Source organism: Gymnogyps californianus, chromosome 8 (assembly GCF_018139145.2).
Source record: "Gymnogyps californianus isolate 813 chromosome 8, ASM1813914v2, whole genome shotgun sequence".
Classification (NCBI taxonomy): Eukaryota; Metazoa; Chordata; class Aves; order Accipitriformes; family Cathartidae; genus Gymnogyps; species Gymnogyps californianus.
Window position 1 is genome coordinate 18,494,447 of NC_059478.1, and position 72,089 is coordinate 18,566,535.

The 72,089-nt window shown below is 39.9% G+C and overlaps 1 protein-coding gene across 1 annotated transcript; it reads right to left on the reverse strand.

The window, feature by feature from the left end:
• Nucleotides 1-30,467: 30,467 nt before the first annotated feature.
• On the reverse strand, nucleotides 30,468-58,046 carry ZNF326 (zinc finger protein 326). Its single transcript, XM_050900802.1, has 12 exons — nucleotides 57,974-58,046; nucleotides 57,403-57,477; nucleotides 50,906-51,032; nucleotides 48,415-48,820; nucleotides 45,495-45,693; nucleotides 43,058-43,063; nucleotides 40,189-40,294; nucleotides 39,008-39,155; nucleotides 38,575-38,674; nucleotides 37,090-37,220; nucleotides 36,010-36,105; nucleotides 30,468-30,903 (listed from the first exon to the last, which is right to left on the reverse strand). Exons 1-12 carry the CDS (start codon nucleotides 57,987-57,989, stop codon nucleotides 30,739-30,741), a joined length of 1,575 nt encoding a protein of 524 aa, XP_050756759.1. The 5' UTR covers nucleotides 57,990-58,046; the 3' UTR covers nucleotides 30,468-30,738.
• Nucleotides 58,047-72,089: the final 14,043 nt, after the last annotated feature.

Below are 72,089 nucleotides of genomic sequence, written 5' to 3' on the forward strand. Positions count from 1 at the left end.
TCTAGCTAAGAAACACCGTCTGCTTTTTTTATACTAATCTCAGTGGGCCAAATTTATCCTGATGTAACTCAAAGCATATCGGAAGAATTACTGCAGAGATAAAGTGGACCCAGTCTCCCTGTGATGTTATTTATAATCTGTATGTTTTGCTCTATAACAGCATATATAGTTAGAGGGTTGCCTGACTGCAGTCACTTACAAGGGTGCAAAAGTCTATTGACTTCAGCAAAGTTAATTCTGAGTCTGATGAAGGAGATTCACATCAAAGCAGTAACAAGGGCTATTCCTAAAAATCATTCCTATATATTCACTGATCTTCTTAACTTGGCATTAAGAGCTGTATTAATACTCACATTAGGCTGTGCATTCTCCTTCAACTCTGAAGTCTGACACCCTTTTTCTAACAACTAAATGCCTTATATGCATCTGTTGTGAAACAACTCAGTCCTGCAGCGTGTACTATGAACGGTCTGCTTCTGTGAAAGTGCTTAGCACGTATGTTTGGAATCCAAGGTTGGCTTTCAAATCCAAGGTTGGCATTTTCAGAAGAATTTAAGAGACTTAAGCACATAAGTCCTATTGAAAGTCAGTGAGAGTTGTCTTCCTAAATCAGTTAGGTTTTCTGAACGTTAGATCCTATTGTGTTTCAGTGAGAGCTGGCTGCGTCCCAGCTAAAGCTTTGAAAAATCTAGCCAACAAAATAACACTGCCACAAAATCAACACAAATAGACACAAGTTGCATAAATAGAGTCTTTCCGTGATCAGCCTACTTAGAAAATGGTAAGATGTCTAAAAATTCATTTCTCTCTATCCAGGACCCTCCCTAGATTTTGTATGAGGAAAGGGACACTCCAGTTAATGCACAGATGCCCCATGTGATAGCCGAGATAAGGCCCATTTTATTGGCCACTGTATTGGCCAACTTCCACTCAGAAAGGAATGGGACTTTCTTTGCTGCCATTATCCAGAGAGGCATATGTCCAGACTTGCCTGTCATCTTCTGTGATGATTTGGTATGAAAATTTTGCTTCATTCTGAGAAAGAAAGGAAATATGTTCATCTTCTGTCATTATTTTGAGCAGCATGAATTGAACAGTAAACTTAAGTACCTTGCAGGAAGCTACAGATAAGACCAGAAGATGCTGCTATGCCATCCAAGTCTCTGTAGGCATATTTGATGTGGTGTTTACATAATAGCAGTTGCAGGAAACAGAAGTTGAAGAACAGTATTTTTTTTTTTTTAATGGAAAATGTATTCCCTTTCTTTCATTTCCTTTAGTTGCTGCCACACAACATATTCATCTGCAGCCATCAAAGAAATTATGCATGGAGCGGTAGCTCACCCAACCCCCTGTGGCTTCAGCCGACACTTTAGAAGTTGGGATCCAAAACACAGTCCCAGATCATGGATGTCCTAGTTTTGCCATACAGTGCTCCTTCCTCAGACAAGTTAAAAATGCAACTTGGTATGAACTGACAACGAACAGCACTGAAAAGGGCCAAAGTTTGCATGATTCATTGCAGTCACCACAGATACAAAATCTATAGGAACGAAAAAAGCCACAGCGGGATTGACAACTTCAGCCCATGGCTGGAGGAAGCAAGTTCTGGAAACACAAATTTAACCTGATTTCTTGTGACACAGTCAATTGTGGAACAAGTGCTATAATAGACACATACTGCAACAAGAACAACAATTGCACCAGTTGCTTTTATGTTATTATACTTCCGGGTGCTCTCACAAAAACTTTCCCCAGAAAATCAATAAAGCAGATTGTGCCCAGCAGTCACCCATTACAGTATTAAATCCATATGCCAACACAAAACAATGAAGAAAACAAAACTAACAAGGGATCCATTTGGCTTTGTTTGACTTTGCCTGCCAGAGAATGAGAATGCAAGGCTGGGTGTAATTTAATGCAAACCTTGGCCTATCCTGGTCATGCATATGACTGACCCTCAGGGCAAGACCATCAATTTTCTATTAAAGATCAGAGAGTTGACATATCAAAGTCAACATCTAGCTGAATAACTGCAGTAACTTGATAATAATTCTTTTGTGGATTTCAGAGTGGCTTTTCGGTAAAGTATCAGAAAGGTAGCAGTTTTCAATCCTGACCCAACAAGATCTGAATATGAAATAAAGGATTTGAGCTTGATCTCCCCATGATGTGAGGATGAATGTTCTGGTAAATGTTAACTTAGTGCTCTGAATAGCTCAGTAATAGATGGGTTTAGGCGGTAATAGGTTTAAAATGTCAACTTATTGAATAATAATTTCATGTTGTACAAATACTACGTGTAAGAAGGGATTTGTTTTGCAAATTTTGAAATAAATGAACGGATTTGTGATGTCCTTCACTGTTCTGGTCAGAATGTTATACAAGAACAGAAATTAGTTTTGCTTCAATATTATCCCTCATTGTTTCCCTGCATTATTCTGAGTATGTGTCATAACTCACGAGTCTTGTTTACTCCTTACCCTTAAGTAGCTTGATGTATGTTTTACCCCCATGACAAGAATGATAATTATTCATTGTGCAAATAAATAGTAAGATAGAAAAAAGAAACCTTAACAGATTTTTCCTAAAATTCTGCCACCCAAACTAAGAAGGACAGTGTTAAAACATCATTCCATCACTTATATCCAAACAATTCCTACTGAACTCTTAGTGAAGCAAGCTCCAACACAACCATCAGATTGTGAAGCAATGACAATCCAACGCTGCCTGACTGCTAACACGTGGATGGAAGCATTCAAGCTGCTCCCTTTTTCACATCACGCTATTTCAGCCATTGCTTCCTGTCTGGGCACTGATGTTAAGCAACCTGTAGAGTACTGCTAGCATGCTCAGGAAGATGATGCCATGCAATTGACCATATGGCATTTTGGAACATAAAGGCATTCTGGGGGCCTTTTTATTTTTTAATTGTGTTTTTCTTTACTTATTCTCAGCTTGCTTCCATGCAAATCTTGCACTGAACTGCCATCTATGTACACTTTCACACTTACGTAAGTGATTCTCATTTTGGCTTACGTAAGTTTTAATCCGCTACACTTAAATTGATACCAAATTACCTGTGGTTGAATCCTAGCAGTTTCATTTTTCTGACTGACCTTGAAACCATTAGTTGATCTTTAACTTACCAATCAAGAACCAAACATATAAACTGAGCCAAAACTGTTCAGAAACTCATTCTTTATAAATCAGGAAGAGATGGGGTAATGAGGAGGGTTAGCTAAGCTTAGTTATGCCTTCTACTTCCTCTTGATGAGTGCCAATAGCTGAGCGGCTCATTCCCCAGCAAGAACCCATGCAGCTCGAAGCCCCATCTTCCAGACCTGCTGGAGGACTGGCAGTTGCACCTGCGGTACTCAATTATTCGATGGCCTATCTTGCACAAATAGCTTCATGCATTCAGATTTATTTAAACCTCCCAAAGAAGCACAGGGCTTTACATCACTGGGCAAATAACTCTGTCCCAATTTCAGATAGTGAACCGGACTTCAGACAGTCAAGTGATTAGGGCACACCTCAGTTAAGCATGATGCTGTTCTTTGCTTCTTGACCCCAAGTTGTTGAGTAGCATGGCCACAAGATTATATAAGTTTTATGGTTTAGCCCAGAATAAGCTGTAGTCACGGGCAAAGTGATGCTATGTAAATTGTCCTACACTGAAAGGACTAAGAGCCTAAATTCCTGAGGAGACTTGCCCCAACCACTCCTCTGTGGAAGTGGTAGCTTGAAAGGCAGACCCTGCTGGGAGACATAAAGGTTGGGAGCGTCCGGCCATTTCTATGGGAACTGGCTGTGATACCATAAAACAAAAGGTGATGATTTCTGTACAAGATCGGGCACAAAGAGGAGGGGAGAGGCTGGGCTGTGGAAAGCAGTTCTTCACTCTCATACAAATATCTCTGAGAACAATACAGGGATTACAGGAAATCATAAGCCAAGTAAACTGCTTTTTGGATAAGTATTTTCCGCTTACAAGGCAGCCCCAAGGCAAAAGTTGCTCTTTAAACAGAATTTGATTTTAAGGGCAAATTTACAATTATAATTAGCTGCAATGAGCAGCTAAACCCAGAGGGAGGACTGCGTTCAGGTCCTAAGTACAGTTCCTCATGGTCTGGCAGCATGTTCAAGAGCCCCTGCCTTGTCGCCTGCCCCCAAATAACACCCTCCAGACAGCTTGTGGGTCGTGCTGACAGGGGGACTCCTGCGCTCCTGGAAGGAAAAGAGAGTGGAGCTGGGGACACTGGTTGGAAACAAGTACATAAATAAATAAAGCATTTTAAAGCTGATCACAGAGACGACTAAGCTCTCAAAGAAACTAGCAGCACAGAGTAACTTGAAAAGTTACTAGGCTGAACCCCCAACTCTTGCTTCAGCTTTGCCTGAAGTCTCCTTAAGTTAATTCATAGGTATAGCACTTCAAACTGGGGAAAAGAAGGGGCGGGGAAAAAAACCCCACAACCAAAAATCAAAAAAACCAAAATACAATAAAGAAGCCCTGAGAGACTCACGGAGGGGTCAGTTCTGAGAAGACAACACAATTTTAGCCCAAGATGTGCCAAGGTATACCTTAAATTATGACCTTGCAGAGAACAACAAGATGATAAAGGAGCCCAGTAAGTATCTTCAGCAAGAACTGAAGAGTGGAAAGAAGCTTGAATAATCAGTGCCACTGGCACTAGGAACTTCAGCACCAGAACTCAAGGGAGATATAGTCATTCCAGTGAGCAGGATTTTTGCTTGGTTATTACTCTGGTATCACCCCTTCCCAAAACATTGTGGCTTGTTTCTGTTTCTTGGTTACATTAAATGCTAAAATCTAAGATGGTAAAACCAGAACCTCCTTCGTGTAAGCTACACATTGGAGCCTTATTCAGGACTGTGGCAAGATAACACAGTAAACTGAACAGTTTGACCTCATCCCATAAGTGGGCTGACAGCTTGGAGAGTTCAAATGGCAAGCACATGGTGAAGTTCCACCCCCGCAACAGTTTGCATCACACAAACAGTATGTTATATTTAGGTTAGGAGACCTTATATCTGCATCCAGTCACCATAACAGCCAAAAACTCTAATGGTGTACGGTAAACAAGCAAGTCAAAGTTCTCTGTGCTAGTGGTGCTGAGGACCCTGCTCATCCCTGGCCGCCCACTGACTTTATTATCTGTTATAAGCACAAGTGGGCTTAAATTTTATCCGAAATGTTTGTATATACAGTAGAAGTTCAAAAGTAGAACATAAGAAAAAAAAGGAAGATTCAGCTTTCTTGAAGAATACAGGAGCAAAAAGGCCTTTCTCAAAATCTATGCCTCCCTAATTTGATCAGAAACTGTGATGGTTACAACTTTCATCGGAGTTTCCAGTTGGAAACATAGAAGGATTAATAAAATCTCTCCTAATAGCACCATCAGTGAAACCTTTCTCTCCAGACTCTCTGCCTGCTCTAACAGAGCAGTTTGGCCAGGGATCATAAATTGGCTTCCTGAAGCCATCACCATCCTCCATGTAAAAAAATAACTTGCAAGAGCACACAGTTACCCTCAGGTAACTGGCCCGCAGGTAATGCAGTTACTGCCTGCATATTCGGACAAACGTTTCCTCCCTCACTCCACAAAGGAAAATCCAAAGGTTCAGATCTTCCACAAAAAGAGAGCTAAGTTGGTATTATTGGTGGAAATTAAGGAAAGAAGGAGAAACTTTAGCATATGAAAGTCAAGCTTCTAAACAGATACTGTCACTGAAGAGTCAGGCTAGCGGAAATACTATGCCACAAGAAGCTGAATAGCTTAACTTGGAGCAGCTGGTGGGTGAACCTTGGGGCAGGGATGGTAAACAAACATGACTGATACTTTCTGGAGTGGTCACGTTAACCTCTGAAAAAGCCCTGACAAGGCTTCGCATTTGGAAAGAACTCATACTCTAGCCAGTGCTTTCCGAGAGCCCAAGCAAAGGGCAAAATCATAGTTAACTCAAGTACAAAGACTAAATAATCTGAAGGTTTCTCTATCAGGATGAATGTAGGCATGAAGCAGGTATCTGGGTGCCAACAGTACGTCCTGAATGCTTTGCAGGAATACCTTCCCTGAAGTCAAAGACTGCTCTTGGAACTAATGCTAGAGCTTGCACTATCTACAGAAGAGGTGATCTTAAGGCATGATGCAGTGCATTACCCAAAGATCAATACTGCTCAAACAATTATCAGCCAAACTTAGGAAAACCTATCCCTCCACTGACAACAGCATCTGGATAGTGGGATCTGCCTTGGAATACAATCTTTTATATGACAGTTCAGCTACTGTAAAAAAAAAAAATAGACCCTAGAAGGAGGAGGGAAAGCAAATTCACATCATCACCAAGTCACAGCATTAGCTCCTCTATAGAATAGTTTTGTTTTTTCCCCAGTGTTTTGGCTTTATTTTTTCATGCCAGAATGCAATTTTTCTTGTTAGCGAACACTTAATTTTCCAAAGACTAAAAAGGACACCCACCATGTTAGAAAAGATTCAAATCAAAATCTTTCAAAAAAGCAGAGAAAAAGCTAAGTATGTAAGACAGCCAGCCCCAGCAGCTCTGTGATGCAGACAACATTCTCTGAGAATGCAGAATTTAGGCCATGCAATCTTCATTGGCCACATCCTCCAACCTCCACGAACACATCTGTTTTGTAACAGAGCAGCCTGCCACTTGAAGGTTAGTTATTAGTATCCAAAGGCCTCCCTGTAATGTTCATATTACATATGCAGCAAGTCTCATCCTTTGGCAGAATCTAACCTTTATTTTTTCCACTCTTGAAAATAAAGCTTATGTCAAGAGGGCAAGGCCTGCGGTGTCATCTTCCTCCTCTCTGCCTACCATATGCAGAGCCTAGGGCAGCGCTGGAAAGAGTCAAGGATTTGCCCTTACAAAGAGAAGCACCATAACAGCTGTAAGGCTAGCCCCCAGGATGCGCATGTGTCGTTACAAGTGCAAGTTTGGGTACATCTGCCTGGGCTCTAGGGCAGTGAAGCTACAAGGCTAGCATTTAGCCTGTTTCTTTAAACAATCCATAGACATTAAACAGCATCCTTGATGGTATATGAAAAGCAGGTACCAAGTAATGCAGAATTTATAGAGGATGCCACACAGATACCAAAAGAGCATTCAAGATACAGAGGAACATAAATTGCACAGCTGAAATCATCAAGCCATATTTTTAGCTGCAAACTTGTTAAACCCATATTCATATGCCTCCACCAAAATATTTCATTCTCTTTGATTAACAAATCTTTCTTAAATGAGGTTCAGTCCTACACAAATGTAAAATGGATGTGTGTTTTTTAAAGCACCAAAACTGATTTGCATTTCAGCACATTGATATCTCTATAGGACAACTTTAATAAAAAGGCTCAGCTCTTCCAGATTATTTGGTCTCTGTGTTGGTTTTGCTGGTGCATATAAAGTTATCTTAACAAGTGAAGGCAAACCAGGGATCCATAGGTAACCTAAGAAGCACAACATTCATGCTTGTTTATATCACTATTTTCAGCTAGTACATATCCATGATTTATTTGCAAACAAATTAATTAATGTTTCAGCAGCTGTTTGCAGCCAGTCTGTGATCTAGTTTAAACAGAGATGACACTTTTTTTTATTCCACAGGGGCAATTTCAAGTACTCACAGATTATATTCTTACTATCAGTCCAAATGATAAAAGAGTAGTGAATCCTGAAACAGCATAGCTGACTTTATAAGATCAGTGTGCTTCCACATATCCAGTTATTCCCTAATGCCATCTTTCCTGTGTTATCTTTTAATTAAGGCTGCATAATGCCAGTTTATAAACAAATCTCTAAGTAAGATCAAAATCTGACATATTTTAAATGTTTTTCATTCTCTAGTTTGTGGTCTCCTGGGGGTGTTATTCTAAAATGTACATCTCTGTATGAAATGACTTTTTTATCACATTGTGTATAATGAAAAGAAATGTTTGAATATTGTTCTGTAACCTGACAACGAACAAACAAATGAAAGAACAAATGCTGGGTAGCGTAAAAGATAAGCATAGTATACAGTAGGTAGATCACTGCAGAAAACATTACTATACTAGGTGATTTTATTTCTCCTGTAGTCTTTTTTTTTCTTTAACAAGACAAAATCCCCAAAGCCTCGCTAGGCTAAATTTCCTCCTTCTTCTTTGAACACACTATACAGATTTTGTTGACTAATTGAGATCAATCCCAGTTGTAAATCGCCTTGCTATCCTACAGCTTTAATTAAGCTACCAGAGGGAGTTGTTTATCAATTAACACTTGTTACAAATTATTAGTAATTATATGGACTTTGCGTATATACTTCAGCCAGTAAAGACTAAGCCATACTTCCCTGTGACAGAAATTAATTCAGATACAGTGTATAATATTCTTCTTACAAAGAACCCAATCAGCACAAAAAAAAATATGGAAATTAGATGGGCATAGGAAGACCTAAAGTAATCCATGGTATTACTTTTAACTAAAAGCAACAAATTTTAACATATCTTGTGCATAAATGTAGGCAATTACACTAAGTGAATTAAGTTAGTCAAACTCTTTTTAAACAATGGTAGCGTTCTTTAATGGGTTGCATGCGTTTCCTTTTTGAGTAACAAACATCTTAAATAAGGAACATTAGGTAAAAGTTGATAATGTATTCAAACATTAAAGCTACCTATTGCTCTGTGCACTACATTCTGTGATAATTTTAATTGGCTTAATTGAGATGCACAAGTCTGATTAATGTTTAATTCCTTTATATTAAAAAAGAGAGAGTCAAGTAGTTAGACATTTCTTCAATTATGTTAGATCTTTCTAGACTTCAAAGGAATGTTACAGTAGACAGCCAGATACTGGATGAACTGATTAAAGAATAAAGACTGCTCATTATAATCTAAGAGTACAAAATTGGTTTGTGTAGCCTTTGAAAGTTGAAATTAAGAGCTGTTGAGCTAAAACTCAAGCTACAGTAATTAACCTAATTTATAGCCATCTTCACTTACCTGGTTGACTAAGATTAGTCATTTGAAATGATCCACTGGATTCACTGGCTCATTTATAATTCATCCTATGACCAATGAGATGCAATTTCACCCTACTGAAACCTTCATTTATGAGACAAAGATTTAGTGCCTCTACTTAATTTGTTTTTAATTACTTAGGATAGAACCTTCCTCATTCACATTAATGAGTAGAGACTTGTTCAAAATCTGCCTTTTTTTTCCCTTCCATTTTTTGACTATGTTAGTACTAAGAAGTAAAAGATTGCAAAATCTTTCGGAATAACACAAGTGTTGCATTATGAAAATAAGTACCTTACAGTAAATGTTATATCCGTACCACAGTTGCTCTTTGCTAATACAGTTTACTGTCAAGCAGAAAGGGACAGTGTGTTCCTGTAGGATGTGTGTGGATAAAGCAAAACTACTGGGCATGAAAGGGATAACTCAACTTCTACTGTAATATTAGAGAAGGGGGCAGTGAAGTGTTTTTCTTTAAAAACTAGCTTGTATTGGCAGGAGTTTTAAAGTTTGTCTCTATTGGCAATAAACACTAAATCAATTGATTTTAAAAGAGCTTTGTCTTTTGACCAGACTGACGAACTGAAAAGCAAAGGCACTGCACTTGACTGAAGACAGATTCACCTGGGTTTCAATTATTTACTGTCTGCAATGCTTCATAAAGAGAAAGAGAAGAAAATAATCTAACAAATTTTACAATAATGAACGGGCTTATGAATAGAACTACATTGCTAAATTATTCATAGAAAGCAGAATACAAGCACTAAAAAAGGAGTCAGAAAAGCGAATAGGTAGCTTGTTTTGCCAAATGAAATCAACTGTGTTACAGAGTGTATTTGATAATCATGGTAATGACTTGATCAAGACTGTTCTACAGTTGGGCTTACGTGGGAGCCCTACACCCAGCAACAGGCATATGAGCTAAATGAAAACACTCCCCTAACTAACCAACTTAAAGGTCTGCAAAACCAAAAATTATAGTAGAGGAAAAGCAGCTTTTCAAATGGAAGATGTACAGCGGCTAAGGGTATGCCGGAATGCAGTCAAACCTTTGAATACAATATTTTTTGACAATACCTATTAAATGTAACTAAACATGAAAAGATATCAACACCTGATAGTTTCTCATCTGATGAAAACTCTGAGTTCTATTGACATTAGTTGGAGCAAAGATAATTTTCCTATTCCTAGAAGATATGCCCAGCTGTTTGTAGCATCTTACTAGTACTTTGTTACATTAGGTTTAATTGTAGAGAAATGCTGACTTGTAATTACCTATTCACCACAGGCAAGAGGGATTTTGCTTCTTCCCTTTTTCCATATTAAAACGGAAGCTATTGCTCAGGTACTGAAGTGGCCTCTTTCTGCAATACTGTAAGGCTCCTTTCTCTGGGCTATCAGATTTATAGCTGATTAAGAAAAATTAAATGCAAACAATTACAGCATCAAACCTGCAACCATCTATCCTGCCATTACAAATACTTAATTGAATTTGTACAGGAATGCAAGTGCCAGCTAATATAACTCTTAAAAAGAAGGCTACCTTCATTTCTGGAGGAAAATGAATCGGTACGGAGGCAGACTGACAGCCCCAAATCTCAACTATTGCAACAAAAACGCTATGGGACATGATCACTTATGCAAGATGATCTCTACACTAGAGCTAGAAGGAAATATTTTTGATAGACAAATTACTTCAGGTAAGTTTTCTCTAACCTCTGGGAAAAAAAATCAGATGGAAAATTACTAGAACCTTGTCTTGTCTGCATCAATCTATGGCAGCACTGCACAAGGAAAGCAGCACATTCAGGAACTAGCTGTTCTTGCTGGAACACTGTCCACCGTACCACGGCACACTGCTTGAATCTTTGTCTGGGAAGTCTGACAGCTACCCATTCAAGTTTCCACTGCCTGTCACAGCAATAGTGAATACCACCTACCATACAATTCCACAGTCCAGTGTTATGAGAGCATTCACTTTTTCTGGGATCAGAGAAAACGTGCTCATTTTCTCCACATTTAGAGCTCTTCTCACAAGTTCAGATAACCTGAGATTTCCTGCCCTCTTCAATAACACTGCTATTTCACCCCCTCAGTAGGGAGACTACCCCCAAGCTCCCCATATCGACCGACGTCTTACAGATATAAAAGTAGTGGTCAGGTGGTAACCTGGAACACAAAGACTTCTCTTGGACAGTTATGTTTTAACCCTGCACTGTGTAGTTCTGCAAATGGAAGCCAGGAAGGCTCTGAAAACCTTTTCCCATAACGCTCTTTCTACTTATGCAAGGAAAAGATTCTTGTATACATTTTAATGACATGTTCCTATGGCATTAATAGTATCTTATTAAATTACATGACAATGACAGGGTTTATATTTTTGATAATGCTCTTATTTCTTCGGATGGACTGCAAGTTACTGAAGTACAGTAATCCACATTCTTGCCCTATCAGCGTCTTCCACTGGCCCAATCTCTCCTTCCCTTTATGTAAGGACCACGATCAGGCCTTCACCCTGACACCTTGCTTCAGATCTTATAAACTAGGCAGACCAAGGGGAGCAATGTTCACACGAGACACCTCTGTGTCCCAGGGGATAGTGAAAGAAGTATTGGTTAATCCAGAGAAGGCAGTCATCTTTCTGCAACAATGCTGCAACTTGCCTTTTAAGAATTATCTCACGATGTCTTTTGGACATAAAGCAGAACGTAAAGATATAAAGGATAATTGCCAATTATGATTAAGTAAAATGTTTTTATACTCCTATTCCTAAACCCTGACTGTCAGTGTATCCTCTTGGAGAGAGAACATCTTTCATCCTAGCAGCAGCTACATTTTATTGATGGGTGATACGCAATACAATATTTTTTAAAGCACTAGGTATCCCCTGGAAGGTAAGATACTATTTAATAAGCTCATCAGCATCTACCCTTGTTTTGTCACTGTCTGATCTGCCAAATTACATGTTGCAAGAACGAAAGGAGCAGACAAACTTAAAGTACCTTCCCACCTATCCTGTATGTTCAGTAGATAACGGGAAGTGCTTGCAGCCATAGGAACCTTCACCTGGACATATGGTAGAGAACAAGCAGCCTAGGTTACAAGTTCTGCACTCATCCACCTGCGGCAGAGAGCTCTAGCAGATTTCACATCTAATTGTGAAGTTTCCTTATCTGCTCAAAAATGTTCCTGAACTACACAGTACCTTTGAATTTTCATCGTTGGCTGAATCTGACAAAACTCTTGGTATCATATCTCTCTCTCACTCATCTTGAGCGGATCTTGTTAGTGCAGATTAGAACTTGTTAAAGATTAATTCTTAAAGCATCCTCAAGCTTTCTTTTCCAACAAAGGAAACATCAATTATAGGCTCACACATAAACTTTGCCCCTATCTTGAATACTTGCTGCCCTTTATAAATCTTAGATTTCTTCCCCTTGTGTGTGTTCAAAGGAGAGATTTTATTGCCTCCAGGGGCTGTTAAACTGATTGCAATACCACGTATTTAGAGCAGTTCAGTGGGAATTAAGCTGGTTCAATGCTGTCAGACCTAGAATATAGCTGTCAAATAGCATTACAAGTAAAACACCCTTGATAAGAAATAATGACCAAATGTCAATCTGTTTTTTACCAGCAGCACTACAGACTTAGCTTGCCAATGAAAAAGGCAATATTTTGCACATTATAGTAGCTATGCTTTTGTGATGCTACACAGTGAAGGGTGTTTCAGTCTTTCAATTTAGCTTATTTTTAGGTGATACAATTTGATCACAAAAATGTGTGTCTCAGACCTACCTTGGATTCAAAGCAGCAATGCTTAAAAAAACCACCAAACCAAAACCAACACATGCATTAAAAATTCATTAATCATATTTCCTAAATGTTAGCCATGCAGAAATTAAAACAGCCAATTTGGCTTAGAGCTGCTTTATGCTGTTATAGCATAAAGGTTCAAGTTTCAGATATCCGTAACTTCACACTACAGTGCAACCCATTAGGCACTGTTATTTTTCTGATTTATGGATTGTTGTTTTTTAATGACTGCATTATGTACAGAACTACTACGTTTCTTATTTCTTTTGCAGATCCAAATATTTGTCACTTGTATGAAGAATTAACACGCAATAAATATTTTAATACTTAAATACTCACTATTCCTATTCTAATACTTACTACTCTAACACTTAAATCATCAGGTGACAATACAACCTTTACAAATGTGTATTCATTTTTGATAATGCTAAAAACTTACATGAAATTGTTTCCATAAATAAACAATGAGACTTTAGAACCTAAAATAAAAGTGTTACCTAGACACAACTTAAGACTCATTTATCCAGATGTGATGGGGTTCAAAGTAACATGCCTGAAAACTTGGTTTACATAAAGCAGGAGATATTTCAAAATGTCTGCAATAATTTGGGGTCACAGTTTCAGCCAGAGTAAGCATTTCAAGATTTTGTCCGGGAGAGATGCAAGACGAATGATATACAAAGGAAGGACAATGAAAACCTAATGCAATGTCCTTCAAAAAGGCATTTTAAAACTAAGTACAGTATAGAGTTCCCCAGGAGCCACTGATGAATGAACAAATAAGAGGGAAAACAAAACACAATCCAAACTCTAAAGCACAGTAAGATTAAGAATGTGGAAGCCAAATTGTGCTTTCCATGGCATTCGAAGAGGGCACCTGTTGACAGCAGTCCCAGCACGTGACATAAAATTAATGCAATATGTTTAAAACAATATTAGTACTTTGACAGTAACCTACAAAAATAAAAAAAAAATTAAAAAAAAAAGAGGAATCTTATTATTGTCTCCCAATTTAAACCTGCAAAATACTTTTCATCCCTGAAATAAGCGGTCAAAGCACAAACAGCATCTTTGTGTTTACTACCTTCAAACTTACACCTGATTTTTCCATTTTGTAAACTTTTCCCCTGCATTTTATCAATCCACTACGAACAAAGCAGCCAAATTAATAGCTACCTGAGGTGTAACTGAAAGAAACTTGCACATGGCTGAAAGTGTGGGTTTCAAGTATGCATACAGAGGGCAAAGAGGACAAGACTGAGGAACTCCCCCTAATGTGACAGCTTCAATCAGGCTGTACAAAATCTGAACATTTCAGAGCTGGTGAGCCACCACATGCAATTGTGGCGCAGTCCATGCAATTCCTGTCTTCAGTGAATCTACACGATATGAAAGTTAACTCTGAAAATGGGCCAGAACATTTGAATAGAGGTTTTTGGGGTTGTTTTGGAGGTGTTTTTTGGCAGATATGTTTCAGACCAGAAAGTCACAGTACAGCATGACTGTTGCCAGCTTCAGACCCTGATCTTCCTTATCAAGCCAGGGCTCTGAGCTCCGACTGTCCCCTAAACTCACTGCATACTCATTGTACAGTAATAGGCGATACTAGTACCAGACAACAGTACAACATTTCAATCCCTCTAAAAGATAAAATATATGTTTCAGTGTATTTAAGGAAGTAAATTCTACTTTCTGCATTAATGATCAACATTCATTATTAATGGCTAAAGTACTGCATGGGGTATTCCCTTTTGGATGAATTTCTAAGAATTAACTTACACTTACACTTGCATTTTTGCTTTAATGCTTTTCCTGTTCCTCGTGTGAAATGTTTACAGCTCACGTACTGATGATAGAAGAGTAACTGATTTCAAACTCAACGCCATCATTTCATAACTACACTTAAGGAATCATAGGGGAATAGAGTGTCACCACTGAGTAATATGAATAATTTCACATTGCGAGATAAATGAGGCAAAGATGGGGCATTTATCCAAAAATCAATCCAGAGCCGGATACAAGACTCCCTTTCATTTTTTCTTCCTTAAGTGAAGTGGGAGATATCTCTCTGCGATTTCATTTTGTTTCCATTTATATGATTCAGCACGCAGTCTGTAATTATGGATTTTGGCACAAACCAGCACAAGTTTCTCACTATTGATGTTGGAAAGCTGTCCTTCAATTGGTTTTTCAAATGATTTTTTTTCCTGTATTGCAGCTACGTCACAACCAGTTAAATCGTACTGCAGGCAAGGTTCTTTTAAATTTATTTGTATTTTAGTAAATATTTTTTCTTAATTGAAAATTTTATATTAATTTTGAATCATTCAGAAAGAGCATCAACCCATGCATCAAACTGACATAATCACTATTTAGCTTGATAAAAAACACTTCAATAAAAAATGGTTTGAACTTTACTTAAAAAAAAAAAAAAAAAAAAATAGAACTTTGCTGCCCTCTACCTGTCAATTTCCAGACTGTGGGAGAAGACAGAAAAATCAGAACTATGTCCAAAGTCCCAGACTTTTCACAGGATATTAAAAAGAGCTCGGAATTCAGCTACAATTACACGATCTGTCTTGATCAAGCAGAAAAATCAAAGTCACAATTATTGTCCCTGTTTATTGAGTTTAAATGAGGGAATGCTATAAAACTATTTGGAAAATACAAAAAAACCCCAGCCAACCAGCTCTTTTGCTTATGATTAAACATGGAATGCACAACCACCATGGGAAGAATGATTGCTAAAGCCTTTAATTATATTCAGCTGGAAGTCACTGCCCCAAAAGTCACTTACTCATTTAATCATCCATTACTGGGGCTACCAGCATGGCTTCCCTCAGGCCAAACCCACTCCATTTCTTTTCAGTATTGTGTTCAGTGCATGCAGGACAACAGCCATTTTTCTACCTCTGCTCTCTCTCACAGGGGTACACAGTCCCCTTCCTTTTACATGCTATATTCCTCAAACATTCTGGGTTTGTTTTGCTTTGTTATGAAAGGCAAGACCTGCAAAAGAAAGCAGAAGGAATCAGTCTGAGCCCCTGCTTCAGTGGATTTTCTCTGTTGCACTAAAAAGTGCTGAACATCTACGACTGAAATCACTGAAACAAAAGAAAACCTCTCTTCCTTTTCTTCTTCCATCAGAAATTCAAGTTGCATTTGTGCTAAACACTGGTGACCAGAGAACCAGCACCATCATTACAGCACTCAAGTCAAACACTGTTAATTTAGATGGCAAGAGGTTTACCCCTCCTTTTTAAGCCTGCAGTTTGTTCGTTGGTTTCTCTTAATGCCCACTTAATTAAAACACCAGAAGAAAAAAAAACCTCTTTGAATCCCCAGTAGCCTATCCATCTTCCCCTCTCACTGAAGAGTGGTAAGAGCTTCCAATGAATACTTCCCACGTACCCAGTTAGTTCTACAAAATAGGGAGACCGAGACAATACCCTTAACATCATGATGGTTAAAAACAAATAGGATAAACCAACTGTTCCTTATACGAAATTAAAAGCTAAGGAGACACTTTCCACCCCCTGCCACCTCACCTTTTGGTAACTGAAGCCATCAGCCAAAAGTAAGCATACATGGAATACAATGAAGATCCACTGCATTTTAATGAAGTCCTAAAATAAGACAGATTACTCAGGCTATGTGTACCACACACTATAGCGCACCAGGTCAAACATCTAGAGTATGTCATTAACTTTAAAACATAATGAACTGTTTGCATCTAGGCAATATAAATACACAAGCAAGACCCATTTTGTTAATTTTACTCTTTGAAAGCCAGTATGAAGTAAAACAAGGCAAGTATACCTTTTTAGAGATACCCTTGATTTACTCCTTGTGGTGGGTTGACCCTGGCTAGATGCCAGGCACCCACCAAAGCCGGTCTATCACTCCCCCTCCTCAGCTGGACAGGGGAGAGAAAATAAAACGAAAGGCTTGTGGGTCAAGATAAGGACAGGGAAAGAGCACTCAGCAATTACTGTCATGGGCAAAACAGACTCGACTTGGGAAAAAAATTAATTTAATTTATTACCAGTCAAATCAGAGTAGGTGTCCTGGTTTCGCCTGGGACAGAGTTAACTCTCTTCTTAGTAGCTGGTACAGTGCTGTGTTTTGGATTTAGTGTGAGAAACGTCATGCCCAGTATATAAACATGGGGGAGTTGGTCAGGAAGCACGGATCACGGCTCTGGCATCGGTCAGTGGGTGGTGAGCAATTGCGTTGTGCATCACTGGGGTTTCCCCCCCCCCCTTTTTTTTGTTATATTCCTTTTCATTACTATCATTATATTTCATTATTATTATTGTTAATATTATATTTTACTTTAGTTATTAAACTGTTCTTATCTCAACCCACAAGTTCTGCCTTCTTTCCTGATTCTCCTCCCCATCCCACCGGGAGCAGGGTGGGGGGGGACAGGGAGTGAGGGAGCAGCTGTGTGGTGCTTGGCTTCTGACTGGGGTTAAATCACGACAGTAGGACAATGAGAAATAAAACCAAATCTTAAAAACACCGTCCCCCCACCCCTCCCTTCTTCCTGGGCTAAACTTTACTCCCGAGTTCTCTACCTCCTCCCCCCAAGCGGTGCAGGGGGATGGGGAATGGGGGTTTGGGTCAGTTCATCACACGTTGTCTCTTCCCCTGAGGAAGGAGCGGCAGGACTCCTCACGCTCTTCCCCTGCTCCAGTGTGGGGTCCCTCCCACAGGAGACAGTCCTCCACGAACCTCTCCAACGTGAGTCCTTCCCACGGGCTGCAGTTCTTCACGAACTGCTCCAGCATGGGTCCCTTCTGTGGGATGCAGTCCTTCATGAACAGACTGCTCCAGCGTGGGTCCCCTGCGGGGTCACAAGCCCTGCCAGCAAACCTGCTCCAGCGTGGGCTCCTCTCTCCACGGGTCCACAGGTCCTGCCAGGAGCCTGCTCCAATGCGGGCTTCTCACAGGCCACAGCCTCCTTTGGGCATCCACCTGCGCCGGCATGGGGTCCTCCAGGGGCTGCAGGTGGATATCTGCTCCACCGTGGACCTCCATGGGCTGCAGGGGGACAGCCTGCCTCACCATGGGCTTCACTGCAGGCTGCAGGGGAATCTCTGCTCCGACACCTGGAGCACCTCCTCCCCCTCCTTCTTCACTGACCCTGGTGTCTGCGGAGTTGTTTCTCTCACATATTCTCACTCCTCTCTCCGGCTGCAATTGCTGCTGCGCAGTAACTTTTTCCCCTTCTTAAATCTGTTATCCCAGAGGTGCTACCACCATCGCTGATGGGCTGGGCCTTGGCCAGTGGCAGGTCCGTCTTGGAGCCGGCTGGCATTGGCTCTATCGGACATAGTGGAAGCTTCTAGCAGCTTCTCACAGAAGCCACCCCTGTAGCCCCCCCGCTACCAAAACCTTGCCACGCAAACCCAATACACTCCTCTTCTGAGAAAAGCCCTCCTTCACACAGAAGGAGATCCCATTGATGGTTGTTCCAACATGTTTTATTCCAGTAACATTAACCACCCTTCAGATCCAACTGTTACCAAAATAAAGGAATCTGCATGGAGAGAAAAATTTATCTTTTGTTAGGGTTAATGGCAAAACTTCGGAGAAGTTCAGGAGGAAGAGAGACAGCTCCTGCTCTGGACAGCTTACAAAGATGTAAGAAGAGCATACGCTATCCGGAGAACGAGAGGGAGCAAGACGACCTTTTCTTGGTCATGGTCTAGGTTCTACTCCCTGGAAAAGCTAACAAATCAACACTGATCATCTCAGGATTACACCAGGCTCTGCTGCCTACCACCGCAGAGGATAAAAAGCCTCCAAGAAGTTCACTTGGGATCTCATTTTATTAACCACACTGCTGCACAGAAACTACACCAGTGGGCCCCATTATAAAGCCTTAAGACAGATAGCCAGACAGACTCAGCAATTCAGACTTTGTTAGGGTTTTTTTTTTAATCTTGAGTTTGTTTTAAAGAACAACAAAACAACTCCTTTTTGTGAACTTCCCAGAAAAAAAAGAAAAAAAAAAAAAGGCAAGGCTTTCAAGAGGAACTGAAAACCAGATGAGTTAACACATGCCACAAAATAACAATTTTTGAACGGAAACCATGGAGAGCGACTCTGGAAATACAAGGACTGAAACACACTTTTGCTCGTGGAAAAGGAATTAAATGAAAGCATTTTCTTCAACAAAAGACCACAGGTACAGAGTAGGCATTTTATTTAAACAGAAGTCCTGGGGTTATTAAGTCACGGTAGCAACAAAATACGTGATTCTGTGGTGGGCTCTCTCTCTTGGAATCTAAAAATACTTTCAGCTGCTTTATAAACTTTTGCAATTTCCTTATCAAAGTGAGAAGTTTAACCATTACTAAATTAATTTCTACAAGACATCAGAAGTCTTTGGAAGAGCTAAATACAGGCAGAGAACCCTCAACCCCTATTCAGTTACTTCTAGAGCCATACCTCCCTCTCATACCACCATTTATTCAAGGAGTTTTTGGGGGTTTGGTTTGGGTTTTTTTTGTTTGGTTTGGGGTTTTCTTTTTTGGTTTTTTGTTAACTACCAGTGCTCCCACATAGCGGTCAAACAAATAAGAAACTAGAAGTACCACAACAAAAACCCTTTGAAACAATCCTTCCCCAACCCATAGAAGCTCTCCAAATTGAGAGGCCAATGTAAAGGACCTAACGCCATGATTTTAAGAAAGTGTTTTATCTTCACTGATAGAATCGGAGCAACCTGAAGTCTGTTCTCCTGTGAAGGGCTTATGATGTTTTCTGACCCATTCAGAGGAAAGGAACAAATACAAGAAGTTTTATGAGCACAGTTAAGGATTTTATAGTATTATCATCACAACTGTACACCACCATGCAAGTTCAACAAAACTAAAAGCAGAAATGTAATATTGCTAGGGAATATCACTAGAGAAACACCTTACCAACATTCTGCATTTGTATACTTCTAATGTAGTGTTAAAAAAGGCTAATCAGCTCAGTTTTATGACAGTCTGTCAATAAAGTCCAAAAGAATTTTACCCGAGATGGACATTGACTTAAACTTAGGAAAAAAATAAAAATCAAGGCCCTTATAATTAGGATAAATTTTCTTAAGCTGGAAAAAAGAACTCCACAATAATCCTGGAAAAAAGAAATTATGGCCAAGCTCCATTTGGAAAGACAATATGGGTCCCAGAAACTAAACAGTTAAAAATCTCTTACAGGAAGTGAGCAGAGGTCTGAAATAAAATGAAAGTGCTCATGCAACCTTGCATTCTTGTTTTGCATTTTGAGTGTCTTATTTTAGTCACTTAAAATCTCAGGCACTTTAGTTTCTGTAATATGAAATGCACACTGAAGTTGGATCTGTCTGCACTTAAGTGTTCAGTACTATAATTGCATCTGGATTTCAATATAATTTCTACATTAAAAAATACTAGGAAAAAAGTTTAAGAAAAGTTTGAGGAGCTGAAGAATGGACAACTCCATTTGTATGTTCTTTCAAAGATTAATACTTGCCTCTCTGTCCACAGTTATGCTTCCAGAAACATTTATCATTGATTCAAAGGTTGGAAGAAATAGTGAATGAACAACTGGGGGGAGGGGGAAAAGAAGAAACCAGTCCTGTATAAAATATCCTTACCACTTCAATGAGAAATCGGAGACCGTGAGTGGTAAAACAAATGTGACAGGGGAAGAAGGAATCAGAGAGACAGAAGGGAAAATAAGTTGATCTTGATTTACAATACTGACATCAACCTCAGAATTAACATTTGGTTAACACAGATAATATGTAGAAAGAACGATTACAACAATGGGGGTACCATTATAGCACCCTCCCCAGGCTCGAGACACAAAAGATTCTGAATAAAGACACTCAGAATAGAGCAAAAGAGGAAGTGAAAAGATAATATCCTATCGAAGATACAGAATTTAGCTGCCTCTGATTTTGCCATGTTCCCTCAGCGCACTTCCAGGGAAGTTAAGTAAATATTTATGATATGGCTGAGAAGTAGTAGTAAAGGCTATAGCATTCAGAAAAATATCAGGCAAAATTCACATTCTGACAGCCACAACTTCTGTAAAGCAGGAAGATGTTGGTTTCTGCTTGAAGTAACGCCTCTTTGCAAGAATAAAGCTTTCACAAAAAATCCTGCTGCTTTTAAAACTTCCTGCATGAACTGATATCTTTTACATTTAAGCATCTTCTCATTTTGAAATGCTTGTTGACTTTGAAAGCCATTCTGAATCATAGAGAAAAATGTTTAGAACATTATTAAATTATTTGATAAAGTCTTTGTGAGCATTTTTTATAAGAAACACAAAATGAAAACCTGATTGTTTGGAAAAAAAAAAAAAAAATCCGTGAAATGGAAGCAACCTAGTTCTGTTTGCTGACAGCCTTTCCTTATTTTGGCCATATTTAATGTCCCAAAAATCATATTGTCATTAATCTCCAGCTAAAAGGAACCTCTTGAGAGCAGCAAGAACAAAACAAATACAAATTAATGTTGATGCGAAGTTCAGTTTAGCTAACCAAGACTACATTAATTACATCATACACTTACATAAATATTGTAAACCTATTAATGTCCATCTTCTCAACAAGCACAGTGCTTGGCTCTCATGCAAAAGTAATTAGCAAACCGCAGTGCTTTGGCACAGAACTTTGCGTGCTCTGAACACTGTTTTACGTATACGTTCTTATATTCACTAGGACTTTGTGCTTATCGAGTTTTGCTGCAATTAAGCAAGACTAAGGAGACAATGATTATTTTACATTTACTTTCAGAGCTTGAAATATCCCTTATTTAGATCATCTCATAACAAAACCCACCTTAATTCAAACAGCCTACTGCAGTTTAATAATCTTTAACTCTTTCAGTACAAATCCAAGTTTATTAGGGATGAATTTATACACTTCCATATTCAATTTGGGCAACTGAATCCTTTGTTTAAAATAAAAAAATAGAGTCTCTATGGACAGAGACATTTAAGCTTTAAACAGGATTTTCTCTCTGTCTTCCTGAATTCCCATCTGAGGAAGGACAGGCTAAAGGCCATAAATGTAGAGCTATCTTTACGAAGGAGACTGAAATATAAGTCAAATAGGACTTTGAATTTCCATTGGTTTGTCCTCTGCAAGTAAGCTATTCTTGCTTCTTCTGACAGACCAGCGTCCCATTACCTTTCTGGAGGAGTTGGAGAGAAGACTATCAGTTCTTAAAAATATGCACAAGAAACTAATGTGAAATTACAGATGAAAAGTAAAATAGTTTTGTTCCATTAAGGTTCCATCTTTTCTTTATGGACTAGCTTTCACAGATCATGTATGGAATTGTACTTCTATAATATCAGAAGAACTATCAGTTTTGTAAGAGTAGTGTTGATGAAGCGTCCACCACTCGATCTTACTAAAACAGGCCGGGCGCTGCCCTGGCTGTGTTGCTGTCAATGGAGACTTCGCCATTGGCCTCGATGCACTGGAGACTTCACACAGAGCACACTACTTCTATCAAACATGCAACCGTTGTTTTCCATAGACTGAATATGTTTTTCTGGCAAATAGTAAATCACTAAACTAAAGCAGTTTAATCTCCTTTAAAGCTGCTGCAGAAAATAAAATTAGTCTGACAACTGCGTCAGCATTAAAAGTGCTTGATAAACCAAGTGTAATCAAAGGCTGATAGCATATGTGTAACACCTTGCATTTAAAAATAGCCCTTTACACTTCATTAATCTCAAGGTTTAAAACAGATGACGGAGGTTTATGAGAAAATGAGTAGTAGCTTTCAAGCAGATCCTTTCTAAATAATTTATAGTTAAAATACATGTCAATGCTGCTATACAGACATGAAAGTTGCAAAAATAATATAGCTGAAGTGAATATAGCTAGAGATTACAAGGAGACTGCAAAGGCTGTAGGGCAGGGATCATCTTCTGTTTGTACTCTGAAATGCCTGCCAGGCTTTGGGGTGGTGTGAAAACACTGAGTATAAAGTAACATTTTCATGAGGCATATGTAGCATAAAGGTCAATCAATCACATTTTTCAAACTGTCTCTCTTTCTGTTACGATGTGAACGTTGCTATTTCACAAGAGTATTTAAAAAACAGCTGTTATTTTAAAAAGTCACTGTTGCATTCTCATCAAATTTAATGAAAAGCCAGGAAATCCCTGGAATTAGAAAACCTATACAGCTGTCCTCCTTACCTCTTACCCATGTGACACAGAAATGCAGATTGTGACTGCATTGTGCAGATCCGAGCAGTGAATGCAGCCTTACAAGGTGCTTCGGTTGAGTCTATTTCTTCTCACTTAAAGTTACATTATGCTAGACTTAAGGCATGCTTTATTTACATGCATTCAGTCTCTAGTGGGAGTTTATATACTGTGCACTGGATAATTCTCTAAGTGAACAACAGTCCAGCATCAAGAAGAGTTTCATGCAGAATACAAATAGAACGCATTAGACGACTACCTCCCAGGGACAGCGAGTTCCCTGGGCTTACGTTGGGGATGAGGATTGGTCGATCCGTTCACCTTCGGGGGCTGTCTGGAATTATAGATCAGGGACCTTATTGTCATACCCCAGCTGCTGCACAAAGCCACTAGAAGAAAGGAGATTTACGAGTATTTCAGCAGCACTGAACAAGGGATACAGAAGCTATACAACTGGGAGTACAGCGGCTCTAAATCTGTAGGCATTATGCAAAAAGAAAATGCAGAGTTCGGCGTCAAGGGAGCTCTCCCAGAGCAATAGGACATCTTTGCAAAGTCTCTAAAGAATAAATTTAACAGTTATTAAAGAACAACACCCTGTTATTGCAGTCACTGAACTTTACATCACAAGGAAAGATGCAAGGGATTTTCAGAAAGACATCTGTCATTTAACAGTGACAGTGACCTCAGCACTGACAAGCAATTCAAATCCCCAGTGATGGAAACAAATTAACCCCTTGGTACACAGTGGGTTGAGAACTCCAGCATTAGGACTGCTGCACACTAACAGTACAGCCTGCAGAAGGTTTTACCTTCAGACAAGCAGTAGATGGAATGAGGTATATTTTTAAAATTATAATTGCTGTACATAAAAACCACTTATGACATTATTTAACATCATGCTATTGACAGTCTTCAAAAAGTGCAAAGGCATTTCAGTGGCAGAAATAAACCCTTCACTGAAAAACGTAGTTTTTAATACGTTTATAACGTAGTATTTAAGGACTGGGCACACAAGTAGGAAGGCTAACATCCTTTATATATACCCGTTTCACATGAGAATCATGTTTTACCAAGAGGGCGTTCAGTCAGTCAGATTATGAACTGGGACACTCTAGAGATCCTGTGTAGTCTTTTCACTAGGTACTGCTACAACATCGGCCTGCAACCTGACCTGACCCGACCCTAACTCCTATACATAGTCCTAAGGAAACCCAGGGAGAAACACAAAATCTGCCCATATGTTCTAGACACTCAGCAGATGTCTGGAGGGCGAGAAGAGGGATAGGCCACAGAGATTACTCCATCCCAATGACTCTACTAGCCCCCATGATACCTATGGTGAGTAGGACTGGACAACAAGCTCTAAGGAGTAACACAGTAAGACCTTCAGCCCTGCTTGACCCCACCTCACATTCTACGCGTTTCCACACAGAGAACTAGCACAACACAAGACAAAGTATCCCTCCTTCTGGGAAGGGCACCATACTTGTTACTAGACAAACCTCCACAGCTAAGGAAAGCAACTACATCTGTCCAATGCTGAACTCTACTGTAATCAATACTACCAATAATTAAATTGGAAAGCTCTTTCCCTCCACAGAGCCTACTGCACTTCTTGAACATTGACTTAGCCTCACAACACCTGAACTGACTATTCACTTTTTCCAAAGGAAAACACGCAAGAGACACACGGTGGGAAACCTATGGTTGAGTCTGGCAGAGAACTCTGCTCTCATAACTTTATAGTTTTGCCAATGTCTTGAGGCAGGAGATGCCCGTGTAGCATCACAGATGGCTTAGTAGTCAACAGGATTGTTGTTCCTCCCCTCTGCCTTTTTTAAGTTGTTTACTGTGGCATTTAACAAGTGTGTTATTTATCACTAACAGAAACAAAAAGTTACAGCGATAGACAAAAAGGCTGAAAAACAGGGCAATGTTATATGGAGCCCCATACTATACCTATGAAATCAGTTTTAGGCTTTTAAAATAAAATGTGGTAGAGACTGCATAAGATTCACCCTTGTCTGGACAATAACAGTTAAATTAGCTTTCTAAAATACATACTCTAGCCCAACGAAAAGACATTTGATCAGCAAGCAAAACACAGTTGACATTAGCTAGGATGGCTACACAATAGTGGTCCTCTCCAGCCTTGTAAGTCTATGGCCTTAACAGAGTATGCCACAACAGTGACTGCACGCTAAACAAATTGCTCATCTGCCATCACAGTCCCCTCCCTCAGAGCAATTAGCTTCCAGATGGGTGTGTTTAACACAGAGTAAAATATTCACACAATATAAAGCACATTTAGATCTTAAGGCAACTGTAAATTGTCCACTGCCACATGTGTAGTAGCTACACGCTTATCTTAGCTATGTTCTGGGAAATTCAAACAGGCTCCAACATGTTTCAGTCATCTCAGTGTGAAAAGAGGAAGACTGATTTACAGGTACTCTTGAGGGAACCTTACTGATTGATGGTTTAATGATACAGCAATTTTACAGACTGATAACAAAAGAAAATAAAAGGATCTGGACCGCAATGTTATTAGCTGGTGATGAAGGACATCTATCTTATGACCCTTCTGAAGCGAGAAGATTGAAAAGGATTGTACATTGACCAAGATGCTCTTTTTTAAATGGAGCGCATCAACACTTGCGGCTCTTTTCCTAAGTCCATACAGCTGTTCTGCTCTTAACAACCTTTGACAAATACTCACTTAAATATGTAGTAGGTTGTGCTTGTTCACAATGCATGCATTCCTCCGGCCACCATATTATCCATTCTTAGCTTTTTTGGTACCCCACAAAAGCTCCCAACATCCTTGACTTACCTTCACAGCTTTGAGTATATAGAGAACCCTACAAACACCGGAAGTTTGGAATACACATGTTCTAGAGTCCACGAGGAAGACGTATGGGGTAAAGAGGAGTGAAGATGGCAAGTCTCCATAAAAAGAACAGGCACATTTGCTGTGAAGACTCAAATGTTTGACCTGCAGGGGACCACAAAGGCAAGCAGGTTATTTATTCTTTGTTCTCCCATAACACTTGGTATTCTTCAATCCTGAAAAAAAAAGAAAAACCACCACACTTCTGCATACAGGCAGAACTTTGTTTTAAATCAGAATCACAGGATAGTAGGGGGTCTTGGGGTCTTGTTAAGAAGCCTTCTCTTTTAAGTTTTTGCCTCAGCAGATTTTGATGCTCCAGTTCACCCTCTAGGTATTTATTCCCTTTCCTGTGGGCATCAGCTTTGAAGTACCAAAGGATGGGATGAGGAAAGCTTAGATTTGTAGAATAAGATCAGAAGCTCTTTTGTTTTAGATGTTAGACTTCAGTTTATACACATTTTTATTTATACAGAAAGGCTTATTCATTGGCTAGCTCTATTTTAAACCAGCGAAATCCGTTTAAAGACAGCTGAATTGAGCTGCAGGACTTAGTAGTTACAGTTATTTTAAAAGCAAGTACAATATTGTAAGCCTAAAAGCTTAGGACAATTTTAGAAATTAACTTAAACAGATGAGATGTTATTCATTTTTATACTTAACTCAGAACAAACCTTCATTGCCAACAAACCTGATGTAAAATTTCAATCCTCTCACATGATTTGAGGGACTTCATTGCAGGCTTTAGACCCAAGAGTATGTGGGACTTACCAAGCCGTTCCTTGCTTTAAGTTGGGAGGAAGTATTTAGGAGATGCCCAACTCTGATGGTTACGGGCATTCCTTACAATAAAGTTTCTCCCTACAACCCTAAAAGCTGAGTGGGTGAGGACTTCACTTAGCGGAAAGATAACCAATTGAAGAAAAGCTCTGGATCCTCTGTTTTAGTGCTGCTTAAAAAGAGCAGGAGGCATTCCAGCATCTGAAAAATACTGGAAGATTAGATTGGCATTTAAAGAAAAGTTTGATGTTTTTTGTAGAAGTCTGTTGGCAGAAGACAGCAAGAAAATGTATAGTTAATATTTCAGCAAGCTGAAAACTGATTTAATTTATTCTTAACTGTAAGCAATACAAGAAAAGCCAAAGCATCTACAGGCTCATTTCAAGATTTCAATCCTTTGCATAGCATGAAAACAAGCCAAGTATTACATGCTGTGATGCTAATCGTTCTACAGTCATACTATGTAGCAAAAAATAACTCTATCTAAAAGCCTAGTGTACTTGGGCTGCAATACACTTAAGAACACACACACTAGTTATTCAGTATGTGTAAGTTACAAGGATTAGTGCCAGTATTTCTTTCTATTGTACCGTACTCACTACCTTGCAAGTTCAACCCTAAACAAAACAAAAAACACAAACAAAAAAACAGATATTTTTTCAACACTTCTCAGAGCAAAAAGATTTCAATTCTAGCTCCAGAAAGGGGCAGTTAGAACATGAGACAAGTTGCAAGTATTTCTTCAGCACAACAACTATGAACCAACACACCATAAAGCAGTGTCCCATAAAAGATTAAAAACACAGCAAGGTGTTTCCAACAGAAATAAAATAGCATTATTATCACTGTGCAAGTCAAACCCTTGCAATTCTTGTGCAAAGTAAATCCTCACCTGAAACATTCCATGCAGTTTTGGCTACTCAGATCAGAGGTATCACACCTTCTCTGTTGATTCCACTCAAGACACTAAAAAGAGTTCTACAGCTCGTGCACTGGAATAGGATTATAGAAAGATCTTGCCTGTAATCTAGGACAGCCTTTTTTATCCCCCAACAGATGTTTTTAAACATCTTGAAATACTTAACATCACCTGATGCCACTTTTTACCAACCGCAAAATTCCTTATCAAACCTCTCAATATTGGTTCCAGGATAGGACCTATACCCACCAGCTGCCTAAAATCCATCCAATTGCTTTTCCCCAGTCAACTGACTAATGGTGTTTCTTGGAGTCATCATCTGGAGCGTGAACCATCCCAGTTTTTCACTGATCTTTCATTTAGTTAACCTGGTCTCTAGGGATAGGGGATACAACTATGCTTCCAAATTGTCTGTGGTTTTATAAACTGTATCACTTGGGGTAGTCAACATTCCAAGAAGGTTCTTCAGAAAAATATCTATGGAAAGGCATATGTTACCACAACCAACACTTATAACAGTCCAGAAGCTGACAGCACATAGCTGGTCTTTGGTGAACGCACAGGAAACTGGAAAGGTCTCTTAGCAGGGATGTGTAAATAAATATACCTGTATATTCTGGCAGGCACCTTCATCCAGAACTGCCTAAAACTGTGGTCTTTTTTTCTGAGATTCTGAAACAAACAAATGCAATCTCCACTCAGTATGGAATAACTCGGGGGGGGGGCACAGCTTACCAGGAATTTGTGTCATCTGGAACAGGCAGCCATCACTCCTTCTGAAAGTATTTCCATACTTTAAATTAATTTCCTACATCAGTAACAGTTTGATGAAACATTAGCTACAAAAAGGACCGTGGGACTCCATTAAAAGTTCCTTTTAAGCCTACAGAAAAGGGTAATTTTGTCCATTATAATCAGCAGTTGCCCCCCCCCCCCCCAAAATCTGCCATCTAAGTTTAAGCTATCACTTAACACACTTTATAGGTGAAAACTGTGAGTATACAGAAGTCAATTATGTATTTTAGATTACCAGTGAAGTCAAGAACACTTAGAGTTCAAAGATCCTGAGGTCACAGGGGATAAAACGACTACAGCAATGGAAATAAAGCACTGAGATCTTAGGTAGAAAGGCTTATCTTAGCTGCTTAGAAGCAACTTAATTCTCTCCAGCTAGTGAAGGAGCCATAGGCAAAGACAAAAAACCCACCACTTCCAGAAATTTGGGCAGCATCTCAGTTCTCTTAACTACTGCAAACAAGTTCTCATGCTAAAGCTCTTGCCAGTTTCTAGAACACCGAAACAGTTCCTGTTGTCTGGGAAGAGATCAGCATCTTCCTCTTGTAGGGCAAGCGATCTACAAACAGAACACATACATAGTTGAGTGACCAGCTTGTAAGGCAGAAGGGGATTACACCTTAAAAGTAATGCAAATATGAATCTTAATCCTAGCCTTAAGATGGAGAACAGGAGAATGAGTGTTTAGAGATCTACGGAGTACTTTGTTATTTTAAGATTACATATCCAGAAGAGATACTGTTCAACCAGCTGCAGGCTTAACACATCTTTCAACCAACCCATGCTAACTTTTAGTTCCAAGCTAACCCACTTACAGGTACTACAATGAAGTCTACATCATGCTGATTTTTTTAAATGGAACAATATAAGCCATACAGAAAATAAGAGGTCAAGGCACCAAACTCAGTTTCCTCTCTCTCTTTTTGCTCACCATGTTGTATTTTCTACTCTCCAAGCTACACTAAAAGGCAACAGCTAAATGACGACAATACACAGCAGTCTTCGGAGTTGACTGCTACTAGACTTTCTGGTGGCCTAATATCTAAATCAAGTATTCCCCCATAATACTTGCACACTTTCCCCAATTCTACAATAGATCACTGAAAAAGCAAACTGGTTTGCATTTGAGGTTAGAAGCATTTTAATTCTACCTAACGTCTGTCACTCTCTGCTTATACCACCTGTATACAGCGATGGCTACAAATTAACACAAAGGTTCTCCAACAGAAAGGTGCAAAAATTACATATATGATGAGATTTTGAAAAAATTCCCCATAATGACCACAAGAGATTGTACAGTTACTTCCATTAAATTACCACATTTAGGGAAAAATCATGCAAATTACTTAGCTGTACTTAGAAATAGTTAAATCAGACATTTCCAGTTCTCACTAGTCAAGAGCTAGATTAGAGGAACTGTGGAAAAAAAACAAGTGTACTTATATATAATTTCTAAGACAGACAACAGTTCACAGCATGTAAATATACTGAAAGCATGCTTCCCCTAGGCACACTATGAAGGCTGAAGTGCTTATCTGTCCTGGTAGGTGGAGTCTGAATACATCAAAAATCAGCAATAAATAACATGAGTCACTAAGATGCAACTACAAATTTTAAATAATATCAATCATGTCAATCAAGACTTTATTTGAAACCAATCCGGTAGTCAGCATGGGGAAATACTTGAAATACTGAACTATAGACACTTTAAAGAGTAACATTTCTTAAGTGTTTTATTGCTACAAACTGGTACATCTTATCACAAAAAGCTACAAGGCATATTATAACACATACTCTATTATACAGAGTGCAATGCAGTCCCCAAAACAGCCACACTCAACAGCACAATTTTTGAACTCATTCTGTACTAAGAGGTAAATATGATAAGCTTATGCCATACAGCATTTAATGTATTTACCCCACAGACTCGCCCTTCTTTTCAATTGATTAGACCAAAAATTATTATTATATCCAACTTTCAATACACACACCAAAAAAATAGGATGCTTAAAAAAATATACAACACAATGTTTTAATCAGCTTTAACAGTCAGTTTTCTATAAAAAGCTCAACTAAAATAGTCTTAATTTCATTTTAAACAAAATCAGAAACACAGAGGAATTATATAAACAAGTTCTCCACAGAATGGAATGCATGCATACGGTGGGGAATCTTCAACAACTTCATCTGAGACTATTAAAAAGTCTTAGCCACTTTAGAGCAGAAATAAAAAGCTGTTTTGCCCCCCCCAATATATTTTCATTGTCTTGCACTTAGTTATCTTCAGTGTGGTCTAAAGTGAAGTCAGTTTGTTCTTCAGTTTCTTCTTCCTCTTCTTCCTCCTCTTCTTCCTCCCCCTCAACTGGCTCATCAGCTTTATCCTCTTCTTCTGCCTGCTGCTCCTGAGCCTGATCGTTAATTTCAAAAGGATTTTCACCCTGAAGCAGAAGATTGAAAACAAACACTTTGATATTTATTTCAAACATAAAATAAAAAAAACGCTCATCATTTCAGTGAATGAAAAGGGCAGCCACTAAGAAATGCTATGGTATTTTATACAGCTTTTTAATAGGTGGTTTTTTGGGGTTTTTTTGCAAGAAAATCAAAACAGATTTGATTTAAAATTAGCAACACCTCATTTTCATGCACACTGGAAACTGGGATCGCAATAAACTGTTCTAATCAAAGTAGAAATGGCATTGAGAAAAACCAAAGTATGCTACACACAAACTGCAGTTTAACTTCAACATTCAGTAAATGAAAATTGCGTGCAAATTCAACATGTTTTTATTAAAAACTACAGCTGCTTCCTTTTTCTCCCCAATTAAAACCAAATCTGAACAGACGAGTTTCGTTCTACTTTTCCTTATTTACAGTCTTTATTCACTCTGAATAATTCTATCAAAAAGACAAACTTCAGTAAACAAAAAAGAAATCTAGAATTAATTACATTGACTAGCCTGAAATTCATTCCATTGCTGATCTAGAAAAATTATCAAGTAGATTTGTCAGACAGTATTTTAAATATGTTGGCATTCTAGTTTCACATTTTCTTGATTTCATACAATAATTCAGTACAAGATATACCTAGGCTTTCATTTGTTTCAGATACTTGAGAACTATGAACAATGAATAAACAATATAGACTAACAACATGAAGTATTAGGAGTTTCTTCGCTAAAGCTCCTTTCACATTCAAACATCTGACAGAGCAAGTCCGGTCTGAACATATGACACCAATCACTAACTACACTAGGATTAGGATTTCAAGAATATTATTTAAAAGATGATTCAAAAGAAAAATTGAGTACTATGCCCCTTGTCCTTTTTTGCTTAAATATTTTTACTTCAGTTACATTTTTCAGGTAGGGTCTTCCAGGTGGCCTACAAATCACTGAAAAATTAGAAAGCTATAAAAACATTTAGCAAATGCCACTAAATAAAAACTCGACTTCACTGTTATTCTAAAATCAAGAAAAATCATAAATTCAGGTTTAAAGAATAACCCAAAGAAAGCAGAATTCTTTGAAACCATGTTATTCCAAGTCCAAGGATAATTTTATGCACGCATTTTGTAATGGCCAGCCTACAGCACTTAGACGGTAACATCTGTTGAGCCCAATCAACTCATAGCCTAATCAAAGACATCGCTGCCACATATAAACCCCATGAATAAGGTAGTATCTTGAAGAAGTTTAAATACTATGTTTGGCTTTTTTAGAAGCAGATTCTCATAGGTAAGGGTCAAGTACATGGAAAGCTGGTATCGTAACTTATCTGAGCCCTATGAAAACAAGGAAACCCCACATCTCAGTTAGAACTCATGCCGCTTTTAGATGATCCACTATTACTGTCAAGCACCATGGGGCTACAGAACACCAAGGAGTGTTCGACCGAATAGGTAAGTGTCCAACATTGAAACACCAAAAATATTTATTAGCCCAGTAAACCGTTTCATAAAAAAAAACCATATGGAAGAGTGAGTGCCCAAACCAATTCAATTCCAACATCAATGGAAAGCATTGCGAAACAAAAAGACTGAGCATCCAAACCTTAATTCAATAGGGATTAGTACAACTCCCCAGAATTGTACTCATCTACCTCCCTTTTTGGACAGAAGTGCGAAAGACCTCCTGACTGCAAAGCTTCTAGTGCCGTTTTCCTTAGGTTCAGCCAAATATTTTCAATCACATTTGGGTACAGGAACAAGGATGTCCAAAGACAGAGAGAAATAAGCTAACTACTGAGCTGAGAATACTCCACCTGGTTAGCTTCAAATACACGCTCATCAGCAGACATCACAGAGGGAAGACACGTATATTAAGAGTTTCATATGGCCTAATAGAGAGCATTGTCTCCAAGCAAAAGAAAACAAAAGGTGGCCTTTCTCTGTAAATGATTCACAAGGATCTCAAAAGCCCTTTTATAGGTCTGATACAAAAGGAAAGATTAAAATCCTCTCATGTCTAGGCTAGGCATAATGATGAATTATAGCTAAAGAATGCACTTCTAAAAGGACTACTTCCACACTCCTGCAGACAACTTCTGACTGTCCCTGACTCTTGCGGACAAGCTACAGAAAATTGTTACACTTCATTCCTGTGGAGACAGTATGTCGCTTCTGGCTAACCTAGCAGAACTGGATTCAGCACACTACTTCTGGCTGAACAGATCTCTGTACAATAAAAAAAAAAGAGATAAGTTGCTTTCCCCAACTGTTTTTTCAGAGAAAAATGCACTTTTCAAGTTCTCAAACTAAGGAAAAAGTTACTGCCCTCAAGGGGAAGATCCTAACGACTGCACTCTTTTCCAGTGATGTAGCATCAGAGGCATCCAGCACAGCATGCAGAGCCAATTTTGATGCTAGTTGATTTTGACAGCCACACTGGTCCCATCTTCCCAGATGGCTTTAAAAAACAAAACAAAAAAAACCCAGAAAACAAGAACACAGGCACACCACTGAACTGCTGCAGAAAGACTTTATGATGCCTACAGAGCATAAAAACACAAGCAGATAAGTAGTTTATTCCCAAGAGATGCATTCTTTGGGTTCCTTGTCTCCAGAATATTTAAATTGCAGAGAAAGCTTAAGACTGTGAACTGGTATTTACAACCAAGGCTTCGGGATTCAAATGTCCCCAGAAACCACTCACTCTAGCTATTTATAACAGGTCTCTCAAACCTGACCCAAAGAGATACCAAAGTCTGCCTACCTAACTGGTAAACTTTAGAATGCCTTCACTAATACACATGATCAAACAGTCCTGGGATATAGTGATAGAAAATGTCAACCTCTATGATGCTTCTCTTGAGCAACATCCAAGCAGCTTTTAATCACATACATCATTCTACCTAGGAAGTTCTAAATGGTCCAAAATTAAGAGATAGTCATGACTTCATCAAGTGATAACTTTTTGCCTGAGAAACAAGATGGTCTTTTTTTCCTCCTTATTATAAAGTCACCAGCAGGTGGGTTGTGGTGGATTTCCCCCCTTCTTTACAATATGGATGTAGGAGAATAAGGAGAAATGAAGAACTTCAAGAAAGCATACAAAGAGTACATTGGAAGCATAAAAGGGTACCACACAAGACCAACACTGGGGAAACAGAGGGCTCTTTAGAAGCATGGCCAAGGTAAGAAACAACCCTTTCAAGGTTCTTTGATTAAAATACCTATGATGAAGATATCAAACAAGAGATTAAGAGGAAAGGTTCCTTGCATGCAAAGGACAAGATGCAAACAATATGCTGTTAATTTAAGCACTGAATTGGATTTTCAAATATAGGAATTGAAAAAAAAATCATGGAATAAGACAGTGTAAAAGATGGTCACCAGCACCATTGAGATCATAAAGAACACATGCAAGTTCTGACAACTGGAAACCTCAGTTCTGGTACAGTAGTTTTCTGGAAACTGAATGGAGAAGTTTCCAACAATGCAGACACCAGCTCCGAAGCAGCAGCACGGGGAACAGAAGCAGCATTTCATGACAGAAGACATGATACAGAAAATGACAGTCCTAGCAGCGGGGTCCAGCAGAAGATTGGAAGAACGGTACACATGACAGAGTTACTCTAATACTAATAGATCCAAGGAAGCTGCATCAGTAAATTAAGAAGGCCTTTAAAAAATGCTATTCTCCACCATTATGATTCTTGTTGCTCTCATCATCAGCTGTGGCACTAACAACTGCCCGGTGTTTCCCCAAGCCAGTCTGCCCTTCATCTCAAAGCAAGCTATTTTCAGCCATAACCAGGATTTCCTACTCTCCTGGAAGACTGCAGGCACCAAATGCATGCATCACATGCCCCGATTCTTCACATGCTGTATAATAAAACTGGACTCCTTCAGTCAGCAGTTGATGATACATTTGGATGAGAGGGATTTGCATAACCAGAAGCCAGATACATCTCACTGAACAGGTGCTGCTGAAAGTGTATTAAGTTCGATCCACCCCAGGAAATACCAGTGCTAGGCATTCTGAAAATGTCAGTGGTCTCCTTGGGAAGACAATCTTGCGAATTTTATCTTCCTCAGTTTTCCAACTACTGAATGGCAAATTTCCATTCCCCCTTTTACCAGTCCCCCACTAGGGGGCTGTACGGGACAACGCACAGGCACAGCAGGCCATAAGGAACACCAGAAGAGATGGCTGCAAATACATGCAGATATTCCCAGCTGTGGTATCTGGTCATTTGCTACCTTAACAGATACAGAATAGTTGTCTGAAACAGATTCACGTACCCAACCATACATAATTTTGCAGGACATGACTAATTTGACATTTTAAATCACAATTAACTTCTGTATTGGCTCATACCTTGTCATATTTCTGCACAACAGTATTGCTTTGTCTGAAAGAGTCCATTGTTTGGGCACAGGCAAAATTATAAACCAAGTAACTACCAGAAATAGCTAACAGTGGTACTACAGAAAAAGTCACTTCGCTGGCCCAGAAGGAAAAAACCCACATTTTGCTAAAATGAATTCACATATGTTTCTCAAGCCACATATCTGCAACATAGGCTGCCATGCCTTTTAAATTCTCTGATCACGACAACTACTACTGTAAGCTTTCATTTTTTGTATGCTGCCACGAATCCTAGAAATTCTATGGAATAAAAAGTAGGTGAGTAGTGTGTGCACTGTACTTTAGTACAAAGCCACATGCTGGAGCCTTTGCTTCTAAAGGTAAAGATTGACTCACCTGTAAAGTGTTTTGTGCTCTACAGTTAGTATTAGTTATAGACTTAAAGACATTGCTGATGCTTTCCTAAAGCTTGAATTTTTTTTTGTAAGAGCATCTAATTAAAAATTGACTAGATATACATATAAATGGTAAACCAAAAGTAATTTTTTCTGCAAATGAAGTTATCTGAGACAACGATCTGAGACTGGCAAAATATGTTAGAAGTATATTCAATCTGTGAGCTACCTAGAAGGCAGAAACAGAAGACAGAGCACTGAGGTTAAACTCCATCAGCATGGAGGAAACAGTTGTATAGCAAACATTACAGATTACTTTTTTCCATTTGCATCTTACCTTCACATACAGCTCGTATCGTGCCTTGACTATAGGATTATTCAAGATACTGGTGGCAGTAAGAACACTCTCCCTTTTTATTTGTTCTCTGTAGGCCTAGGAAACAAATTTTACAGTGAATAATTATCACACACCTATTACAATCGTCACACAAATTTGAATTCATGGTCAGTTTCCATAAGGAAAACAATTAACGTATTGCAGCATGAAATGCTCATTCTTAGCACTTAAGTCCAAACCACATAATAAGCTCAATTAAGTTTGGTAGTGTTTACAGTTTGTTGCTTCAGCTTGATCAAAAGATATATTCATGTCTTGCTTATATAATGAACTACAACCACGCACCTGTCTACAACCACAGTTACCTGTTCTCATCTACAGATAACATGCATGTTTTTCCATCACAGCCTAACATATTGTTGAAGATGTCCCTGCTCATTGCAGGGGGGTTGGACTAGATGACCTTTAAAGGTCCCTTCCAACCCAAAGCATTCTATGATTCTATGATGTTCCATAATCACAGAAGCTCATATATAAACAAACCATTACTTTGGCAATCTTGCTTACTATGACAACTGTGATTTTTTCCACTCACGCTACTCTTTCAACCCTTCTATAAGCCTTAAATGTGTATCATTATAAATTGTAACACGGACCAATACTTTACTACTGCTAATTCTAAACTGCTCTCACTTTTCTTCAAATTAAAAAGACACCAGGTCTGTTGTTATCTTGCTGGAAACATATGTATTACGTTTTGCAATTTGAATAACAAAATCTTTCCAACATTTAATGGCAGTAAAAAAAATTCCCATAAAATAAAAAAGTCATTCCTAGTAACCTCAGGACTTACTACTGTCAGCTATTAAGCACACCAACACTTCATTAACTGGGGGTTCTTAAGCGCTAGCTACTTCATGAAACATTATGTTTACAAAGTGTAACACGGACATTCTAGCTTTCTAGAGAACAATACCAACAAGAACTTAGAAATTACTTGCACCGAGTACCATAACACTTCTCACCTACTATTAGATTATGCTTGCTTTTTTTTTTTTTAAATAATATGTCATATCTTACTTGTTTTCCTTTTGTGTGATCAGGAGATTTTAAGTGCTGCTGAACAGAACTGTGTAATGCAGGAACATACACGCTGCAAGCACTGCAGTGAACAGTCTCAACTTTCATCATATGGTCATCAGCAGTAACCCCTGCCAAAGAAGATGCAACAAATCATTAACACAAAATATGTTATTCTAGGGAAGTAGAAGAGGGGATTGGTTGTTTATACCAAAAAATAAGAGCTCTCCGTTGTTAAACATGTCAAACTGAACCACAGGGGAACAGTCACTCAAATTCAGGCATCAAAATTAGGCTCTCTGAAGGCAATTTTGAAGGAGGAAGTTTTTCCACTTGGATACTCCAACTCCTCCTCTCCACAGACTATATATGAGACCCAGGCAATTATGTTTGCTGTCTGAAGTTGTGATATATGAACACCTACCTGCCTAAATAGAGGGAAATAAAAATTATACAACAAATTGAACTAATGCACAAAAATGCCGTCTATTTAGAACCAACAATAACTAATACCCTTAACACAGATTTTGATACAAGAAACAAAGCTCCACCAAAGCCGTTGGATTTACCCCTCATAAGAACAACTAATTTATTTCCTTGCCTCCCCTTACCACCAGGAAGAAGCACATGAATCCAATTCCTCTTGCAATTTTAAATATCAGCTTGCCAACAGAACATTCTGATCATAAAGGCAAAGAGGCCCTCCAGTACTTAAGGAAAGCACACAAAAAGAATTTGGGAGATTGTTAAGATATTGGCTATATCTGTTTTTAAGTAGCTTTTAGCATTTAAATTTGAATTAAGGTAATATTCAAATACAGTTATTGCCTAAAGTAAAGGTACTCAAAAGATGTCCCCTCTGGCTCTAGCACATATTTTGAAATCCCTCAAGCAAAGGATAAAGTGGAAGGATATGGCACAGCAAGGCAGGAACACACAAAATGCTCTAGAAAACTGCCTGTAGGGGAGCCAAGGGGAAAAAAAGTCAGGCCAAGATGCATCTTGGGTAGCCAAGGAAGTGCTCAAACTCCTCCTTTTGCCAGTGTCCCTCAAAACCACAGCAACTACCCCACTTACATTATCCAGATCCTTGCCACCATATTTGACCATTATCACCTTACTGCTTTATTACATACTCTCTTTCAATCTGTCTGCATTCACCTGTTGCCACTCCGCATGCATTATACTGAATAAGACTGTGGCAGAGCCCGCATAATTCTGTTTGTCAAGTACCTAGCACAATGTTATCTTACTTTCTGACAAGGCTACTTGGATAGCAAACATAAATAAGGTTTGCTATCTCCCACTGTGCTTACATTCCACATTATATCAGAAATGAAGCAAGGAATCCCAACCACGTACAGAAAAGGTATGAAAACTAATCATTTTAATCCAAACATTTTATCAAATTCGAAGAAGAATAAAAGGAGAAAAGGACAAGCAGAGCTCCACAGTATGCACTTTCACATAAAAAGCATTACTCACCTTCCATTATATCTTTTTCAGCAGCTTGAGCATTTTCTGTTTGGTTACTTGTCTGTTGCTTACGCATAGCTGTCTTCTTGAATTTGTTTACCATACACTCCTACAAAGAATCAGAAAAAAAAATTGTAACACTTTTGATGTACGATTGTTTATATTCCAATAGGAACCTATATTTAAAATGTTACTCAGAATAGCTCTGTAATAAATAGCAATTAATTGCTGTTACTTCTTAAAGGCACCACTTTTGATTGTAAAAGTAACACTATTTTACAGACTCTGAATTTGCTTCAACTTTTAGTAAAATGTGCTGTGCCAAAAGTCATCTGCAAAAGGAATAACGATGATAAATTAAGCATATTTTGAAGATAAATGGTAAATTGTAGCTACATTCTAATGTAAAAGTATTGTATAGATCAAAAAATAGTTGTCTTACATGAAGAAATTCCATCACTACTTTGTCAAATTTGGTTTGCTTCTGGATATGATCCAATGTTTCCTGGTGAGCTGCACTCTCCAGATGTGACTCAATTTCTTTTTCTTCAAATGTTCGAAATTTGCAAAATGAGCAAGTAAATGCCATTCTATCAAGAGAAATACATTAAATAATATCAGTATTAAAGAAACATTTTTCCCTCTCTCCTCAAAGCTATGAGGACTTGACAAACCTAATCAGAAAAGGAATGGGAAAAGCTTTCTTTAAAGAAGCCTAAGTGAAAAAAAAAAAAAAAATTCCAGTATTTTACCATGAGGAAGGGTAACTGCTACAAGAACCAAATATAAATCAGGCCAGTCTCAGAGCAATGAATTATCTATATAGAAGATGAAAACTGCTGAAATCAGAAGCTAGCCATTTAAAAGCCACATTCTTCTGTCAGTATATCTACAACAGCTCTCTAGTTTGTGTCACCTTTTGTAGTACTTCTCATAGTCGAGCCAGTCCACAATTTCATAACTACAAATAGTGAAAAGAATTCATTTAAAGCTCATTTTCCATACAAAAGCTATATAACCTTTATAAGGAAATATGGCCTTCTCAGTACAATGAGGAAAAGGCACTAATGCTACGATCATATACTGCACTGACACAGAACAGTTTTGCACAGTGCTGGCCATTAGCCTGCTTGGCTGTGGCAACACTAAGAAAAGCTACAGAACTATCTACTTATTTCTGCTACAAAATAGCTCACCATACATATAAAACCAGAATAAAGTCAATTTCTAACAGCTTATTAAGTCAGCATGAATATATTTAACTGAAATATATACTTCAAAAGCAGCACCATTCTAAGATGCTTCTCAGGTGTGCACTGATGCACTTGTGGGGGAAATTGTGTATTTTCTGATACAGCAGAGGTCCAGTGAAACATCCAGTTTCTAAGCCACAGGATTTGGGTCCTGGGTTTTGGTTTGTGGTTTTTTTGTTTGTTTGGGTTAGTTTTTTGGTTTTGTTTTGGGAGTGGGCAGTTTGGGGGGGTGGGGTTTTTTGCTCATTTCTTCGTTGCATTTTGTTTTCCTAAAATCAGTCCAAAGGGACTTTCAGGAAAGAAGACATTCTTACAGAAGGATAAAGGGGAAGAAAAACACTGCACACAAGACAGACGTTATAGCACAAACCTGTATCCATCACCGTATTTTTCACTGTTTTTTTCCCTTCTACGCCTTTGCTTCTCTCTTCTGGCCTCAATTCGCCGCTTTTCTTCTTCCTCACTTTTAACTTCTCCTTTGCCATCTTAACATACAATAGAGGAATTTTAAAATGTTACATTCCAAAAAAACCCAACCCAAAACACCACCCCAAAAAAACCGAAAACAAAAAAACAACAAAACCAGTAAAAGTATCTATCTTCCCTGTCTCCTCCACAAACACCCCAAAATGCAGAGAAAGATCCTATACCAAAGTGATTCTATGGCTTATTTAAATGCCATAGAATTTTTGCTTTGTTTTCCTCCTCTAAAGACAACCAATTTAAACATTTGCTTCCAACAATGCAAGCTTAGTAGTTAAGGGGTTACACTCTAGATGACACTCATAAAAGTAAGGAAACTCAGAGTTAAAGCAAACCCTACCCTGTTGTACCGAGTTATTAAAGGCCTCCTCAAGTAAGTGACCAGGAAGGGATACTGGGGGTGCATGGGGAGAAACACATTATTTAAAACGCTCCATGGTTTTAGAGCACCATTGCTACAATCCCCTTACATAAAAAGAAACTATCTAAAGCCATTCTTTTCTGCTGAGAAGGCAGTTTCCAAAACCAAAAGTTCTCATAAAGGAGACAAGGCTGTGTTTCATTAAGGTATGGGTACCCAACCTGAACTTCAACAACTTTATTATTTTTCCCCATTAGACTTTGCTTGATTTCACAGAAAAACGTTCCAAAGATTTTCAGCTGAAGAAATAAACCAGTGAAGGAAGAACCAGCTGGGGGTGGGGGGGAACCACCACACAACAAAAACCCAACTAAACCTGCAAAGAACTTCATTAAATTACCACCTGATATGTAAGCAAGAGTGCAAACAAATAAATTACTAGAAATTAGTTTTGTAACATTAAAGACTTCTAAGGACATTGAGTTTTTGCATAAGTGTACTTATGTTTGCCTTTCCTATGTCTGCTTTAAAAGCCTACGGACAATGGGAAACAATTAGGATATTATTCAGTGAGTAGTTTTAGAGCAGGAAAAAGAGGATCACTTAAGTTTTCTTTTGCAGTTCAACCTTAGCAGAGGTCAGCCTCCATGAAATCTGCCTCCATCCAAACAGCAACAGAAAGGAATGTACAGCAGCATAAAAAAAAAAAAAAAAAAGACTTGCAAAAAGCTCTGTGGCTCTAGAAGTGTCACTGAGTACTGAAAACATTTCCACCGACTAACAGCTTACACTTCATTCCTGATTCTTCATTTTGTAGCAAGGAGTTTCAAAAATTACTCTGATCTGGAGAGGAGAAAAACTCCTATCCAAAAGATTATTATTTTTTTTAATTCAATTTGAAAACAAAAAACAACCACTCACCCACAGAGGCAATTCCCATTACTAATCTCAGGATTTAAATTTCACTTAGTGCCTTACCACCAACCTTGGAAATGTGCAAAGGATCACTTGTTTTACTGCTGTAAAAATCACCTGGTACGACATTCTGTGGAGTGAAATGGCCTATATCTTACCCCTCAAGCTCACAAATCCAAGTGCCCGTCCCGTTACGAGCTGGGGAGTGGAAGCCTGAATCTACATATAAACTGGGACTCCCCACTGGGGCTCCCACTTTCCTTCAGTGCACTTATGCAAACTTTTAAAAATGAAAAAACCCACACAATTAAAAAATAAAAAAAGTTTACTACTATTTCAAGAAAAGAAACTCTAATCAGTCGGCTGCAAGTTTCCAGCACTCCTTACCATCAGATTAGACTACATACGCAACAGGGCGGCACACAAGGGAAAGGGGACTAAAAACAGTTTCAGCCTTAACACTGGGTTTCTTTGTGTATGTGTTTGAAATCACTACAGTTAATATACACTTTAACTGATTTTATTTGAACTAATAATTAACCTGTTTCATTAAGACTGCACATGAAATAGATACCATGCTCTTGAGAGCAGCTCTCCACTTTTATAGAAGTGACTCACCTAGGATTTAAGGGTGAGGTTGATCAGCTAGTGGGATAAATAATAGGATATGGGTGAGGAACCGGTGGGATAAACAACATTTAAGCAATGGAATAGCAGGAAGTATAGAAGACCATTTACATTAATTTCACAAAAATTAAAACAAGTCAAACAACAACAACATACAGAGATAATCAGAAAGCAGAAAGACAATAAACATGTAAAGAACAAAACAAGTGATGGAAGGATGTTACAAACAATCGTCTTCTCCATGGCCTAAATTTATAAACGCTTTAAAAAAAAAAAGAAAAGTCATACTACTCAATAACTATCAGAGGTCATACATACAGGCTTACTAAATCTATTCAAAGTCACACAAATACAATACCTACGATACCTTACCTGACAAAGCAAACTGACTTACCTCCAAAAGTCTGATATCCAAGATCATAAGCATCTCTTGTAAAGTCTTCATATATGACAACTGCACCACTTGTGTCAACTTCAATTTCCTAATAAAGTCAAATCCACAAATTTTGTAAGGAAAAAACCCCCAGCAAAACAATGCCATTCTAAATCCAGAAAAAGACAGTGCAAATTACTTTATTTCCAATAATCTGTTACTTGCTATTTTTATCAAATATGACAATTGAGTATCTAGTTAGACTCAGTGTACAAACACTTCAAGCTATGCATTTCTCCTTAATGCTTTGAAGTCCTTGTGAATTAGTTTCACAATCAAAATTCTGTCTTCTACACAAATATTCTGACTTCCAATTCAGACTTTTAAATACTTAGTTGAGAATATGTTAATACCTCCACTCAAAAAGAAGGAAAATATCATTCCAGTCTTTCAACATGGAAACAGGATATATATATACACGCTTAGCTTACTAATCACATTCTTACATACTGTTTTAACTGATCTTTCTGTAGGCAGGAACTAGTCTTTGTACCCGATGAGAGAACACCTGTTAACACTGGTTCTTTTTTTATTTACCCTCTCTCCTTGATGTGTCTTACGTCTTACCCATTCTTCCTCACTGCTGTTTAGTAATCTCCCTGTCATTTTGTACTTAATTTCTCAACCCACCCAAGCAGGTCACAGGTGTATGAATTCAAGCGGACTACCTATGACAACATGAGAAGTGTTCATATGACAGCCCTCTGTGCATTACAATAGGTAGGGTCTACAAATACACTTTAAAATTCATTTTCCAGGCTATCTGCATAAGCTATTCTTTCACTCGAAATCAGTAAGGATTTCAGACTGCCACCAAAATAAGACAGTTTTAGATAAAGTGAAGAAAAAAAATTAAGTTTAGGAAAACCAGTATAGTTAAGTGCTTAATTTTTGTAACTCTAGCTTAATAATTATTCCTCTTAAGGTATACTGTGCAAACTTCTGAAAGAATCACAAACATTTTCCAGTTCTGGGAATCTTTACCTCTATAGCAGAATCCTGGAAAGATGTCTTCATGTCTATAAACATAAAATGAGGAAGAAATAAATAATGCGGAAGTGCTGTCACTGTCAATTCTAAGGCAATAAGATATTTAGGAAAAAATTCAACTTGTTATCAGCTAGGACAGTCTACATCTATAATTTATCATATTTTTAGTAATAATACTAAATGTAAAATCAGTTATCCTTAGGAATATAAACTAAACAGTCTTCTAGAAGCAATCACCTATATCTAACTCCACAAAACAAGAAAGTCAAGACTGAAAGGACAATACAATTTTGAGACCTATTTTCATACATATATTGTACATCAATTGCATCCAATTTTCTGTTAGCTGTCACCCACTTTTTAGTTTTCAACTACATGATACTGCCTAGAGTGTATTTCAGTTCAAGTTTCAGAAAATTGTGTTAAGCCACCCAACAGTTTCTTCCCCCCAATCTCAGAGCCACAGCACAGGTTGATTAAAAGTGCATTCTAGTAGGCGCTATCTACTCCAATCCTTAAAGTAACTTAAATATTACGTAGTACATTGGCCCCTGGATTGTGGAAATCAGTGAGGAGGAAGAGATAATAAATTAGAAGTGCTCTGTCTGAAGGTAATTTAGAAAAAGAGAACCTACAAAAGTACGGGAAGAAGAGCTAAGAGGGAGACCTTTGAGATGCAAGTCTTTGATACACCTGGATGTATATTTTACAGACCCATTTCATCACAACAAAGCTGGTGAGTCCAGCAATAACATTCCCTACATAAAAGGCAGAAGAACATGTTCTATACACCCAGTGCCTGAAATTTTTACAGTACTCTTGAAGTTAAAGGGAACAGCTTTGTAACACACAGTAGTTTAACTAGAATTACAAAATCAAAAATAAAAATTTTCGTATGGAAGTTTCTGCCAAGTCTGTGCATTTACCTTGCAAGCATTACGCTAAAGTAATTTTAAACATATTTCAGGTGTGATTTGAAACCAAACTATATAAACCACTGCAGATTCAAATTAGTGAGGAAATTACAAGCACAAAAAACTAAAATGACTGCTGTACATGCTGTTCATAATATTTAATACTCAAGTTTACATTCCCTCAAAGCATGTAATTTATTCAAACCTCATTAGTGATTTTTTTCTCCAGCTTTGCCTGCAATATCAAAATTATTAGAGTTGTAGGACATCTTTAGGGAAGCTAAACAAACCAAGCGCCACTAATACTTTGCAATTTATGTTTCCAGTTTATCATATTTCCAGTTCTTCTCTTCATTACGGCATTTCATTTACAAGAAGGAGCAATCTCTCTCTGCCTTTCATAAATTATTCTGTAACAGTTTTCACTGTTTTCTCAGTTTGCCTCCCTTTCCCTCTCCTCTTCACCCACACCTTATGCCTTTATTTTAGCTGCATTGCAGTTGATGTACTACTCCTTATATCCATCAAAGTATTTGGACAGCAGGGCCCAGGCTTGTGCAAGGGCACATTTTAAGTTTGGGTAGCAGTGCCCAGGCTCATGCAAGGGCACATTTTAATATTCGTCAGGCATTGTCACTTACGGCAACCTGAGATCTGAAATTATTTTCAGTGGTGAAAATTTGCCTCCAGGAAGTATCATTATAAACTCTGAATGAAAGAGTCTTCAGCAGTACATATTTAAACACATCAAAATATTCAATTTCATTCAGCAAATTATCTTTGCAGTAGAAGAGTAAATTCATAAAATCTGTTGCAGATTACTTCAAAGGCAGAAAATGAAGAATTACAAAACAGCACATACAGCCCTCTTTCTGAATATTAAAACTAAATAATTCCTAATGAATAAAAAAATCACTAATTTTAACTTAAGAATTTTGGCACTTATTACTTACTAGGTGATTTCTTCTGGCTCAGCTTCAAAATAGGTTTTGTCATTTTCGGTTTCTTGATATATGTCCCACCAGGTTTGTTATATGGCTGTGGTATCATTTTTCTTTTTATTCCTCTTGCAGCAACTGCTGCAGGACTGGGTTTGTTATGATAGTCAACAACAATTCCAGGTCTGTGCATTCCTCCAAAGTCTCCCATATGCTGAAAATTTGTGAAATCAAGAGAAAGGTATTAGTATATGAAATCAATAGAAATAAAACAACTTGGTACAATAAAACTGTGAACTAAGTAAAATCTGCGTTCTAGAGCAAAATGCAGGGGAAATTTAAGATCCAGATTTGATGTCGTGTTGTGCAATGGCTTTGTGGGTGTTTGTCCAGTAGAATGAATACATATGTATAAACTGTGTTTCTGCTTATTCAGAACCATTGTCCAGACAATGAACATGTCTATCAGAGTTCGTATCTCAGCCTTGAGATATGAGAGCCTATCTTGGCTCCTCTCTTCAGATTCTCTAGATGATGAATGACTTCTCCCTTGGGGAAAAAACAGAGCTAACCAACCCAGTTTTCGACACTTTAGTCAGCAGCCATTTAAAAAAAAAAAAAAAAAAAAAAAAAAAGCTTCTTTATTCCAAATGATTAGCAGTGATTTGAAAACTGAGTAAAAAGGTTGTCCAGTGTGGAACAGTGATTAATTGAAGGAAGCTCATTCTTTCTTTTACTTATCTTTCCACTGAATTCAATAAATTCAGAATTTAAAAGCTGGGCCTGGAGGGAGCAATACAAAAACATAGCAGCAATAGAAATGAAAATTCAGTTGAAAGACTAAACCTTTCTATTATTTCTAAAGTGCTGTAGTCATTTGTGGACACTTCTTTATGAAAGTTACCTCTCTGAAGGCATGGAATAAATGAGTAATCTGAAGAGGGAGAATTTAGGTAGCTGCAATATTTTCAAAAGCACTAACATACTTCTTAATATGAACTCAATTATATGAATTTATATATCTCTCAGAAGAGAGCCCACTGACTGGATGGGTGACTTGGATAAGCAGAAATATATGTATTGCCATGAGAAGAGAATTAGTATTAGACTATCAAAGTTAAAGGAACATAAAAATAACTTCAACATACTTTGTGAAAAGTAAGATTTTTTTAACAAATTTTAAATGTCAGACAGAATGTACCAAAACAGGCACTTTTCTTAATCAGAAGTCCATGCACAAGATCTCCATGTTAATTTACTTAGTTGAGATAGTTACAGAACTACCTAGCATGTACATTTACACTGTACACATATAAATTTGACATGAAATATGCACTTGGATAATTTCAAGTAGTTTTTTTTCAGTCTCTCTATTAAAGGTGCAATGCATTTTACATATGGTAAGTAGTTTAGCCTTTACATTCTCCTTTATTACATAAAAGACTAAAAAGATAAATTTCAAAAGCAAAACAAAAAAGAAATAAGGCTACTTGGTTGTAACTCTGCACAAAACTTTCAGATCTAAATGAGTTCTGAAAGGATGGCATCCAAGCTTAAGAACCTAACGCTTTCAGCTTCACAAGCAGAGAAACATAAAGATTAGAATCTATTTCTCATACCATGCTACATGCTAGCTAGCAGCCATGTGCAAATCTGAGCTAAAATTTGAATATTGCAACTATAGTACTCAAGAATGCTGCGAAGTAGACTTTCTGGAACAAAACCACCACACAACTAGGCATTTAAAAGACCCAGTAAAAAATATAATCTTCCTCTACACTTCAAGCTACAAACAAGTTATATGGTTTAATATTAAAGAATTGCTTCCCAAAGAAATATGGCACGCTTAAGAATTTTAAAAGATAAGTTACACCTAGACGCACAGGCAGAAAAGTGTTCACTGAACCCTTCGTGCTTAAAAAAACATAATCAGAATTGGGATTATAAAACCAAGATAAAGGGACACCATCAACTTAAAGTTCATACTTCTGCCAGGACTTTTTTTTATTCTCTTCTGTTGTATTTTTTTTTCCCCTAGCTCATTTAACATCAAGCATTACTTCCCCAAACTGTGATCCACTATTTTGTGTACAGTTAATCTTGCTGTTTCTTGGACATACAGTTTTTGTATCCTACACTGGAAAGGAATCCACTGAAAAGGAGTTAGAACATAAGTCTTCAAAACAAAATGAATACAAGTAACAGGACTAGGCACACTATCTGGAAATTAATCTCAATTCTGTTGATTGGACCTGAAAGGACCTGAATTCAAGTTGATGATGCCCCTTTAACCATGCTTTAATTTTGAAAAAGAATCACTGTAAGTGCTAACCACCCACCTTTGCCATTTCCTCCCCATCACCCTTCCAATACACAAGTCAGAGTAAGAATTAAGTTTAAAAGAAGACTTGATGTTTGACAAAGCATGTGTTCAACATATTAAAGAATTAGCTGAACTTTTACCTTTACAGGAAACAAAACCTACTCTAGCATTCACAACCTGCGTTTTATTTTTTGCTTATACATTGCACCTTTAACCTACTCAAAACTTCAAAAGACTTTGAATTGAACTTTTACAATATTCAAGAATTTCCCCACCAGCAGCAAAGACGCTAGTGTTTACAAGGAAAAATGCAAGTCCTTTTAATCCCTTTTAGACCAAACCTATTACTTTTATCTTCACCTTTCAAACAAAAGGAGAGATTTAACAAACCTTATCAACTAGTCTTCTATTACTCATTACTTTCAACAGAAAGAGGGACTGGGTTCTACTTGAAGACAGCTTCAAGGGGGTAAACAACATTGTCAACCATGATAGTTTGCTTGGACAAAAAACCCACACTGTACTGAACAGTGCATTCATTTTAAAGCAGTGGTCTTGAAAGGGTTTAAAAGAGTGTCTAGTGAAAAGAATCTGAAAAGATTCTGTACTTACTCCTCGGCCTCGGCCTCTGCCTGTTGATGGTCCTCCAAAAGCATCATAGTTTCTGCTTCCAAATCCACTTTCAGGATAAGCAGGCGTTCCTCTCCCCCGAGAGCCTACAGGTGCAGGCTTCATATGGGGTGAAGAAAAACTGCTGTAGGAAGAGTAACTCTCTCTTCCTCTGTCCTCCATAAACCCAGGCCTCAATTTTGAACGGGAGTAAGGTGCTTCCCAGCTAGACCCGCCCTGGTTTCTACCTCCGAAAGAGTCAAGGCTATTCCGGTAGGAGTTGTCAAATCGACCACCATAACTACCTCCGAAGCGGCTTTGTTCGGGTTCATTATAACCATAGCCAGATCTGTACAGATCTCGCCCACCCAGAGAAGACCCGGAGTCGTAAGACTCATAAGGTCCAAACCTGGAAAAGTTGCACAGTGAGGAGAAAAAAAAGTAAGCTTACTAATGTTATACATTTCAAAAGACAAGTTATCAGTTGACATTTATCAACTAAAATCAATTTATTACTATACTGGTCCGTACAGTTGTGTTATTGTTTAATCTTGATTAGGGCTGGGCAAATCACACTATGACCAGATAGAAAGCTATCTGAGCCATTTTTGCTACAAACAATTCTAAAGTTCAGTATGCCTGAACTTTGCTTACTTAAAATTTTCAGCAACATTTATTTACTAAAACATTATTAGAGCCCAGCCCTAGTCTCACGAAAATAATCACCTGCAGACATTCATAGGCTAGTCAAACTCTCCTTTCTTCAAAATCATGCCCTCATATTCTAACAGTTAAACAGCAGTTAAAAGGCGGCTTAGTTCTGAACTGAGAAAAAAAAAAATCTCTTTTTTTTTTAGTGGTACAGTTATGAATCTTAAACACCCCACAGTTCTAGTTTTAAAGGAAAAATACACATGCTCTTCCATTCATATTTGTACTTTTTGGAAATTTTCTTCCCTGTAAAATTCAGTCTCTGAATCAAAGAGTTCATGATCTTCAGTGTATCCATCTTTCACTTGCAGACCATTAAGTCTAGCAACTCAGGATTTTGAAAGTCTACCCAATGCATGCACAGTGGACAGGAAAACAGTCCTTGGAATTTCAGAGTAGGGTAACAAGGAGCTGAAATCTTTATGGTTATTTACCAAGAGTTTGCTTTGCCTGGCGAGGGGCGGGGAGGGGGGTGGTCAGGCTAGACATCATCAATATTTGTAACCACTTGGAAGGGAAACACATTAGTGTCCCTACAGGGTTATAATAGGGTGATTCAGCAGGAGCTGGGAAAGACAACCCCTTGACTGATAAAATATAAACTAGAAGAGACTCAAATTACTAACTGTATCTACAGTAAACTGAATGCCTTCATTTTAAAATATGTTAGTCTCAGAAGACCCAAAGCTACACAGAAAATGACACTATCTACAGAAAGAACCCATGCACAATATTAACGTTACATGGCAAGAGACATTTCGGTGTTCAAGTAGTCATTCAACCTCAATCATATGCAGATTACTATATGGTAGGTACAGCTCATTCCTGAATCTCTGCTCAGACTTTTAAGTCAATCTTAATGTTCATCATTAAACAAATTATACTTAACTAAAATGTTTAACAGAACCGTGCAGCAAAACACAACACTTCTCCAGCCTCCCTGCTTAGTACTGTCCTTGCCCAGTGGCACCACAGTGACTACAGACAAGAATCATACAGTAGTCTGGCTACAGCCAGACAAGAATTCAAGGGCGCACACAAGAAAACCATCAGATTATCTAAGTTTTCTTCCCATTTTATTTCCTCCAAGATAGAATCACTACTCTGAAAAGCATGCTTCTTTGAATACAGTATTAAGACCTAAACCAAATCAGCTGCTCCCTACTGTTTTTATCTGAAAGGGCAACAGTAATAGTATCCTAGCATTAAATACGCGACTTTAAGACCACTGCATCAGAATTTTTATTTTTAGACCAATCCATCTTACAAAGCAGCCCAGAACATGCACACAGTTTTGAGTGTAATCAGTACCTGCCAATGAAATAATCTGGACATGACTTTCAGATTCAATACCAAGATCATTTGAGCACTGCACATTCAAACCAAAGAACACATACCCTAAATGTTCCTTGAAAACGGAATGTTGATAGATTCAGTCTAAGGCACTAAACCAGTTAGGTCTAGTCTGCTATGTCAGAAATGGTATGTCAGGCCAATCAGCTACAAATTGCTAGCCATTAATGAAAAATAAAACTTTTTCCATTTTCATTCAAAGACGCATTGTTTCAATGTCAAACTTTTCCACAAAAATGCTGATTATTACAACAGTCTAGCTCTTACAGTTTAGTATTTGCCAGTATTTATCAAACATGAAGACTCAGAATGAAAGTGTTCATACAAAATCGTAACAACATGCCTCAGGAACACTTAAGTTAGAAGACAGAATAATTTAAACTTAAATTGGATTTGATCAATTCTTGGGACAACTGAAGGATTATTTTACCTGTTACCACCACCACCACCTCCTCCGCCTCCACCTCCATGACTCTCCATCCCATAGGATTGGTTAAGGTAAGAGTCCATGGATCGTGGGCCACCATAGCCTCCATGCCCGTAATCACGGTCCATGTCTAAAAAAAGAGCAGAAAAATGTTTATAAAGAAAGCAAGCAAGAAGTCTTATTAAGTAATTTAGTTTAAATTCTTAAGTAAAAGGTTTACTCTTTGCCACAGTACTTACAAACAAAATACAAAACTGCCAGTTGCAAACCAATTTTGACACTGTGCTTAGGGAAGCCATGTGTCTTTGTCATCATCTGAGCACCTCTTAACTGAAATAAAGTTCATGTTTTTTCCCATTAGTGGATACTCGGGATTATTGTTCTGTCAGCTGGAATTCGGACGCAAGTTAAATTAAGAGAATTAAATGAAGAAGCCCAATGTAGAATATGTCAGAAGTTAGTGGAGAATTAAGACCACTTCCCACCCTTTAATAATACACACAGCTCACAGGCATCTGCTTTCTCTATCCAACACCACAAGAAACCTTCACTCACATTGACAGAGACCCTGGGTCAAGGTTACAAGCTGTCATGCTGCAGTGCAGACTCTGTATATAGGCTACAGTCAAAGTAATTTTCTCCTGTCTCGCACAAACAAAAATCCACCCAAATCAGCACTGAGTTGCAGTTCACTAACTGCACTAAGATGCTGGTATTTCATAGCTGAACCGATGTCACTTCATGACATCTTTATATCTTGTAATGAAGTCTGGCAAAAGAACCAACTTCTTCCTCAACACTGGAAGTCATATGTAAGAGTTCTGGTTAAATAACCACTCATAAATTCAAAGCACTAAAACAGTGTGGTACATCTGCGTAACAAGCATGATCCACTGTCTTCCTGTAACATAAAAAATTTGGACTTCAGTGACATTCTAGTGACCAAAACTGCTTCCCGGTACCAACCAACGCTAACTTCTGGGTAATACAAAAAAGCCTGGCAAGTCAAGCCTCACAGAAAAGGTAACGCAGACAAGGGAAACACAGTGAACACAGGAAGGATAAAAATAAAACCACACAAAGACTTGTCCACTCTGACAAGAGAGAGTATTTTGTACATTTCAAAATCTCCAAGTGTAAACCATTGACTTTTCCAGAACATAAGAGGACAATAAACTCACTTGAAGTCATAAGAAATTTTCCTGTTTAAAGAAGCATAGTAATTCTCTGGGCATATCATTTCACGAAAATAACTGTAGTGATGAAAATAAGTATATATACTATTTCCTGTTTGTACCTGCTTCTTGTTAGCACCAGGCAGCCATTGTAATTTACTTTCTTACATCTGTCAACAAGAATTCTGCAAATGGTATTGAGCTGATTGTATCACTTTCACACAGATGTTCTTAGCATGCCGGAATAGAGACTCCAACAAATGAAGATCTCCTGCTGATTTTTTTTCTTCTAATGATTATAGGTACTTTCTAAAAAATTAGATGATACTTCTGAAACAAAAAAAAAATCTTTGAACATGGAAGTCACACTGCACCTTTCTATATTCCGAACATACAATAAAGATTCTGCAGCATAGTACAAAAAAAGCTTTTCAAAATACTAATCATGTAGCACCACACAGCATCAACTTAAACTGCAAAAAGTTACTCTTTAAAGAAATGGCTGAGCCTTCTAATAGAAGCATCTAATATTCCTCTCTCGTGTGACTGAATGATCTACCACCTAATCCAGTGGAATACCCTTCAAGACTGCCTACATAAAGATGCAGGCCAGTAAAAAGAGTAAGGTAGTCAATAAAATAAATTCCTTTTCACGGAAATTAAAGTTTGACCATGGGATCATCTATCTCAGATCCAAGGTTTTTGGTTTTGTTTTGGTTTTTTTGGTTGGTTGGTTTTGGGTTTTTTTTTTGTTTTTTGGTGTTTTGTTTTGGTTGGTGGGGGGGGTTTTTGGGGTTTTGTTTGGTTTTTTTTTTTTTTTTTTTTTTACATACAGTATATCTAATCAAAAGACACTGACATTCTGAAAACCAAAATATCTGACCTGAAAGCACCCAATAATTTACCTTAGTTTCACCTACTCCCTATTATCTGTAGACCCTGAGATGGCACAGAAATAATTAGGCTAAGAGTTGAAGAGCTGAATCGAATCATTCAACAAGGAAGAACACAACATACTGACAAGATCCCTGCCACTGCAATCCAATTCTACTACAGTGTAGGAAGTAGTGACCAGTGTTGTCCATACGCCAGAAGTTCGCTAGTGGGAAAAACAAAAAAAAATTCACACATAAAAGAACTCTTCCAAAAAATGCTTTGAAGCATAGTTTTGAAATAAATTTTTAGTCTAAAATTTTTAGCATGAAAGCAAATACTAAAATACGTTTTACAATCACAGGATAACTTCTGACATCCACTTTTGCTCAAGACTCTCCTTACTCATCCACAGTTCATGTTATTTAACATCAGCAGTCTTGCTGTAGAGCTATGCCAGTCCCTAAATCCTCAAATCACTGCATTTAGGACATCATCAGCTCCTCTCTAACAGTGAACAACTTACTCATCCTTTCCAGACTTACTGCACTGCATTTACCTACACTATAATACACTCACATTTGAAAAGGTTTAACAGGGGATACAAAAGGTACAAAGAAATGAAGAGGGATGATCACTTGCATGATTTTCTACTACAAGAAACTAGAAGTAGCAAATGAAACTTAAAAATAACAAGCTAAAAAATTAATTGGATCCTTTTTCACCAAACAGATACTTAAGTCCTGGAACTGCTCTGTGACAAGAAGTTACTGAAAACTTACATGGATTTAAGAAAGAAATTGGATAAATCCACCGACAAGAAATTCAAAGGATGTCAAACATAAAGACTATGTCTCTGGTTCAGAAAGTCCCCAAGCTACAAATCAGAGAAGGCATATAAATATACCAAAGGAGTACTTGTATTATTCCTTCCAAATCTCCAGTGACATACAGGATATTGGTGAGGTAGGACAGACACACCTTTGACCCAATCTAACGAAGGTGATCTTATAATCTCCTTCCGACTATTTCATTAACTGTTCCGGATTGCTGAGCAGTTAACCTATCACTCCAGCCACTGGCCTCCTGGTTCAGTCATTTTGTCAGCTGCAAACTTTACCAAAGATTTATAGATTTTATAATTCATGCCCAGAGCTTGACAAAGATACTGCATTCAAATTAAGAAGTGCAGTATTTCTTCAGGCATTAAGCTTTTCTTTACTCTGAAGTCTGTTCTCCAGATAGGCTTTATCCTAAAAAGGGTGAAAACGTACAAGACAACAGTGAATATTCATTTAGGTGAACCAAAAATAAAAGGATTTCAGTTTTTGAATGTAGTACCTGAATAATAATCACTTGTACAGCTTTAATTATTACAATCTCAAGGTAAATAGCTTATTAGTTGACAAACCTCACAACCACAGACATCAAAATCCATTCGCACTGGCCTCTTTCACACTTTTGATTCTTATTCTACTGACTAAAGCAAGACAGATGGACACAGAGCATTAAAAAAAGCTGTATCTGCACAGAACAATTTCCTCTGCCTGTAGCCTGCTCCCCGTTTACCGTTACGTTAGCTCTGGCTGTCACCACCAATGGAGATACACAGAAGTTGCCTGTCTGTGCAAACTATTCAGACTAAATGTGAAATCGTTTCACACGCTAAGAGAACACGTGCTTAAGCACTAGAGAAAAACCACCAGGAATTGTATTGCAGTGCCTCAAACTGAAAACTCAAAAGTGTAGTACTTCATTTAAGTTTAAACAGTAACTGTTTATCAAAGAAAACTTTGAAGAAATATTATATCTGTGTATCCATGTATACCAGAGAATGAAAAAGAGTAGGAAAAAAAAAAAAGAAGTGGTTCATATTTGCTCCTAAAGTTTAAAAATAAAAGAGTAAATTTCTGAACTGATGAAGGCATTGACAAAGTATCTGAAACAAAGAGTTTGTTGAAGGAATAAATCAGGTTTTGGTATCTGCAGCATAAACACAGTGTGGATGAATGAGCTGTTGAACTAAAGTAGAGAAATAGAATTGCAAAGAACAATCCCACTTTTAATTTCTAGGGGTAGGGGAGAGGGGAGAAGAGTTATGTCAAAGGGGGAAAAAAAAAATACTACCTCTAAAAAGAACGGGACACTAAAAGACAAGTTAAATTTACAAATTAAAATGTTAGTGTATATGTATTCCTTCAGATTTAAAAAAAAAAAAGCCATATCTGGTGGAGAGATCATTCAAAATAGCCGCAAAATAAATCTCAATAGCCAGCAAAGAAAAATCAAATTTTCCTTAGGAAAAGAACTAGGAAGTTAAACATGTAGTAGATAAGACTCAGAATCCCTTGGTACAAAGGGCTCCATTTAAAAGAAAAAGCTTAAGATCAGAGACCATTGAAATCATTCACAGCACAAAGAAACAAAATCATTTTCAATACTGTTCTCCATGTGGAGCATATGAAAAGGCTAGGAAGATGAGAAAGCAGAAAGATCTTGCAGTAATAAATAATAAATGAAAAAATAAACTTCAGTAAAATAAAAATAACCTTTAAACAGTAAGAAAACAGAAGTACTGGCTTGAAACTAGCTAAATTTCCCTATATTTTAAATTCATAATCCACAATAACTAGTACAAGCTTAAGGATCCATTGCGTAACAGTAAGCAACATTTTTTCCAGGCACATTACATTTTTCATAATACCATGCCTGCTTTAAGATCACAACCTTGTCATCAGATACAGAAGTTTTAACACATCATTGAGTCCCATGCAAAACAAGAAACCAATCCAACAATGTAGACAAATTTTAGAAATAGCAGCAAAAGCCATTTCCCCTTCCAGATTAAAAGGACAATAGTTACAGTAATCAAAATATTAACATGAATAGTTAATAATATTTCTGTTAATAATATTAACAGACTTTATTCTACACGTCATCTCTCTCTCAAACCAAGTCATCAGCAAGCGACAACGGTGGAATGAGCCATCAGCCACCCAATGAAAAGTGCTTCACATTGGCTAAAAGTTTCCAACAGGAAGAACCTTGTCAAGAACTCAAATGAAAACTGGGCAAAGATGAAAACTCTCAATATCCATCCTCTATTGCCATCTGCTGGACCCCTACAAAATAGCCTTTAGCCCACTGTACAGAATCGGGGTAAGACAAAGCTTTATGCATGCCTTACTAATGTACATAAAATGCATAAACATTAATGTTAAATGTTTCAAGCTGCATACATCATAATTAAACTTGTTTAATAATTATGAATAATAGGAAGCTTAATTATCACAATGAAAACTATTATTACAGAGGTACATGAAAGGAACAATCTAATTGTACAACATACATTTGATTGGTTAGTTCCCACAGGATGAGCCTGGATTCACTTTAATACTACTGTCATCAGATCTCAGAAAAGCAGGTTCAGGTTAATAGCTACAGTGAATATTTCAATAAGATACTTAAACTGCCACTTAAGAAGAACCTCTTCTACTAAAAATCTAAAGGACATTTAATTAGGAATCAATACAGAAGATTAAAAAACAGGGCCATAGCTTTAACTTATTTATTTTACTATGAAGAAAGATAAATGCAAAATAGTATCATTGGCAAAAAAGCTAAGACTCAAGGAATGTATCATAAAAATGATCATACTGCAATCACAGATGCATACGTAATCCAACATGTTATTTCCGTATAACAGCCAGCAAGACAGTATCAAGAGATCCAACAGCAAACACTTATTTGATGATATCCGTAAGTGAAACTTGGGCAGTTTATGGTAAAGTTTTTACATTAACATCCTTTTAGTACTTGCTTGCATGCTGGCAAGAAATTTCAGATAATTTCTTGAGTCTTACTAAACTCATAACCTTAATCATCTTACAAAAATATGGGCATTCCTTTTTGTTGTATCTATGTGGTATTTTTGATAGTGTAAAAACAAGAGTTAGCTTTTGCTGTATCACATTTGCTTTATATGCTTTCTATATTCCTTCCCAAACTGTTAGTTAAAGTAAACTTAAAAAAACCAAAAACCAAAAAAACCCCAAGCAGTTCCAGGTTCTGTTTTTTCCATGTCTGTATAAAAGGGGGAAACATCCTCTTTCTTTTCAACAGAAGTAGTAAGAATCAAATACAGTAGTCCATAAGAAAACAAAATACTGATTTATGCAAAAAGCATCATCATAAGAAAAACCTGTATTCCCCCCCCCCATCCCCACTCCTTGATCTCACAATTTTGATTTGGAACGTGCAGGAGTTCATGTTGACATGCCCAAGATGAAAATCAAGTCTCACTCCCAGCCAGTTATAACTCCTCCAGAAAACAACATGTGCAGTCAAACCATGTTACGTACTTTTAATAACCCGTTTGTTTTTTTGTTTTTGTCAACACTGACTGTTCAGCCCCAACGCTTTTTACAGGTTAGACGTATTTATAGCTCATACCTGAGACTGACCCACTGGGCATGTTCACACCACAATGCATGGGGGTATCTGGGAATCTCCAATCTCTGTCTTCAGCTGGAGAGGATGGGTCAGTGAGAATGACTTAGTGCTTAGCAAGAGCTGGAGGGGAGAGACAGGGAGCCGCAACAAGAGGCGGCTCTCTCTCCTGTCGGATCTCCAGTCTCCTGACACGACCCCCTCACGGAGCTCGCCCCGAGCTCCCCCCGTCTCTGCCCGCGCCGCCCCCGCCCGCCGCCTCCCCCTCGCCCCCCGCTCGCCCCGCGCCCCAGGGCGCCTCGCCCCGCGGAGGGCCGCCCCCGCCCGCGCCGCCCGCCCGCCCGCGCCGCCCCCCGGGAGGGCCCTCCTCCCGCGCAGCCCTCCCGCCGCCGGCCGCCGCCGCAGCTCCCCCGACCCGGAGGGGCGGCGAGAAGGAGGACGAAGAGGTGGATGAGGGGGACTCCGTCCTGCGCGGAACAAAGCGGCCGCTGCCATTTTGAGACGCGGCCGGGCCCCGCGGCGGCAGCGGTGGCGGCGGCCGGGCCCTACCCTTGCTCTGGGGGTGCGCCCTCACCTTCCCCGTAGTCCATGGCGGCGGCGGCGGCGGGCCTTGCTCCCCTGGACGGCTGACGGCCGCGGCAACCCTGCGGCGGCTCCGGCTTCTCTCAATGGCGCCTTCCACCACAACGAGGCGAGGCGGGACTTGCGCGCGGCAGCGCGGCCACGGCGCACGGCGATTGGCCCGGGCGCCGCGTCACGTGAGCAGGTCGACCTGCAAGGAGAAGGGCCCGGGACCGGCGGCGACGCCGGGTGAAGCGCTGGCGCAGGGTGCCTGAGTCGGCTGGGTCACGAGGGAGGCTGCGCGGCGGCCATGTTGGGCTCTGGCAGCCGCCATTTTGCGTTCTGGCGTGGGGCCTTGTCATGCTTGAAGGCGCTCCAGGATTAGTAGTGGCGAAACATCCACACCTTCACTCTCCCAAACACACACCCTTGGGCCCTGGTGAAGTGGCCACCGCAGAAAACACTCCCCTCGGTGCACAAGTACCAAAATCTGCCCTTATGCAGAGCTAGAAGTCCTGCAGTGCCTGGTGGGAGTGAGCCCTAGGTGGCTTCCCTGCAGCTCCACAGCCCCGGGGCGTGAAGAGTCCCGTCCCGTGGCCCTGCCAGCTCCTAACGGGGGCTGCTGCTGTGTTGTGCAAACCAAATGGTTTTGCAAAATAAAATGCTTATTTAAGCAATGCCACCCCTGTAATGCCCCCCTTCGATGAACCTAACATGTATTAACACCGGTTTATCTGTCAATCCCAAGACAAAGTACTTCAGCATCTGTAACAGGCTGCACTGAAACAGGCTAACAGTAAACACAGACTTCCATTTTAAGTTACTTGTAAGGTAACACTGTGCTCCCCTATGCAGCCAAAGATTGAGCAAGACTTCGCCCCAGACACATCATCGTGCAAGAAAACCCCAAAGTCCTGTGTGAAGATCACATGCGGAGAAGTATTTCATTCCTTATAGTTTCTTAATGTTTTATACAACCCTGAAAGAAAGAAAGAAACAGAGGGAAAAAAAGCATGTGAGGGAGATGGTGATGAGCAGATCTAGTACAGAAGACCTGGGAATATGTCTCTGAGGACAAGCTGTGGGTGAACTTTCAGGTTGTAAGGGCGGGCAAAGCCACTGTCTCCTGGGGTTTGATTTTGTCAGGGCAACAGGGCTTCTTTCGGTCTTGGGTGGCTGACAGGATGGCATCAAAAACTTCCAATTTCTCCCCATCTGAAAAGTAATAAAAGCCCCATTGCAGGAAAGGAAGATTTGACTCACCCAGGTCCAGAGTCCAAGTTTTGTATTAAACTAAAACTTAAGTCTGGCAGAGCAGTCAGTTTCCCTCCCCGAGCTCTGGATGGCAGCAGATGCGAATGTACTTGAACCACAGACTTCGGCTGCAGCGAGGGAAGAGCACCGCAGCCGGCAGTTTTCCCTGATGAGCTCTCCTCTGGTAGCTCTCAGCTCCCTTTTCTCCCCAGCATCGCAGGAGAAATACATGCAGAGAAAATGGCTATTCCCCACCAAAGAGAATCTTCCTTCGGTTTCACCACTGACTTCTCAGCCAAAGATACGTTATGCTTGGGCAGAGCAGTGATTTCAAGGTCCAAATAGCCCTCATACAGATTTGTTTGTGCACCCATCCCTTTACACATGCACCCTCATGCAGACCAGACAAGTTTCTTGCATTTAACATGAGATTTATACAATAAGCATTTTCCTATACGTTCAGGGCTGTATGCCTCATGTTTGCAACATAGCAGCCTCTTTTCTGCAGCCTTTTTTGCACTGCTGGGTGCAGCGCTGGTCAACCTGATCTGTAGTCTTGTGCTTGTGAACAGGAACAAGAAGCAGCATCATGCTGCCCTGCAGATGGGAGCAGACCAGCGTGGGAGCTGTACAGTCAGAAGGGCTCCTGCTGGAAGGCACCTGCCACGAGTGCCACTGGGCATCTGCCTCGGCAACCCTGCCGAGGGCCTGCCCGCCACTTCACCACAACCTGGCACAGAGGTTGTCTCTTCTCAAGAAACAAAATATTTAAAGATTTTTCCGATGCAAGAAAATGCATGGGCACAGCTCTATGCATTTTGCTGTATGCAAAATAAAAAATGTGAGGAATTAAAAAATAGCATATACATGCACAGAATCCAAAGGCTATCCTAGGTAACAATTCAATACAAATGTGGTGGGAATAAACAGATTTTCCCAGGTGGCCTGAAACACGCAGCAGTCAAAATTGTAAAGTACTGTCTCTGCTTGAGGACTCAATGCATGCTACAGGAAGAGTTGCTGAGGAATGCACTAAGTGGATTCTCACCACTTTCCAATGCATCTGGCTGGGCCAAATGAGATGGCTAGTGAAAATGCTATTGAATAAGCAGCTCTGAAGGGAGGAAATCATGCAGAATAGATAGATTCATGATCACTGTAACAATATCTGGCTAATGGTTATTCAAAATAAACACAAAGATCCAGAAAACCTGATTCATTTGAATCAGCTGCCCCTAAGACTATCAAAGGTGAATGATTTAGCTGTTGCCCTGGTGCAAAACCTACTGAGGGATTCAACAAATGAAACTCTCTGGTAGGCCATGCAACCTAAGAGGACTATTGCATAAAGGAGAACAGCATTTATAATGCGGTGTCTGAGAGGGAAACACTGGGATTGAACAGGACACTGTTAAGATGCTACAGGACTATTATGAGATGTTTGGGGAAAAGGCCGAAGACAAGGAAGGGAGGAACACAGGTAGATCAGGGAAGAACAAAAAAGATTGAGGTGTTCTCTGTTCTGTGTCTGTGCATGTGATCTGCTCATGAACTCCAAGCCAGACTAGTTGGTGAGTCGAATGAGCAGTCTGGGAGACAGGTACTGGGAGACCCTTGAAGGGGGCTTTCCCTGAGCACGCATCCTTAGAACCAGGATCGGGCTCTGCACACTGCCTGCCTGTGTGGTGTGGGTCTCTGTAAAGACCCAGACTGAGAATTGGCAGAAGCAGGACCAAGGCACCCCATACTCCCCATTTGTAGGATAAAGGACTCGATGCCAAAAAGGTGTATTTTTTGTGAATCTCTCCATTATTCTCCTAAAGCACATTTGTTCTGCGACTAATCCATCAGCATATTTACTCATTAGAGCATACTAGACTACCAAGAGTCGCAGGGTTAAGCCTCTATATTTTGTCATATTAAAAATCTGACTCCAAAAGGTTAGAAGCAGCCCCCGAAGAAACCAATGATCGTTGAAATCAGCAGAGAGCTTCATACAGACTTCAGGAAGCTCTGAATTGGGCCCATGCACATCATGGCAAGATTGTACGCAACCCTCCAGTGTTATTATGAGAATTACTGCTATCCTGTGTGCCGTTTCACCATCTGAGGAAGTTATTGACAACAGAGGTGGTTGTTACGGGGACAGCAGTCTGTCAAAGAAAAGAGGGTACGTGACAAAGAGAACATCCAATTATGAAAAATCTGTTCTCATACCAACAAGCACTTCAGGCACCAGACAGAAGAGGAGGTGCTTTCACATGCAGCCCTGCAAACACACAGGTATATTTGGGCTTTTAAAGTTATTGTCCCAGAATGAGAAGCTCAGGGAGAAGAAACTGAATCTGGGGGCAGACCAAGGCTACAGCAGGTATAACATACAATTTTTTGGATTCAATACAAACAGGTCAGCAAAAGCGTATTATTTTAGACTTAATCATGATCAATGGGCCACTGTTAGTTTCAGGCTTTTTAGAACAAAGGCTCTTTCTTTCCTCCCTGCAGGACTCCAAAAAGGAAAAAATCTAAGCTAAGCAAAGCAAAACAAAATGGAGACATAAGAAGAAAAAGGGAACAGACCAGTATTGTACTTCATTGGTTCTCGATGATCCAAAACATGAATGTTTAAGTTCAGTGTAGAATCTCCATGTGCAATCCCGTTCTGCTCTTGAATTCATGTTCTGCTGCTTCCTTGAGTTTGTTTTATTGGGTTTTTTGTAAATTTTTCAGAGCAGTACAGGGATAAGAGAACAATCAGTGATTTCTCCAAGCACACAGAGCAGCATGGTTATTGTGAAATACAGCTCTTCTGTCGTTTGGTACTGTAACTACCCACACCCTCTCCTCCTCTTCCCAAGTGCTGTGTTTTCTTCTAGCCTTTCATTTAAAGCATTGTCTAAAACCTGAAGAAATTCTGTAAAATGGCTATCAATTGCTAACAGTGGTTAGCAACCAGGTACTAGCTATTATGGAGGCCTAACGCTAACAAATCCTCTCTATTTCATTGCAGTGTAGTTGATCTAAATCTCATCGACAATAAGGGGGGTGGTTCTTCTAGCCTTTGATGAAAGCTCTCTGTCTCTTAACTCTGTTTAGAGCAGGTGTGATTGACGTAATGTTTAAATCTACAGGAGCGCATCTCTCCAACAGGGCATCTCTCCAGTGCCGTTAAAACAGCATTCACAGCCGTGGAATTTTTTATTTTTTTTTTTTTTAGTTTTTAACATACATCTCCACTGACACTTGACATTTTCAGGAGGTGGCTTTCTTTGCATTTTAGGACAATGGGGAGTGGGGCAGGAACATGAAAATTGCATCGATTCTTTCTAGAACATGAAATCTAATTCCCTTTGTTTCTTCTTAGATACTAACATAGAAGCAGATCCTTCCATCTGAGCCTCGCAGAAGAACCATGGTAACCATCCAGAGCCACGCTGATTTCAGTGGGCTTTTACGTCTGTCATCACAGCATAAATCAGAGCCATAATATGGTATTGCCAAAGCTGAAATATTATGGCCTCTGTATGTATATATTGTACAACACAAGCATAAAAAATGCCCTAAAATTCAGCAAGAGGGAGTGGAAACATCCTAATGCAGAAACATACTAATCATGTTATCCTTTCCTACAGGAAAAAAAACCATTTAGAATATAGATCAAAAGTCAACTAAACTTAACAAACTTCATATAGCTCCTTCACAGGAAAGACTAGAAGCTTTCAAATGTGCCATAGCACAGACCTGCTGGAGCTCTCATGCTGCTACAGCCCCGCTGGAGCCCCATCAGCATTCCACAAGCAGCAGTGGGCACTCGCCGGAAAGAGTAATTGCTGTAACTTTTGGGTCACAGTGGAACACAGAATTGAGGGTAGCAGAACCCATTTCAGGCTTTGGTTTGGTTTTGGCATGATTTCCAACTGCTGGTTGGTTGGGAATAGAGAGAGAGGATATCAGCTTCATTATCACACAGCCCTGGAGGAAAAAGGATCTTTGCAGAGCAACTTATTAGTAATTGGCAAATTATCAGTGAAGTGCCTTACTTTTCCTGCATGCAAGTACTTATGAACAATTATGCTTATTGCTCTTTAGATTTACAGCTTACTTTTACTTTACACTCCTTGGAGGCCAGGGCTAGTTATTATCTAATCTTGCAGGAAAGTGCTGCTGGAGGTATGTAGGACTCTGGCTGGGCTGTTTGCCCTATAGCCTCCACACTGGGCTAGTCAGAGCTGCGTAGGTGCCCTAAACAAAGACAGAACTGGACTTGTCATTGCTTATTGCCCTTTCACTGTCAGTCAGCCCACCGATGTCCTGGAGCACTTAATTCAGTTGCCTATTACGTGCCCATTTGCTCCCATGTTAAGAGCTGTATGTGCCATACCCCCTGCCTAACCTTCCCTGTCCTTCAAAAAAAAAAGCCAAACGACATATAACTAACACAAACATACATATTCATTGCCAATATTTTTCAACCCTGCTGTATAGGTACTTGTGTATCAGAAAGGGCACAAATCCAGTTCCCTCACAAGAAACTTTGCATTTAAGTAGATTTTATGCACATGCCCTCTCTCACACACAGAGTAGCTGAAATAGCAATGTGCCATTCACAGCAAGGGTTTATTCACACTTTTCCTAGAACGTTTGGCCAGTGCATATACATTTGAAACACTTTTTAGATAGAAGCAGCATGTATGAGAAAATGAGGTTCCAAGATAAAAAATGTGAAGATAAATAACACTTGCAGCACACAGCAGCAGACAACTTATCTCAGAGTATAAAGGCATGTTTATATACATGCCCTTTTAAAATAAAAGTCACCATTAACTAGGATACTGTTACTGTGACTGAAGACAAGGATGCCGAACAAGAGAGATGTGAAAAAGCATGTGATCTTCTAGGGAAAAAATAAATAACTGGGTGATTTTTTTCATACAGCTGAAGTGGCTCAGGACTTCTAAGGCCAAAGATCTTGGTTTCTAGTCCTCCTTGTGACTATGGTTTGTATAGACAAATCCATGGGCTTGCTACAGAAAGAGAGAAGTCTGAAGAGGAGAGCCCCAGATGGGAAGGGACCTACTCCAGGCAATCCCCCATGAAGGGGGCTCTTCAGAAACAGAAAACTCATCCCTGCCGTAGGAGCAGAAGAAAACACACAGCAGGCTGCTGTGTCCACTCTGACGTCTGGCCTTCTTTCTCTGTACAGTTAATGGGACATGGTAGCATATTTGTTACTGCTTTTGTACGGAAATGGCTAGAAGAGGGCATGTCTCCTTTTTTTCCATGCTGCAGTAAGCTTAGAAGAGTTTAGGATGTGGGCTTCCTACAGGAACTGTCCACAGAGGTAGAAGGCTGCCCGTGCTCCTGTGCCTCCACACTCAAAACTGCCGTGAACTCATACAGAGTTTAAAAATAAAGAAAAAAAGAGGAAGAAAAAAAAAGGTTGAGGGTATATTTATTTGCACTTGCAGGCCACTTTCTGAGCCTTTGCTCTTGGGCTTTATTCTTGAACTTTTCAGTGTGACTCTGAGCAACATTTTTTCTCATTTTTAATTTATTGTTTTTATTGTTATTTAAAGCTCAGGTTTCCATGCTCTCTTGAGTCAGACTGCAGAGGTGTACAGCAAACACTAACTGTTACAACATTTGTGATAGAATCACCAGAATGTCAACATACAGTTTGACATAACATTTCAGATATTTTTTCCCGTGTTTCCAAAGTAGTTCATTCCAGGAACAATTTCCATGTGGCCCAATACATCCTGCCATGAGAGTGCTCAGCATTTTTTCCTTAAATTGTGTTATGTTGGTGAGTATTACCAAAGGAGCTGGTCTGCAGAAGGTATTTTCCCATAGTGCAGGAAGGGAAAATTGCCATCTGAATTTACTGGATTTATGATACGGTGTGTACACCATGGCACACAGTCAGACTTTCGTGTAACAGTTTATTTCCAGGTTACTGACCTTTTATAGGGGAATCGCTGCATAGTTTCACGAAAACAAGGAACATATGCAGAATCCTTTAAAATGTTTAAGAGAATAAAATAGCTACAGCCCCTTTCTCACACTGCATGTATGCTACTTCCCATGCACTTTAACGATGACAGAAATTTCAGCAAACACTTTACCATTCAAGGCTCATAAAACCTGCATATGCTGCACGTTTCTGGATCAGGTTTGTGCATGTAGTGTGTGCTTAGTACAATCTGAAAATTTAATGCTGAAAATAACGCTTCTCTGTGCTTTCCATTAGTTGTGCTTTGAATTAATCTGCACTGAGGAGCCTCACATCCAAACATTCTGGTTTCTGTGAAACATCTGATGATTACACACTCTGTTAGCTCAATAATTGTGCTGTTAAACCCACTTTGGAGCCTTGGTCTGGAGACAGGGGGTAGGTTTATTCACTGCAAAAGGTGGGTGCTGTGCCACCCCCCCCACCCTCCCACACGTGTCAGCAGCCAGGGCAGCAGCTCCCAGGGTGTCAGGGAGACAAGCGGCTTGGCACTGACAGAGGTCTCGCATTCCCCCAGCTCTGCCCTGGGAAGCTTCACTCCAAGGTCTGAAAAATGACTTCTGCCCTGGTAACAGCCTGCTCCGCTCCTCAGCACGGCTCTGCCTCAGCAGGAGACAGCTGCTTCTGCTGAGCCCAAAGTAGCTCCTCCAGAAAATGGTGGAAAGCATCTGCTCGGTATCAGCTTTTGCTTCCTCCTCCTCCTCCTCTTCCATTGCACTTGTTAGTCTGGGTCTCAAGTCCTGGCACGAATGTAGAGATGCTCTCCGCAGCCTGAGCGCATTCATCAGCGTGAGGATTGCAGTGTCTGTCAACATTTCCGCCACAATACTTGAGAGCACTTTGAAACCAGCGCTGGCTGCCTCTCAAAAATCCCAGTGAAACGTGGATTTCACACAACTCCATGCTCCAGGGTCATATACCTCCTGGGCACGTGGTTCCAGCCAGCCTCGTTGTCTGTGGTCCCAGTCCAGGAGCGCTTTAAGTGCAGTTAACCTCATCTAACCACGATTATAGATCTTAATACAGATGCACAACACAGGTTTTCTACACAGGCGCACAACCCCCCCTTTTTGAGGGCTTTTTAAAATCTCGTCCTTTCATCCAGTTTATGTGCAGCCACACAAATAGCTGAATCAGCTCTCCTGAAAGGACCTTCTGAGGAAGGGCAAAAGTGAGCATCGGGGGGTGACAGGGGCTTCAAAGACAGTTTTTCTCACCTATTTTTGCCACCAATGGACATGTAACCTCAACTCCCACCAGGTTAATGGATTCACACCCTTCACCGCTGAGACTCTCCCGCACAAAGCCCACAAGTATCTTAGGTAGCTATGGGAGGGAGCCATGAAGATTTGTACTTTTCCCTTCTAAGTGGCATATGTTAAGCATTCTGGGACAGAAAGGTCAAATCAGGATTCAAACAAAAAAGAAATGCATACATTCCCCCTTCCTGTCGACAATTACCACCCAGCCCAGTCACCTCCAGCCGTGGGCACTGGTGAACTGGCTTTGTTATGGGCTGTGATCCAGATCTTCCCTGTGGCTGAGATACACCTCTCTTCCTTTTTCTGTCTCCTTTCCCAGTTATGGCTCCAGCAACTACAGGCGAGCTAGCAGAGAGCTACAGTGTGAGGGGTATGTGCTAATGTATTTTTCCGTGAGAGGCAAAAATCAAATGCAAACATATACGTCTAGCATAACATTAGGCCCAGATACCCAGGGCCAGCTTCAGAGCGCCAGGATTAGCACTCCACAAAGCAATCTGTCTGCCTTGCCTCCTGCCACATTCCTGCATGCAAAATACCGGGGTTTGGAAATGGATACACCGCGGGTAAAGCCTGAAACTGGCCCCAAGCGCTCTGGTTGCCCAGCTCACACCCATGTACAAAGGCCAACTCCGGCTCCATGTGGTTCAAAGACTATGTGTGAGACAGCTGCCCCAGGAACTGACATGGGCTAGACCGGCTCTAGCTTTCTCCTCGTATTACGTATAAGGAATTTTTCCTGCGTCGCGCTTGTTCAGTGGAATTCGGATGCGGTGCCAAAGATTGCTCCACAACCGCCTCAGAAAAGCATGATTCATCAGATGGCATTTGCAAGGGGCCATCCCAGTGCCTGTCCCCTGGGAAACCCCCGGCTATGTCAGCGAAACTCTCTGGTGGCAGTGCTTGTACAGGTGGGGGTCCCACTCAGGTGGGCGTTCCTAGCAGATACTCACACTTAGATTGTCTTTTCAGGGTATGGCTGCAAACTATTTTAATTTACTCATCTAGAACAGGCTTTCAGTACTACAGAAAAAAAAAATGGTTTCCATGTTATTTCTGGAAGCTTACATAATTTTTTTCCACTTTCTCCTTTACTCTGGGCAACACCCACCCTTTGCATAATTTCATTAAGATGTATAAACTCTCCAAGATATATGCCGGGGGAAGGAAAGTGAAAGCAGCAATCACAGAAAAAACCCCCCAAAATACCACTTTCCATCCAAGATACACAAAAAAATTGCAAAATACCTTGGCACCAGAAGTGAAGGTGGGGTTCCTGTGTGCGCAGTCAGGGCCGTGCCAGCAACATTAGGAAAGGTATTTTTACAGACACTTGAAGTAGAGAGTCTCAACACCCCTTGCTGACATCCGTGCCACTGCTAGTCAGACCAGCCAAATTAAAGGCAGCACTGGAACATCACCCTGCACTGTGATCCTACCCTCCCTTGGCATATACATTTACCTCAAGTGAAAAGGTCAGAGATCCCCACGTATTTATTTAAAACCCAGAAACCAGACTGCTGTTAAATGTGCGACAGGGTCGCCTACGATGTCGACTGTAGGATGTGGGGTTTTGAATCAGAGCTTCACGTCCTTCTCAGATTATGTTCACCTGAGGATCTGAGTAAGGCTAGGGAAAAAGAAAATTGAAGTTGTTCATGAAGTCCTATAGCCCTGTCAGGCCTGATTCCTTCAGCAAATTAGAGAAATTTGTAAACTGACCACAACAACCAAGGTAATATCCCACCTGTCCAGGATCCATCCAGCCTAGCGAGGGCTGTGCCAGAGCAACTGCCTCTCCACAGACCTTCACCATTTCTCTCCTCAGAGAAGACACACAAGCTGTCCATTTAAAGCCACTTCCCAGATGATCTGTCACAAGAATAACAAAGCTATATATCAGCAACCGTCGATATGGCTTTGTCAATTCTAGCTCTCGGATTATATCAATACTCTCACCATCTGACTGATGGATAGGAAATGAAAATAAATTGATGGTCTTGGATCTTGTCCCAGCAGGCTAGTGTCCGCTTCTCAATGCCACCAGAACAAGTATCACCAGCTGGCTCTCCTCTTGAGGCTTCAGCAAAACACACAAAGCAGATACAAGGAGCAACCTGCCTTCTCAGCCTTACGCCTGCTCCCTGCCTAGTTCTGGATCCGGGCACCAGGGCAGGGCTGACCAGCCAAGCGCTCGCTGCTATTTCCCTGGCTGAACCAGATCAGCAAAGACAGGGACAACGTAAAGCCTGGAAATTTTTCAGCCACGAGCACGTTTCTTTGCCTGTTACTCATGTCCTTGTAAACAGTTATCCCCAAATGGCATTTGAAGATCCACATTCTATATGTATTTGTATTTGCTCTTGGCATGCCTCAGACAGTGAAAAATCAATGAAGGCAGTTTCACTTGCAGGAGTTTGAAGTGAAAGTGTTTGCCCAGTAAACATCCCATACACACAGTCCTTCATTGCTAAAGAGAACTGCACCAAAGTAAAAATATCACAGGTACTTCTGATCTTAGAGCTTCTAAAAGGATATTCTTACAGAAGCTGAAGGGATGGATTGTGCAGCTCTTGCAGCACTGAGCACTTACCTGCACAACCAGCCCATTGAGAAGGTCTGGCACAGAAATGTTCCCCACAAGTCTGTGGTTTCAATAAACCAGCAAATTATTTAATGAAGGACGGCATCATCTCCAAAATGGCTGAGGTCTCAGTCCTGAATTTTAGAGGGTGCCTTTTTCTGATACAGTTAGCATAAATGTACAGTAAAATCCTTTCAGGAAGAAAATGGTCGCCACATACTGACAGTGCTGCAGTAGAACGATTCCTCCAAACGAGTGGAAGTTTTGCACCAGATTTTATTAGGGAGGAAGGATTTAGCCAGACTTTTTACTGTTTCAAATTGGCAGCAAAAAAGAAGAAAAAGCGTTCACCCGAGTGATTCATTTCAGCAGCTCCAGGACAGCCTGTAGTTTCTTACAGGGAAATAATTGGGATTCAGAAAGATATAAAAGACCACCCCAAATGCCATATGTCTTTTAATCCAACAATGATGTTGTAGGCCACTATCAGCCTGACTGTGACAAAGAAATTTCTGCCAGAAAAAAAAAAAAAACCTCAAAAACCAAACAAAACCCAAGCCACAGGGAAGAGAAAATAAAGACTGCAGAGATTGTTTTCAGACTTTTAGCAGGTTGAAATCAGAGCTGCCGTGCACAATGGCTCGAGTGTGCAGTTTTCAAAAGAGGCATTTGGAAAAAACAAGCTTTGAATCGTTTTGGATGTGAAGCCAAAGGAATTGAGAATAAACATTTTGGGAACAGAAAAAAGCCCATTAAGAGGGGTTAGGGCAGAAACAGTTCACCTCTACCCCAGCTAGGGATCAAGCTCTGAGAAGCATCCCAGGTTTTTTGGAGGATGGTTTTACTGGAGCTTATTTAATCCTACCCTTTATATGACAGAGCTTCGGATGCTGAGCGGTGGAGAGGCAGAACAGCCCTACAAACAGTCAGCACGTTGAACTGCAGGATTTCTTTGCTTTTTGTGATGTGTTAGGACCAGTTCCAAACTCCTCATAATCATCGCATTAATCTCACAAGCTGTGCCTGACTTCAATTCTGCAACGTTAGAAACAGGAGATTTCCACCAGCCCGGCCTTTGACAGACATTTAGCCACTGCCTTTGTGTGAGAACTCATAGAAGGAAACAAGAGCTGCATCTCCAAATGTGGCGACTGCTCCGGGAGAGAGCGAGAGCCACCTTGCTCTGCTCAGGCTGGAAACACCTTTGCATTTAGTCAGCTCCAAAGAACTCCAAAACGGTCAGCCCGCTTTGCCCCGAAATGCAGCACACCCCCCAGCAATGCCCAGCATGCAGGTGAAGTGGAGGAGCCCCATCATCCCTTCCTCTCCTCCGGGCGTCAGATCACAGGTGTACGCCTGCCTTTGGCACAAATCAGGGAGGACTGCGGGGGTATCTGGCAGTCCCTCATCCCCCTGTGTGAGCAAGTGTGGGACTCAAGTTATCCTCTGCCAGCAGTGCCTGAAGCTCCTTCCCTGTCTCCTGTACAGGAGCCCACGCTGTGGCCAGCCTCTGAAGGTTGTACAAGCTCAGATCGCTCAGAAACTAGCAAACGACAGGGCATCTTGCACGGGGCAGGAAGGAGAGGGGCCGCTGCCAGCGAGGAGTCCCCCGAACAGGGCAAAGACGAGCAGCTGGGGCACGAACCGTGGTCTGGGCCTGTTTGCATGACACAACCAAAGAAGTATCTATCAAAGCTCGTCGCTTACACCAAGGAGTAATGCCTCTTCCCTTCAAGCAGATGGTGCCTCTGTGCCCAGACAACACCGCAGGCTGGTCTGGAAAAAGCAAAAGGGGTATGTGCTGTGGAGGATGGACAAAAGCGAGGCAGAGAAGGACAGAGAAATTAGTTTTTCTATCACAGAAAGTTATCCCAAGCAGCCTGTAATAAAGCTGTCGCGATGGAGGAATCGAAGCCATGCCCATGGCTAGCAGCCACGCTGCCACACTCTAGGGTGTGAGCAGATGCCGTAGTTGTGGGCACCCCGAGGGGAGGAAGGAGGCTTGCGCAGCACACAGCGGCCGTTTGCTCTCCACCAGGGCATTTTGTTGGAGAGCCTCCAGTTCTGACAGCAGCCAAAGGAGGTGCTGCAGATAATAGGAAAATCAGGGCAAAAGCCAGGGCCATGCCACGGCAGAGGTGGTTTCCGTGTATTCACTAATCCTCCCTGGAGTTCTCTCCCATGAACTTCCTTTGCATACTCTTGAGACTACAAAAACTCATAGCATCCCCAATATCCTGCAGCGAGGAGTTTCACAGCTGCAAACCTCCAAAACAGCACCACACCAAAATACTTTTGTACTAAACTGAGCGTTTAGGGTTGTTTTTCTTTCCCAAGATGTATAACTCACAGCTGCTGACAGAAACAGAGCCAGCCCTGCAGGCAGTGGGGCTGCTGAGGGCCAACGGCCTTGGGGCTCAGGGCGTTTTTACCCCAAGGCCTCGTAAACCTGCCCAGCCCTGCTGCACATCCCAGCACGGGGAATCCCTCCTGACTGCCACGGCCTGCTCCACTCTCATACACCAAGGAGCAGTAGCTCACACCAAGGCCTGTTAGCTGCTAAGCACTGGAAGTGCTGTGGCCAGCAGGATAACAAGTGGAGAACCAGCATCTACACACCTTTTTCCACATCACATAGGACTGCCACAGTTTTATAATATGCAGTGCCTAAGTCCAGTCTGCATCTGTGTGTTCATCCTTTAAGCTTCTTTGAACTTAAATCTTGCACAGAGCTAATCACACTGCCAACATTTTGCTAATAATAGCAGCAGCCCTTCAGGCTTTCAGGAGCACTGATTGCAGCCTTACAAAACTGCAGCGATGCTGGATCTCTGAGGTCTCCTCCAAGCCAGCCCTTTCTCAGTCTGCTGAGGAGAGCAGCAGATTGTAAAGCTAAAACGCTCATTTTGGGACCCTCTGAGTCCGACCCAGGCTGTTCACCGGTGTTTCACACCCCACGCCGTCTGCTGCTGAGCTCCTCTGGGGGAGTCAGCAATTAGCAGCCCCGTAATGAATG

Bases quoted from the DNA above. Each gene is read 5' to 3' on its own strand.
- ZNF326 (XM_050900802.1), bottom strand. The intron at 51,033-57,402 runs GTATGAGCTATA...CTCTTTTTTTAG, and splicing joins GCCCAGTGGGTCAGTCTCAG to ACATGGACCGTGATTACGGG. The intron at 38,675-39,007 runs GTAAGACAACTA...GATTCTTTGTAG, and splicing joins TAGTGATGGAATTTCTTCAT to GAGTGTATGGTAAACAAATT.